The sequence below is a fragment of the Miniopterus schreibersii genome, assembly GCF_964146895.1.
Source record: "Miniopterus schreibersii genome assembly, chromosome: 12".
In the NCBI taxonomy this organism is placed as follows: Eukaryota; Metazoa; Chordata; class Mammalia; order Chiroptera; family Miniopteridae; genus Miniopterus; species Miniopterus schreibersii.
In genome coordinates, this window is record NC_138112.1 from 9,494,801 (window position 1) to 9,556,380 (window position 61,580).

Sequence of the window (61,580 nt, forward strand, 5' to 3'; positions counted from 1 at the left end):
ATGCAGGCCTGGCCTGGCCAGTCCCTAGAAGCTCCTGGTTCTCCCCGCAGCGAGGCTGCTCACCCGCTCACTCCTGCCGGGAGCCCCCCCCGAGGCGCACCTCAGTCTCTGCCCTCCCAGTCTTTCTTCCCAAGGCCGGTGAGTCAGGCGCAGGGGACCCTGAGGAGGTCGTGGTAGTTTGTATCTCAGCAGCCTAGACGAAAAAGGAAGTGGGAGAGTGTAAGAGAGAGAGAGGAGAAGAAGGGGGTGATTTCTTATCTCCTACCACCCCATCAATCAGGTGTGGTTCCAGCTCCAGTGACATCGCACAACCATTTCCACTTGTCATCCGGGACACCCATCTGATCTACAAGGTGAGCCCGGAGGCTTAGGACAGGAAAGCTAAGTATTACGTGAGCCTGGCACCCATCTAGATGGAGGGGCTTTAGCATTTGTTCACTCGCCCTGACAGAGCCCCTTGGCCCAGCGCTGTCTGCTGCCCATAGAGGCCTCCATGTCCCTCCCTATCTTAATCCCCACACACTACACTTTCCCTGTCCTTCTGATCTACGTCTGAAACCATGTGTCCTGAAGAATAGGCGCAGTGGTTAGGAATTTGTACTCTGGAGGCCATCTGATCCAGGTGCAAACCTAGCCCCATCGTGATCTGCTGTATGGACTATTTGCAAGTTACCTATCCTCTCTGAGGATTAGTTTTTCATGCAAAGTGTGGCAAATATTATCCACTCATGGGTTTTGTGAGGATTACATTAGATAATGCTTATCAAGGGGTTAACATATTTTGAGCTTTCAACAAAAATGACTCTTACATTGGTTTATAACTATATCTTTCATGGACCCCCCTTGTCTTGTCGGATATGATCACTCTTTCCTTGGGGTTACTACATAACATTTAAAAAATAATATATAGTTACTTCAATAATAGTACATATAATAATATGCTATATATAAGCTATCTGCTATAGAGTATATACTTACATGGTATAACTATATATAGTGTATATATGGTATGCTATATACTAATACTATGTGTTTAATAATATATAAAAAATAATATGATAATAGTAATAATGATAACTAACTTTTACTAAATTCTTACCAAGTACAGACATTGTTCTATGAGGGGTTTTTTTGTCTTGTTTGTTTTTGTTAATCCCTACCTGAGGATATTTTTTCCATTGCTTTTTACAGAGAGAGTAAAAGGGAGGGAGGGAGAGAGAGAGGAAGAGAGAGAGGGAGAGGAGGGAGAAACATTGATGTGAGAGAGACACATCGATTGGTTGCCTCCCTCACGTGCCCCAACCGCGGCTGGGGATCGAGCCTGCAGTCGAGGTCTGTGCCCTTGACCTGAATCAAACCCGAGACCCTTGGGTGCACAGGCCAACAGTCTAACCACTGAGCAACACTGGCCAGGGCTGTTTTATGAGTTTTATATGCATTAATTCACGGTATCTCCACAAGGTAGATATTTTTGTTTTCCAAATTTTCTAGATGAGAAACTGAGGCACAGAGAAGTTGAGCAACTTGCTTAAGATGTGAAGTTAGCTAGAGGAAGAGCAGCACTTGAAAGGAGCAGGCTGGCCCCAGTATCCAAGTTCTCTGTATGTGGGCTTCGCACCCGCACCTGGGCTGCGAGTCTCCTGGGTGGATGCCTGAGTCCGATTCAACCTTGTAACCACCCCAGAGCTTGGTATTTTTCTCAAAGTTCTCAGTTTTCCTAGGGACACTGTACCCAGCGTGGGTAACCTGTCTTCCCTTCCCAGGGAAGAAAAGAAAATTCTATGTAAAAGAACATTCTTCACCCAGCAGCTTTATCCATGTTCACCAAGACATGTCTTTGTCTTTTCCTATGTATTTCTTCATCAGAGGTGGCAGAGAAGTCAATTTGGGGTCTTTACCCCTTGAGACATGAGCACAGGGCGCTTGAGGCAAAGGGGCTGAGTCAGAAGATGCCTTGCTTTCTACTCCTTTGCAGGACCTTGAAACTGCTTCCTAACCCTCGAAACAAACTTAGGGTGCTCAGCTAGGGCACCGTTTTAAATCTTTGATGGGTAACTCTGAGCAAGTTGCTTAATCTCATCTTTAGTTTTTCTCATCTACAAAAAAAGGATTTATAAAAGCAAATGTGAGAATAAACTGAAATAATACGGAGTGCTTATCACTGTGCTGGTACATAAATATATTTTTCTGAAATGGTATATTTCTATCATTATTAGTTCTACCAATACTCTCCCACCACTATCACCATCGTCATCACCACCACTACCACCATTATCACCACCATCATCACCATCATCAGCATCATTACCATCCCTGTCATAATCTAACCAGTACGTCATCCCGTATCTCATTCCCTTAGGATCTTCTTGAATGACTGGCTGGCTAATCTGGTAAATAACGAGCTCTCCTTGTCATCCCACTCAGATAATATCTTTATTCAACTTTTCAGAGACAAGGAAGTGACTTGCTAACAATTAATGCTGACAATTTTAGTACCTGTGGTGGGAGAGAAAGAAAGTTAGTTTGGGCTGGGTGGACTGTTGGGTGCATCTCAAATCGCCCCCTCTGCAGCTGTTGGGCCTGTCCCAGAGATCAATTCTCCCACCGAGTTCTCTCCATTTTCCCATAATAACAATGGTAACAACGCAGGTAAGGAGACCCTGGCCCAATAAAATCGTTTCCCTTTTCCCCATTAATTATATTGTCATAGAAGATGCTTCATTTCAATTTTGGTCCGTAATAATGGGAGTGCCTGCAAGAGAACAACAGAAATGTTTGAGGCTGCGATTCTGAAGCATAAAAAGCAGAGTTAATTACCTTTCGCTTCCCAGACAGATTTCTGTGTACACGTTGTGTTTCATCTTTGTTACTCGAGGCGATACTTTGAGGGTTTCTGAAGTAGAGAAATTACCCATGCTGTGTCCAGAGCCATGCTCCAATTAAAAGCTCATAAGCAGATGGACAGAAATACCACTTGAGGACCCCACAACAGAAGTCCTTCTCTGGAGAGATGTTGACTTGCTAATTCAGAGGGTAAAGGGACTTAGTCTACAGTTTTTGCTTGGGGGCTCCCAGGTGAAGTTCCACTCTGCAAAGGGGTGTTCAGTTCCGCTGAATTTCTTCACCGAGTCAACACAAACTGCAATGTGGAAATGGCTGTGTGGAGACATTTCCGATGTGGTATTTCTATTTTTGCCTTTGGATAAAAACACAGTCAGACCTTTGTGCACAATGTGGATTCTGAAAGGCCGTGGAAGGCAGAGTGGGAGGATCTTGAAGGCATCTCGGGGGAACATTTAGCACAAACACAGCACATGCCAACTTGCCTTAAGGCCGGGAGATTGAATGCTTCTCTGCAGCAACCCCACTCTTCCTACACACTCACCCGAAAGGAACTGGAAGGCATCCCCTTGGCTTGTACTGGAGACTCATCCATTTATCCATTGAACAAATATTTGTTGAGTGTCAGCTAATGCCAAACCTGTTCTAGGGGCTGAGGATTCGGCGGTGAAAAAAATAGGCAAAAATTCCTGTGGACATAAATTTACTTTTCCTTAGGTTGGCTTAATAGTGTTATTGTGCTCTACCTGGTTATGTGTGTGTATATTTTGTACACATATTCTTAGATTTTACATATAAATCTTAGATTTCTCAGATTTATGTGTAAACAATACATAATAAAAATATAAATGTTTAATATATAAAAACACTTAAATATATCTTATTAGGTTGTAAAATCCAAGAATTCAGGGATGGAGTTTATCTAATTATCTGTGCGCAAAGGCTAGAATAGCATCATTCATTCGTCCATTCATTCGTACTCCGAGTGAGGCAACAAGGATACAGTTATGAGCAAGACAGAAAAGGCCTCACCCTGACTACAGTGTAACTCAGTGAATATGGAGGGAAAGAGAGAGATGCTACGGTTTTTTGACCTTTAATTCAGGTTTAATAATGTACACATTTTAAATCTTACATTTGGGAAGATACATCATTCATCCAAAGAGTAATGCCATATTCATCACCGGTTGACACATTTTCAGCATTAAATACTTTGTCCACCCCAGGTACAGTCTTTTATTTTTTAGCTCTTTATCTTGAAGTAATTTTAGATTTACGGAAGTGTTACAAAAATAAAGCACGCAGAATTCCTGGATACCCTTCCCCCACTTCCCCTTATGTTAAGATCTTATGTAACTCTGGTAGGTTTATCAGAACTGAGAAATCAACATTGGTACGACACTATTAACTAGATTATAGACTTCACTAGGGGTTTCACCAGTTTTTCCATGCATGTTTTGTTTCTGTCCCAACATTCTCTCCAGGACACCCTGTTGCATTTAGCGTCGTGTCTCCACCTCCTCCAATCTGTGGCGATTTCTCAGTCTTCCTTGCTTTTGAAACTTTGCCAGTTTGGAAGAGTGCTGGTTAGGGACTTAGTAGAATGCCCCTGAATTGAAGTTTGATGGCCTTTTCTCATTATTACAAAGGGGCTGTGAACTAGGAGGGAAGAATGACACAGAGGTGAAGTCCCCTTCTCACAGTGTCCTATCAGGGATACATGACATTAAGATGACCTCTCACTGGTCGTGTTGACTCTGGCCTCTTGGTTAAGGTGTCTGCCAGGTTTCTCTGTGGCTGTCATTTCCCCCCTTTATATGCTCTGGGTGATAGAAGTTAGTCACTGTGTTCACACTCAAGGGGAGGGGCGTCAACTCTACTTCCTGGAGGAAGGCTGCTTTTATTTCTCGATTTTTCCCCTCACTTTTATGTCCTACCTTTGGGATTAAGGGCTTTAGGAATCATATTATTTCCCCTTTAAGTGTCTTTAAAGTTATGTAACGTAAAAGTTCATAGATTTAATCTGTGTGTACAGCACCTTGTTTAGAAAATCCTTCATCATTTAACATGAATTCTTATCACAGAGAGGGAGTGTTTTCTTTGGAGGAAATCTAAAGTTCTTGTTACTTGTAAATTAAATCCAGTACTGCAAATGAAATACTTTTTAAGTTTAATACAGTTGTAACAACTGCTTATTGTGTGGATTTTAAAGTAAATGACTCAATAACAATTCAGTTCACATAACTGGAGTCATAGGTAAAATACAAGAATTATCTGGTGGAGCCTTCTCAGTTCATACGTGAAGAAATTTAGGCCCAGAGAGGAGACACCACTTATCTGAGTTTGCTCAGCCAGTTAGAGGGAGCCTAGGCCTCCTGCTTCTAAGGGCTCTTTTCCTATAAATACCTCTGTCTGATCTCCCCAACAACTCAGGGAGTCTGTACCATCTCTCCCTGACCCCATCCCAGTTCTTTCAACAGTGCAGGACCTTCCATTCCTTTCTGCAGGTCAGGAATAAGGCCTGTATTCAGGCCATCCTTAGGACACCACAGGGTTAAGGACACATTTTGCAAACACCTTCATGACCCTCTGCCACCCAGCTCTCACCTGCAACTGGGGAGCAGGAGGACCCGGTATCCTCCAGCCTCTTCCTCAGCTGAGGACTGGAGGCCTCACTCCCAGTTTAGCAAGGCTCTGCTTGGGCTGGAGATGCTATAGTTTGAAACCAGAAACTCTATGTGAAATTTGGAGTTCATTCTTAGAGACTATACTGTTCCAGGAACAATAAGATCAATTCCCTTAGAAGACTTGGCTGGCTTAAAGCCAGGAAAGAACTAAGCTAGTAGGTCTTACCTTCTCAAGAGACAGTCAGAACTAATAGCTGGCGTTTGGGAGAAGAAGCTAGAAAAACATTGCCCACCCCCACCATTCTCTTCAACTGGGGTTAAAAGACAGTAAAATAAATGCACGCCTGAGTATGCGCAGCTGAAGAGATATGTCATTTCCCCTAGGAAAAGGAATGGAGCTCAAAGTCCCACTCAAGTCCTATACACCAGGGGAGTACCAATGACCAGCTCCACGTGGAAGTGCTCCCCACGACCTCCCTGGACAATGAAGTGCACCAGAAGTCAGTGCATAGCTGTCCCCTGAGGGGAGACTAAGTGGATCCAGGTCTTCAGTCAGAATATCTGACCAGCTGTGGGGTTCCTGCCATCCATTTTCAGGGTCTTAGCCACAGTCAGTGAGACTTAGAATTAAAGGAAGTGGCTACAGTAGTAGCATCCTCCTGCAAAGGGCTTTCACACCCCTCTCGGTAAAGTGAGTAAAGATGGTTCTGGGCTGCCTCAGTTTCCCTCCCCTTGGTGTGCCTCATCCATATATGTCCCTCTGTCTAGGGCCTTCAGTACTCACCCATCCCCTTTCCTTCCACTAAAATCTCTCAGAAAAGCTTGGGAACTCATTCCCACTAGCATGGAAATCACTGATTCCACCTCAAAGTGTGAGCCCTTTAGAAGGGGCCATGGCCTTTAAGGAGGCCTACACACCTGCGCGTGGTTCTGGCCTGGGCCGCGCATCAGCATCACTGGTGGCACACTGATAAACACCGAAGCCCAGGGCCTGCTCAGACTGTACGCTTGGAGAGCTCCAAGGTGATTCTCATGCACAGCCGGGCTGAAAACCATTCCTGGTTTAAGTGAGAGGTTCTCAGTGTGTGGTCCCTGGACCAGAGGTATCAGCATTGCCTGGGAACTCAGGAATGCAAATTTTGGGGCTTGAACCAGACCTCCTGAATCGGTATCTCTGGGAGTGGGGCCCAGCAATCTGTCTTATTAAGTCTTCCAGGTGATTCTGATGCACACTGCAGTTTGAGAACCACTGCTTTAAGCAAAAAGAACAGGGTCTAACTGGGACATTTTGGTCAGGAGGTGTGTAAGTGTGGGTGGCTGGCAGGGGTGCCCTCTGAAGCCACACTCCATAAGTGGTGGGCTAGTCTGTGTATCCATAAAGCCATCTCTGGTTACTTGGGGATCGACCGATGCTGTCTCCGATTCACAGACCATCACCAGTGTTAGAACCTTTTCTTCCAGTAGGAAGGACAGGTTTAATTAAAGTGGCCACAACATAGTGGGTATGATTGGTGGTGCTGATTGGTGGTGGTTATGTTGGTGATGATAACTCCCCTCTTCCTTCCTCTTCTGCCCCCAATCCACAGACCACAGGGAGGCTGGTGGACAGGGCACAGTCAGAACATAAGGGTGTGGTAAGGGAAGCAATTTGATTTGTTAAGCTAGATTGGACTAAATTAGAGGCCATGGAACTCTTCTTCATAGTATTTCTTTCTTTTTTTAAATTAAATTTCTTGGAGCAACATTTGTTAACAGTAACAGTATGTAAGTTTCAGGTGAACATCTTTATAATACAGCATCTGTATATGCTACTGTGCTCTTTAATTGTAAATTTTATTTCGAAACAGTAGTCCCAAAGCACTCACTTGAAGGGTAGTGCCTTCATGGCCTGAAGCATCGACTATGGGGGAGATGTCCTGAACATTGGCCAAAATGTGGGGACATTTCAGTTCTGTTCGATTAGCACTGTTCTTGGTACTGGGGAAGCACCAATGAACAAGAGGGACACTGTCCCTAGTCTCAGGATCTGAGAGAGAAAACAAACAGGAGAGAATGGCGCTGATGAAGAGGAGATGAGGAAAGGGTGCTGTGTGAGCGCCTGGCGGTTCCTGTGATCTCAGTTCTGGGGCTCGGGTAAGTCCTCTCTGGGTGAGTGATGTTGAATCTGAAAACTGAATCAGCCAGGTGAAAGGGTGAAGGGGAGGGAAGGAAAGATGGGCAGAGGACATTCTAGTCAGAGGAAGAGTCTGTGCGAGTGCTGGAGTTGAGAGAGAGCTTGGTATAGAAGTTTTAGGAATGTCAAACTGAATATGTGGGACCCAGGAGAGCTCAGGGGAGCGGGACACAGATGAGGTTAGGGAGGCAGCAAGTCCGGATCCCCGAGGGCCAAGGAAGTCAGGTGAAGAATTTGGATTAGGGCCTGAGGGCAATTGGAAGCCTCTGAAGGGTTTAAAACAGTGGAAGGAAAGGATAGATTTGCATGAAAAATAAATCTCTTGGCTGAATTTTGGAAAGCGGGTTGGAGGGGGAAGTGGAGGTACTGGGAGACAGAAGGCGTGTGTTTATACAGACTAAACTAATGAATATTTGCTTAGGAAAAATATTAAATGAACTAAGAAATTATGAGATTAAAATGTGTGTTCCTCTTGTTCTTTCTCAGCCCTAGTTTTGTTTCTTTGAATGAAACAGATCTGTGGCAGCGACCTTCAAAGAATGCTTGTGTATTTGACATACAGAGTACGTGACCAATGGTGTAAGTCAACTAATGCTAAATTGAACACTGGCCATTTGCAAATCACAAAATAAAACACAGTGCTGGGGAATTCTAGGAAAGCTTGGTCCTTGCCCACAAGAAACTAACAACGGAGTTATGGAAATAAACAAAAACACTGAAATGTTCATAGAAAATTCAAGCAGTATGTGATTAATTGTCAAAAAATGAGGAAGGCCCAGCTGGTGTGGCTCAGTGGTTGAATGTCCACCTATGAACTTGAGGTCACAGTTTGATTCATAGTCAGGGCACATGCCTGGATTGAGGGCTCGATTCCCAGTGGGGGGTGTGCAGGAGGCAGCTGATCAATGACTCATCATTGATGTAGGTGGGGTGTTGGTATGAGTAGTTGCCATGTGGTGGGATCCACATTCTTGGTTTCAATTTGTCTTGATTTTCAGGGAAAGTCAGCTGAACCTCAGACATAATAAAACAGTACAGTAGCTTTTAGCAAAGATTAAGGGAGCAATAAATGTCCCTATTTTAATTAGGGGTCACTTTTCTGCCTCACCTCTGGAACGACAGCAAAATAGGGGTGCAGGTGGGTGGACTTGGCTGGAGAGGCCTGTGGGGTTGATTCTGGGGGCAGAGGGGCCCTGGCACTGCCTCAGGGGAGCACAGTGGGTTTCCTGTAACTCTGACAGGTCACCCAGAATTCGGCATGCTCTGGTTTTTAGAACATCACCTAAGTGCCAAGGCAATTTTGGGATGTTACATATGACAGAAGGGGTCAATTCTAAAGTCACACGCACCAGAAGCCCCAACTCTTTGCCCCTTGGCACTGAGACAATCTGCTTGTGCAGGAGTTCAACTTTTTTGAAGGGTAGACTTGGCTCTGAATTGCCTTCAAGTCCCAGGTACAAGTTGTCACTTGATGGCCAACCTCGACCTGCAACAGCAGCATCGGTTCCGGGCCATCCGGAGAGAACACAGCCGTAGTCTGGCCGGAAAACATTAGTCAGCAGGATGAACTGAAAGGGGAATGTCATGGGCAGAGCATTTCTAACTGTCGGTGTTCCCTGGAGATGCTTGAGGGGCTGCCTGCACGCAGGGCCAGACACCCAAAGACAGCCTATGTGCCCTCCCTGTTTTCACTGGAGTTGGTGTTCTATCTGTTTTATATTTTAGAGGATCTGCCTAATAATTCATTAAAAAAAAAAAAAGATTCTGATGGCAGAAATGAGTTGAAAATCTTTGTCAAGAGAATGACCTTTTCACAACATGCTGTGTTGGTCCCTGCTTGAAAGAATGTCCCCCAAACAGGAAAGGGACTTGCTGAGCACTCCAACTCTGTGGCACCCACTGAGGTGGCAACAGTGAGCCCAGGACCTGCTCACCATTGGCAAAGTTGCTGAGGCTCTGTGGGGGTCGCTGGGGGCAGGGAGGGGAGTGAGGGCTCCAGAGTTGCCAGCTGAGGAAGAACAATGGGCTAGTGTGAGCGCTGCCTGAGGGGCCCAGCGGAGGCGACAGTCCACTAGGGCTTCGGGATTTGTTTGTCCAGGCAGGAAACCACAGAGGATCCCAAGCCAGCCTCCCCTGGCACATATCCTGACCACACCTGCAGTAGAGCCCCTGGGCACCTGGAAGATGGCAGGAACGGTTGCTGGGAAGCCCTTCCCAAACCACCTGGCCAGGCCAATTCCTTCCTTATTTCCTGGTTGTGCTTGAGGCCTGCACCCCCCTCGTCACCCGGCTCCTGGAAGGATTCTCCATTGTGTTTGGGTTGCTCAGCTTTCTCCCTTAGCCACCTCATGTGGCCTCACTATGTGAGACATTCCGTGAGCTGGGAGATTAAGACCTGATGAAACAGCTTCCAAGGGGAAGGGTCCTATGGGAACAGGACACCTCATGGGATCTCATCGACATTTATGTGAAATGAATGATTTTTATAAGTATGCCGGGCTCTTCCACTGAGTTAGGACTGTTGGGCCAATGCAGGTATAACTGCATTTTGGTGGGTGGGAGTAATATGACAAGACAGCACCATTCCTGGTATCAGTCCCTTGGGGTGGAGCCTGCCTCTCAGACCAGGCATGGGGCTGGGGCGCAAGGGTCAGAGGAGGAGTTGGGATGGGCCCACGTGGAGTCAAACAGTAGAAATGAGGAGGCAGTGGAGGTGGGTTGCACATCTCGCATTAACTAGAACATCGTGTATGGAAATAGCAGGACCTTGGAACCATCGGAAAGAGCTGGCTGGCTAGAGCAAGCTCCGAAAGCTGGGCTTCGCTGACTTCCTCACCACGCCTGGTGTTCTCAGCTCATTCCTAGCATAGTCTCTGGCTGTGTTTAGTAATGTAACGGTCAATATTTGTTGGGTATCTACTATTGCTGGCATCGTGGTGCTCTTTTTTTTGAGGCAGTATTTGATTTGATCCTGACAGCAGCCTGGCGAGCAATTATTTAACAGATGGGGAAATCGGGACACAGGGTGTCAAGTGACCTGCTCAAGGTAGCATCGTTTTAAATGGTAGAACCAGGATTAGTACCTAGATCTAATTTCAGAGATCAAATTCTTAACTGCTTTTTGCCAGTGTCCATGTGCTGAGTGTTCCTAAGGAAATAGTTCAAGTTCAAGCCTGGAGGAAGCTTCTCAAGGGGTGGCAGAGCTCCCGGGGGGGACAAAGCTGCAGTGTGAGGTGGAACATGGGGAATGGATCCATTCGCTTGGTCAGTCACCCTCTCCTGGAGCGTTCCTTCCCAAGCTTGACCTCAGACACTCTGGTCTTACTTGAATAATTTAGGAGCCATCCCATGACTTTGTTCTGCAACCCTGCCCAGCTGCCCCCAAAGATGGGAGTGACTAATGAGGAATTCTGCTAGGAGTCTGATGGTGCATCCAAGATTTAGGGCTAATGTTGAAGATCTCCAAATATTTAGTTCTCTAGGTGACCAGCCTCTCAGGGACCCACAGTCAGGTACTTCTTGGTTTCAGCATCTGCTTCTCCATGGGAACTGAGATCCAGTCAGCTGCTGGTGCTGCCTGGAGACATTTGGAGGGCTTGACAGCACCAGGTGTTCAAAAGTTTGATGTCGTTTGCTTTGGTCAATCTAATCAGTCCAAGCTGGTATCTCAGCCTCTGACAGATGGGAACATATAGCTGCCTAGATTAGATTATGTGACTCACTGTCATTTACATACTATGACTGAGTCACCTGGTTCCTGAGAAGTAACAGGACAGTGCCATAGTAGCACGGACTTGGAGGAATCCTGGCGGGATCAAGACAGCAGCAGCGCACAGTGATATCTCTGTTCTTCTGGCAATCTCTGTAGTTGTTTATGAATCTAGGTGACTATGTCATGTAATCTACCACCACTCTGTCACCTGTTCTCATACCTCTCTGATCCAGGCGGTACCACAGGACTTCTCTGAGGCCCAAGCGCAAGTCCATCCATGATACTGTAATAGTAAAAGCTATCCCTTTTAAAGCTTACTGTTTTCCAGGCACTGTTATAGTGTTTTAGACATATTAACGAATCTAATCCTTCCAAAAATTTTATATGTACCCAGATTAGATAAGTAACTTATCCAAAGTTGGTGGAGGCAGGTTTAATGCCATTGATGGTTTTGTTTCCTTAGCTAGGATTTTAGAAATGCCTTCCTTCCTTCCTTCCTTCCTTCCTTCCTTCCTTCCTTCCTTCCTTCCTTCCTTCCTTCCTCCCTCCCTCCCTCCCTCCCTCCCTCCCTCCCTCCCCCCTCCCTCCCTCCCTCCCTTCCTTTCTTTCTTTTTCTTTCTTCTTTCTTTATCTTCACTCTCTTGCCCCCATCCTCAGTATTTGCATTTTCCCCCAGCTTTATTGAAATATAATTGATAGATAACATCGTATAAATTTAGGGTGTACAAAGCATGGACTTCATATTTATATATTGCAAAATGATTACCATCAGAGCCTTAGCTAATACCTCCATCACATCACATAATTATCATTTATTGATTGCCATTTCTTCTTTGTAGTGAAAACATTTAAGATCTACTCTCTTCATAATTTCCAAGTATATAATATAGTATTATTAACTATAATATGAATGTGCCCTGTGGAAATATAAGGCTGGGGGCCTCAAGGTGTTTATCTGGAGAGATATGTTTTGATCCTCTGCTTTCCTTTTTCTGGTGGGGTGGTATTTGTGATGTGTCTTCTCCTCCCACTCCCCCCACTCCCACTGGAATGTGAACTTTTGAAGTCAGGGACCTTACTTTCCTGATTGGCTGCTATATTTTCAGTGCCAGATACAGATAGTCGGATAACAGTCAAATATTTGCTGAATGAGTGGATAGATGAATGAATGAATGAGTAAATGGATGGATGAGTGAATGAACGGATGGATGGAGAGGTGAATGGGGGATGGATGGATGGATGTGGGACTTAACTCTCTTGTGGGGGGAGGTAGTGTTATATAGTGACTAGAGCTGTTCTTACCACAAGAAAAAAATTGTAACCATGTGTGGTCATGGATAGTAATTACACTTATTGTAGTGATCATTTCTCTACATATATCGAATCATTGTGCTGCATACCTGAAAATAATAAAATATGTCAATTATATCTCGATTAAAATAAAAAAAAGGACAGGAAAGAGTTGTGCAATCAGATCGCCCGGGTTGGATCCCTGGCTCTTCTTATGAGCTTCTTCTCATTCAGTTTCCTCGTCTGTAAAATGTTACTACTTCAAAGCCTTGTTATGAGGATTAAATGAAATAATATGTGCAAAATATTTATAACAGTTCTTGGTATATAGCAATTGGCCGGGAATCCTGACTATTGTTGGCTTTGCAAACTGTGCATGTGAACTCTGGAAGGATTTTGATCTCCCTCTCCTTCCCCCTGCCTTTTTTTTTCCATAGTTTGACTGTATCTATTTGTGGACTGTGCTAAATAACGGCGATTTGTTTTCATAGAAACAAGTACTCATGCCAATCAGTTTATATTTACTGTGTGCCTTACATCTCTGACCCTATTTTTCCATTTTCTCTTTCTCTTGCAGAGACCGGGGGCTACACTGGGTTCAAGTCAAAAGCTTTCATATTGATTATGAACAACAATGATGGTAGCAACAACGATGGCTACCATTTTAGAGTCTTCACTATGCGCTGGGCATTGTATACTTTGGTGGCCAAGTCATTGCCTGGACCAGGACATCATGGACACTCAGGTGTCGATTGACTGTCAGTATCTGTCTCTGGACTCTCGGAGGCCAGGCTTGGCTCTCTCCTCTCTCTGCTGTTGCTGTGGTCACACCTACCTCACATCGACTTACTGCTTCATTGAATTAACTGCTTTGTCTTTGGAGGCAGCAATTTTTTCCTCTGAATCTTCAAAACGTCTCAATTTCTGAGTTGCCTTCCTCCCTTCCTTCTTCCTTCGCTTACATTTTGTCTCCTTTTCACCTTCCCTACAGCTTTGCTCATACCTTCAAGTGGCCCTCCCTCCAAATTAGAGAAGTGTCAGTTCAAAAAAAGCAGCACAGCTGCCCGGCCTACAGCTCCACCCGTGACTGAAAGTGGCCCAGGAGCATGGCACGCATGCAAATAGGCTTGTCTTGACCTGCAGGAGCCTTCTCCTTTCTGTAGTAAACTAAACTTTTGATTCACAAGGAAATGGACTTTGACTTTATTGAAATGCCTATTTCCATAGTGTTTGGAAAATCACGAACTAGACCTGGTGAGAATCCTGAGTCACCGAGGGCTTGGTGTTCCAGGAAGGAGGGCAGGAGGTTGCTGCATTTCCGGAAGGAAGGGTAATTGACATGCATCACTCAGTCACTGGACACACTCCCTTCACCTTACTCCTTTGAACCTGTTGCTCGAGTGAAAGCGGGGCCAACAGCATCCCCGATGTCTATTGTTTTGTTAGGTCTGGTCACTTGGGGGTCCTTGAATGCTACCCAGAGAAGCAGTGAGGCTGCGTGGTCTGAGTCATGGATATGCAGAGTGGTGCCAGGCCACTGAGTCACCTGATCACTACTCGTCTGGGGGGTGGGGGGGAGGGAGACTACAGGAAAGGGATTGTCTCTGGGCGCAGAGCACTCATGGTGCCAAGCTGCCTCTTGTGTGTGGGAAATAAAGGTTATGTGCTTAGCCAGACAAAGGATCTTCCACGCTACACTTAAGCTGGAGATTATTTTTCTTCTAAATCAGGGATTTCTAGGGCATTCCAATGAATTAGTGTTGAAAGGGGATAGATAGGAAAAGAGACATTGAGAAGAAAGGGACTCGTTCTCGATTGCCTAGGTTAGTGCTTCCTAAATCTCAAAGTGATGTCACTTGAATTTTTTTTTCTTCCTTTTTTTTTAAACCCTCGCCCAAGGACATGTTTATTAATTTTTAGAGAGAGGAAAGGAGAGGGTGAGAGAGAACATCGATGTGACAGAGGTTGCCTTCTGCATGCACCCCGACTGGGGATTAAACCTGCAACCTGGGTGTGTGCCCTGACTGGGAATTGAACCCACCACCTTTTGGTGTATGGGATGCTGCTCCAACCAACTGAGCCAAATGGCCAGGGCTTTTGTTTTTTTTTTAACTTTTTACTGAAGATAACCAACCAACAGAGTCATGGGTTACTCCAGACCTACTGAGTCAGGTTTTCTGAGAGTAGGGCTCAGGGTTATCTCTTTATAATAATTATCCTATGTAATATGGATGAGAGCCACTCTCTAGAAATTCTTATGGGATTTTCCATTATTTAAAAAATCAGATTTTTTCACACCGGTGATAATTGCTTGAGCACAGGGATTGTGTCTTCCTCACTTTGGTATCCCTAACATCTAAATTAATTCTCAGCACAGAGGGCTCAGAAGCATTTGTACAAGTATCATGAAACGTATTTCTCAAAGGTGGCTGTCAGCTGTGCAGGCTGTGGGGGAAGGTACTGTTGGTGACAAGAAGGAGAAACTATCAAATTAAGACTATTATTCAATGGCCCTAGCAAGTTTGGCTCAGTGGTTAGAGGGTTGGCCTGCGAACTGAAGGATCCCAGGTTCGATTCCAGCCAAGGGCATGTGCCTTGGTTGTAGTCTGCAGGCTAGATCTGGGAGGCAATCAAATCCATGTGTCTCTTTCACACCGATGTTTCTCTCTCTCCCCCTTCCACTCTCTCTGAAAAGCAATGGAAAAAATATCCTTGCATGAGGATTAAAACAAACAAACCAACCAAACAACAAATAAATACCCTCACCCCCCAAAAACCTTTTTGCCCTGGAAGGACCACATGTGGCTAAAATAGCCTAGAGACTCTTTCGCAAAGGCTGTTTTCCAAAGCTCCACGGCAACGAGGGCATCGAAGGTAATAACCACTAAGCTTTTTTTTTTTTTTTAAACTATCTTCCAGGGTCATGTATGGCAGTCTTAGGCTATAGATAATCATTAAAGACACCTGGTCCATGGTCCTCTCTTTGGCAAAATGGGGGCATGGACACTTTCTGGCTGCCTGTGCTAAAGAGAGTTGTCAGTACGACTGGACTTCATCTGTCTACTATCAGGCGACATTCAAAGGCAGCTGTGAAGAGAGCTGGGCACCCTCCAGCCTGCCACAGGACTGGTACATACCATAAAGCCCAGCTTATTAGCACTGGCATCCGTCCAGGCCACTCGGGCTTCGGTCTGGGCAATCTCTATTTCATCAGAAGAAATGTGATTTCCGTTTTACTTGTTCCTAGCCATAGCCTCTATTTAAGGCACAATAAAGCTGGAAATCCCAACCATCAGCCCATTCCTAGATTAGGACCTGCCGAGCAGCTGTCAGGCTTGTCCACAGATGGTGGGTGGGAGCCGGCCAGGGTGAGATTGCTCAGGACCTGCCACTTCGACAGGGGCGGCGGGGCCTGCTTTCCTCTTGGAGAAGAACAATTGGCAAAGCTTGAAGGGACAGGGACCCTTGTGCGTGAATTTTGACAGCAAAAATAATGAAAGGGAATTTAGTCTCTTGATTGGAATGAAACAATGAAAATTAGTGAACGTAGAGGACTCTACACTAGGCTACTGCATTTAATCACTGCAACAGTAACAATAACTATTATTATTATTATTTTGATTTGGAAAAGGAGGAAAATAAATTAGGAGAGTTTAAACAACCTACCCAAGACCACGGTGTTAGCAGTGCAGCCAGATTCCAAACCAGGTTCTCTGACCCTAAACTAAGAAATCCCTTTACTCAGCCCTGCTGCCTTGTCCAGAGGCAAAGTCTGTGGAAGAATGAAGTGATGCTCACTTGCAGGAGAGATGAGAAGTGGGCTTAACTGACTCAGTGTGTGGAGGAAACGTGGGAAAAGGCCTGCAGGCCGCAGTGGGGTTTGATATTCTATCCCATCACTGGGGGCCCACTATTGTCCTAGCTGTAAAGATTTGTAAAGATTTTATGTAAAAATTTGATATCATAGTATTTCTCTAAAATAAATAGTAGTTCATAACCTTGGAATTCTCATGAATTCTGTGGACTGTCTGCCAAGGAAAATGCATTTGTGCCCACAGAACCCCCACTTTAAAATTACCCAGGTTCTCCCACCTCTCCTGCCCCATCTCTAGGGTCAAGGAGTCTTCCTCTAGATACTTTACAAATTGTTCTGAATTTCTGAGCCAGAGACAATCTTTATAGTTTAAGGTTTGTTCAACTTGTAAGCCATCAATTTTTCTATGCTCTAGTCTGTCCATATATGCATTTATGATAAATCATTCATCAAAAGGTCATATGGATTTTCTGTCTACCCAACACCAAATATTTGGCTGTATGATGCTAACAATATTCTGTTTTGTTTAATGCTGTATCCTTAAAGTGTAGAACAGAACTTGGCACAATTACATGATATGTTTTATTTTTTGTGTTTAATATGTATTTCTGAAAATTGTATGAAAAATGTTTAGAAATTAATCACATAAATTCAATAGAACAACTTGTTCTTAAAGGGAATTTATCTATAATTTCTCCATTATACATATACATCACTGTAGACTTTTGGTATATAAACTTTACCAAACTAGAAAGTTTTCTTCTAGTCCTAATTTTCTAAGAGGTTTTTTTTAAAGTTACAAATAGATATTGGATTTTATCACATGTATAGACATTGATTGAGGTAATTTCATAATTTTTATCTTACAGTTTAATGTGATGAATTGATACAATTACTAAGACTAAACCATCCTTTCATTCCTGGAATAAATCCTACTTTATTATAATGTATTATCAATATTATTATTATTATTAATTTATTATATCATCAGACATTATTTCTTAATACATCATCAAATTCGGCAATCTAACATTTTCTTTATGATTTTTGAATCTACGTTCACAAATTAAATGGGTCTATAATTTTCTTTTCTTGTTCTGACCTGACTTAGTTTTGAAATCAAGAATACATCAGTTTTTCATTTGAAAACTACCTGAGGCTTTTTTGTTTTAACTGTATCTAAGAGTCGACATACTGTTGGGTCTTTTCAAAATTTAAATTCAATCCAGAATCTGTATCTTTTAATTAGTGAGTTTGACCTTTTTATATTCATTATAGTTGCTGTACTATTAAAACTATCCTATTACCTTATTTCTACTTTCCATTTTCTCTATGGTATTTTTTAATACCCCTTTCCTGTTTCCATAGAGAGATTCAGTTTTCTTCAGCTGGTTTAAAAATTAAACATTCTATTTCTGTTCTTATAGTAAGAACAAAAGTGGCAGTTACCCTTTATCTCATACTTTTATTTTTCCCTCTTGATTTCTTAAATTTTTCAACAGCTATCTTTCCCCTTTATAAAGCAAAAAGATTGCTACATTTCAATTTTCTTTTGATCTCCTTTAGGTACAGGCCTGCATAAATTAAAAAAAATAATAAAATAAAACGTGAATGGTGTCCCCCGGACTTGTGCAATCAGTGTTGATATTTTCTATACATTTTGTTCTGGGCTCTTGTGAATGTATTTTCTCTTTTTTTCAACTTTAAGAAGATTCCCATAATAACCTTTATCCAGGTATTTGACCACCTTTTGTTCCCATGTTTTTTGTAACATCCTCTGAATTGCCTTTTTTATTCCAGTGCTTCCTCCAAGAGCAATTTTAATGTGAGACCTTGAATGCTTGAGAATACTTTTGTTATGTTACAATATTTAAATGACATTTTGGCTGTATTTGAAATTATAGGTTCAGTGTTCTTTTCTTCAATTCTTTAAAAATATTTAATTGTCTGTTTGCATCTAGTTTTTCTGTTGCAAGGTATACTATCAATACAATTCTGTTTCTCAGCTATTAACATACTTCTTTTCCTCAGTAAGCTTTTAGGATTTCCTTTTTTTATTAGTTGTTTTTTGTTGTTGTTGGTTTTTTTTGTTAATTCTCACCTGAGGATATTTTTTCCCCATTGATTTTTTTCCCCCCATTGACTTTTAGAGAGAGTAGAAGGGAGGGAGGGAGAGGGAGGAGAGAGAGAGAAACATTGATGTGAGAGAGACACATCAATGGGACCCTGACAGGGATCAAACCTGCAACCCAGGTATGTGTCGGGAATCAAACCCAAGACCCTGGTGAGCGGGCCAGCGCTCTAACCACTGACCCACACCGGCCAGGCCTGTATTAGTTGTTTTTAAGTTGCATTATAATGTGTCCAGGTGTTAGTTTTTCTTTACCTCTATTGTTTGACAGTTTATGAGCAATTTTAATCTTATATATTTCATATTAAAAATTTTTTTTAGGTATTTACCTTCATCATAGCTTCGAGACAAGGATAACCACTCTCACCAGTGCAGTTTATCAAGGACTGGCCAAAACTGTGAGGAAAAGGGAGAGACAGAGATGCAAGAGTGGAAGGGAAAAGATGAAACCACCACTGTTTTCAGAAGAGATGGTGATCTATCCAGAAAGACCATCACAACCTACAGACAAACTATTATATATTAGACAAGAGAGTTCAACAGGTTTGCCAAAAATAAGATATACTTACATATATTAGAATTTTTTATACCAACAATAACCAACTAGAAAATATAATAAAAAGTGAGGTACTATTCACAATGTCAAAAGTAATTAAGTAATAAAGTAATAAAGAATTAACTTATCTAAGAACACACTAGACTTCCGTGGGGAAAATTTTAAAACTCTAATAATAAAGAACAGGATATGATCTCAATAGATGGGGAGCTATCCTATGCTTAAATGGGCCGAATTATCTTATAATGATACCAGCCCTCCTTAAAGCAGTCAATACATGAAATAAAAACCAATAAAAATTCCAGTTGTATTTTTTTTGAGGGACTTGATAAATTTATTCTAAAATTTTAAGATGCACTGTAATAAATAATAATGAAACCTGTAAAGAGTTAGTATAAGAACAGACAATGAAATCAATGAAATAAAATAGAATTCAAAGGCGGGCCCATATACATAATGTAAGTATAACTATTTTAAAAAAGGACACCATAAATAAAGTTAATAGATGACAGATTAGGAGAAAAAATTTGCATTGAGTAAAACTGATACTATCTAGAATTTTACATGTAGAACATACAAAACGTGCTAATCGATAAGTAAAATACAGCGACTCCAGTAGAGGAATTGGCAAAAGAATGAACAGAAATTTTAGAAAAGAGGAAATCCAAAGGTTAGCAAGCATACGAAGAGATACTCAAATTTGTTACCAGTAGTAATGTAAAATAAAACCACAACGAACTGTCACTACATCTATTTGGGTGACAAAAATTAGAAGGCTGGATGATGCCAAGTCTGGTGGTGAAACGGAAATATGGGAAGCCTCATGAGCTGCTGCAGGGAGCCTGGAGAGTGCTGGTTGTATTCAGTCAACTCCTACAGATGCATGTTCTTTGACCTAGGAATTCTACCTCTGGGCATATAACCCCAAGGAAATTTTCACACGCCTCTGTACAAGGATACATATCAGCATGCTTATTGGTGTTTTGCTTTGTGGAGGGAGAGTTGGAACCATCTGGTTAAGTAAAATTCAGTGCCTGGATTCCATGAAATACTTTCAAACCTTTAGAAGTGACAGATGGAATGTACGCATAGCAACATGGATGGATCTTACAACATAGCCACGAGATAAGAAATGGTGTGAGCTCTCTGACACTACGCCTCTTACATCAAGTAAAACTCCAGGAGTGCAAAACAACACACACTTTGTAAGAACAGGATACAAATGTACTTTATTTACAAATAAAAGGAGCGTTATCAACCAGATGAGAATAGTTGCTTTGATTGGAATGATCGGTGACTGTTGGAGGTGAGTGGAGACAGGAAAAAGAATATGCATGGAAGGCGTAGAGGAAAGTAAGTGAATGAATGAATGAATAAATGATGAATGAACAAAGGAATGAATGAATAAATAAGAGGGAGACCTTTTGTGGACCAATGATGACAAAGTGCCATGGATAAAGAGGATGATTAAAGCCCAAATGAAAAGGGAAAAATAAGGCCTAGTAGCATATAAGGAGCACTTAGTCAATATTTGTTGAGTGAAGGGAGAAATGAAGCCTGTGCTGAATCCTTTTTGCAAAGCTAAGAGTTCTTTTTGTAACATGGATCAGTGTTCTTGACTGAATTATGTTAGGAGTTTTAATGTTGGCATATAAAATTTTTTAAACATGTGAGCACAGCTATATTTGGAGATACCTGGATGGCATTTACAGATTTTTTTTTTTGTTTCTCTGCTTCTTGAGATACTGCATAAACATGGACACTTTGTCTTCTTTTGAACTAGGCCATGTGGTTTGACTTTTGATTCTGAGTCACAGAGAATGCCTTTTTAGCAAGTATTTGCTGTTTTGATCAAGTCTTGGTTCCCAAGTATCCGTCCAAGGATGGTCATTGATATCTAGGTCTTTGTTGGAAGCCCTGAGCTGGAATCTGCTTCCTGAGCTTTGGGGCTGTCAGCAGGGCAAGGTTTACAGCAGGGCAGTGGTGGACTTACCCACTGACATTTTTTTTCTCCGCCACGGTGCAAGATTTGATTTGTCAGAGCACCTCTGGGTTTGCCCTCTTGCTCCCCTCTTTCCAGAGGACAGGGCTTTATCCCAGGGGATACACACTTCTATTGATCTGCTCCAGGTTTTAATATCAGTGATCCTATGTTCCTGCTAATAAACATGGCTGACATCCAGCTTTCACTGATTTCAAGTTAATGAGTATCTATTAGTGTAGTTATTTAAAGCTCTGGCTCCACTCGTATGAACTTGGATCTGACACCCAGCCTATTCCTAATAGCCCTGTGATTCTGGGTAAATCAAATTTCCTAAACGTTTGTTTGTTTCTCTGAACAACGTGGATAGAAGTCTCCTCAGAGCTGTGGTGACTAGATAATGTAGTTAAGGCTTACCATGGATTTGATGCATAATAAGTAGTTATTATTACTATTACTTCATGGAAATCATTATGCTAGCTAGGCCAGTGAAGAGAAACAAAGATGGATTTTTAAAAGTTCATGGCAATCAGGGTTCGATTCCCGGTCAGGGCACATGCCCGGGTTGTGGGTTGCAGCCGATCAATGACTCTCTCTCCCTCTCCCTCTCCTTTCCTCTCTCTGAAATCAATAAAGATATATTTAAAAAAAGAAAGTTCTTAATTTTACGGAACTTGGAGAGAATGAGACAGATGCTCCAAATACAGAGCAATGTGAGGGGAGCCGTGAGGTCACATATCCCCTAGGAACCTGGTGAAACATTCTGAGAGCTGCTTCTTCATTTCATAAATTCATTAACAAGGAGACTGAAACTCAGAAGGGCTACCTGGCTTGCTTAAGGAGGCACAGCCAGCGAGTGGCAGAGCCTCGATGGGAACCAGCATCTCCTATGACCGGGCGAGGCCTGGTGGGTGTGTCTGTTTCCAGTGGATACTTCTCAGTGTGGCCCAAGGCCTTGTGACACTGCTCCCTGCCAGGCCACTGACAGCACGGGCCCTCTGTATCCTAAAATCCAGAGGCTTTGGGGTGAGGGCTTAAAACTCAGCCAGGAGATAGACTTCTCTGTTTTCAGTGAGTCATTTTTGTGGACATTTCTCAAGGCCTGCCTCAAACCGACCCATTAGTGACAGTGATTTAATAAATCCATTACTTCATTAACTGAACTTTTATTGAGGGGCAGGTTCTCTCCAGGCCCTATGTGAGGTGCTGGGAGACAAAGGGGAACCTCCTTGAGGAACCCACAGAGTCATATGACAATTTGCTGCCATATAATGAACAAAGTGCTCCAGGAGCTGAGGAAAGAGGGACTAATAGTTTCTGGGCTAGGAGGTTTGGTGGGTCAGAACATTTTTCAACAAAAAAGTTACGATTTGAGCTGGACTTTGAAAAGCGAAGAGGTCATTTTCAGGTCAGGAAGTGGGGAAGAGGCACCTAGCAAGAGGGGGCAGCAGGGTCAGAGGCAGGGCATTGCATGGGTGTGAGAAAGGAGCTTCGAAGTCACTGGGGAGCAGTGGCGGGGGCGGAGGGCTGGTGGGGGGTGATGGGACTGGAAAGACAGACTAGAGGAGGGCTAGATTGTGAGAGTTCTGTGGCTGGAGGGGGTAGGTGAAAGCTTTTAAGCTGGAGAATGGCATGATCCAGTCTAGGTTGTGTAAGGTGGCTGAGGCAGCTGTGGGACACAGCAGCAAGGCCTGCCCTAGGGGGTCCTCGCCAGGTGATCTTGACCCCAAACTCTGGGTCACCGGGGCCTGAGCATGTGGACTTCACGTATACAGTGGCAGAAGCTTCCCACCGGGAAGGAGCCCATAGCCTAACACCCTCAACGCTACCTGATGATGAGCCCCATTCCCTCCCTGGGAGAAGCTTCGTGCTAACAGGCGGGTGGGCGCTGGGAGGGAGGCCGTGCGTCCGGGGCCTGCAGGTTCCCCCTGAGGAACCAGCCCCTGTTGAAGGGCACGGCGCCTTCTCTTTTCTTTCCTTGAGTGGGTTGGCCTTTCTCCGTGGCACAGGGACCATCAGAACCAGTGTCCCCGTATTTAAGCATGATTAAAATTTGCCATTTGGTGGTGGCTGGGGGCAAGGAGAGGGGCTGTTGTGTTTTAAAATGGAATAAATAGAAAAGCAATATTAAAAGGATGAGGGGGTTGTTTAGTGAGGCTTGAAGAGGCTACAGGTGTTTCCTCCCTAAGCAGAAGCAGTGACCCCTGGGGATAGCATTTCCCGTTGAGCGGGGCCCATGGCCTGCTGACACCCTGGTGGCAGAAGCCTGACCAGGGACCACAGCAAACCCAGAGTTTTCCATGGGATCCTTTGGGCTCAGGGTTTGTGTGGGGAGGCAGGCGACGTGACATCCATCTCACGCAGGTCACACTCGTACACACTTGCCCGCTCACCACCCCTATGGCGCTCTGGCCACGTCAGACGGGCCCAGGCCCTCTGTGCCAGGCTGTTCACCTGCAGCTGGCTGCTCCTCGAGTGAAGTGGTCTGTGGCCCGAGGGCCTCTGAGTCTGCACGGTGGGTGACAGGCAGCCTCGCTGGGCGCCGGGTGGGAGGATGTGATGACGCTGTGCCCTGCGCAGCGGGAACTGGGCCTTTAAAAAGCTGAGGAAACGGCCTCTGAGCGAACAGTGGCTACACTGGAGGAAAGCGCACCCAGGTCTCACACTCAAGAAGCCAAGCTGTCTGCTTCAAAGAGAAAAGGCAACATCCTGTCGCAGGCCATGCTCTGGCAAAAGTGTAAGTGGGTTGCCTGAGGCTGTGGGAGCCGTGTGGGCAGGGCAGGGGCAGGGCAGGGGCTGGGGGCTCACCGGGGAGCCTGGGGCTGGGGGGCGGCCTGGGGGGCACGGGCCCGGGTCCCAGCCCGCAGAGCAGGGAGGAGCGAGGCGGGCGAGGTGGAGCCTGGTGGAGAAAGCAGCCTGTGGGTGGTGATGCTGATTTTCCAGGTTGGAGGGGAACGAACTAGTTCCAGGGCAGGAAGGCTGGTCCCTGGGCTGCGAGCATGAATCACTGCGGCCAAGAAAGGGCAGTTTATGATTCATTCACAAGACAAAAGTCAAATGTGCTATTGGTTTGGGCTGGGAGGGGAAAGCCGTGGAGATCTCTACATGATTATTTTACCAAGAGCTACCCCCTGGCCTGCTTCTCTCGGGGCCTGGCTGGCTGCTGCCCGGGTGCTTCGCTGCTGCAGACTCGGGCGAGGCCGACGCGGGCTTTGCCAGGCCTGCCGTGCCCGCCTCCCTGGCCTGCCTCCTGGCACCGTTCCCCTTCTGCGGCCAGGCTGGTGTGTCCCGGCGCGAAAGGGCAGCAGGTCTGTCAGTAGCTTTCGTGTTTATCCCTGGAGTTGGACGGAACAACTGTGAACTTTATTTTCCATTATGTGGGCCTGCACGGAGACTAGTGCTATTAATAATTGAAATCATTACAGAGGTTATCTACAGCATTCCTTTCTCAGTGGCCTCACAAGAGCTGAACCTTATTGGGGCTCAGTTCTGGACTTCCTCAAGGAAGAAATATTACCCCAAAATGGCTCTATCGGTCTTTGTAAAGGCATTAGGCTTTTAAAATGCCTTTTCATGAATTCAGCTACGCCCTACCTCAAGCAAATTTAATATAAGAGAATTTACATTTACAGAAAAAGATAAATTAGGGAGTGTATTTATTTTACAAAAAGATATTCTGTTGGAGCCCTTAAAGTTCTGAAAATATCCCTTCATTGATTGAAACATAAAACATAACTTACAGCCACTTTATCGCCAATTCATTGTTCCTTTATTTCTTGTGTAAATTCTCTGGAATTGAGCTGGTTAATGTGTAATATGGAGGAGTGATTTCAAAATCTCTCAGATCGTGAAGTCTCATCATTGTTTGATATTGGCTAGATGCAATTTTTTTAAATAAAAAGAAATGAATTCTAATTTGGGTTTGAGAATTATGGAATCCTTTCAAGATAACTGGGGCTATTCCAGTATGGGTGGCAACTGCTACCTGAAGGAGGGTAGAGCAAGACCCTGACCTTCGGGGGCCAATGGCAGTCAGCCGCCCCAGGGGGTGCCTTGCGGCCGAGGGTGGGTGGACATCACTGTTTACTGGGAGCTGCTGTGCGTCCCTGTGCCCTTACACTCAGAGCTGAGTCAGTGGGCTTATGGGAACCCCTGGGGGACTTCTGCTTTGGTTACTATCTACTCTGAGCAAGTCACTCTCCTTTCATGTTTAAATGTTTAGGTTTCTCACATGTAAAATGGGGTAAAGCTAATACCCATTCTGCAGAGCTCCCCTTAGTAAGCTGAGATGCCGCTGAAGGGATGCTGGTTGCTCTGGTTTTGCTTCAGTGCCTGAGAAAGGAGTTGCCTCCTTGCATTAATATTCTCCCCTCTTGGTTACGCACTACATTTTTTTCTTCTTTAATTCCTCCTTAGAGACTAGAAGTTTTATAAAAAGGATGCTGGAGGCATGTATTCTGCTCATACATTGGAGGTCAAGTCAGAGGCCACAAAAGCCCATCCTTAGGGAGACAGCATTGTAAGCTTGTCAGTGGGATAACTGGGTGAATGTTCTCCATGCTAGATGCACATAATTAAGAGTCTCTTTAATTGACCTTTGGCACCTTAAAGGGATTTAGGAAAGGTCCTGGACACTGGACCCATCCTTTTACCCTGGATCCAAGTAAGGCCCTTGTTGAGGGCACTGAGAGAACCTGGGTGACTAAACCCTGTGGGAAAACCAGTAAAAACAGGGCAACGTTTGTCAGCCCACTTAGAATCACCTGATGGAAGGGCAGGGTTTGAAATCAGACACCAAGAGTGCTGAAAAGGCACTTTCTTTTTTCAGAAAACACCCTCAAGGCACGAGCTGAAATGACTGTACTATGAGGTTCTGGAAAGGGTTAAGAAAACATTCACTTTGTAATTGTTGCCTCCTCCCTACCTGGCCCATGACCCTCATTTGTGGACTAAATGTGAACATGGGCTTTGGTTCAGATCAGCTCAGAGCTGCTGGCACACAGAAGTGGAAGTCTTCAAGCCCCATCCATGGACTTGAACTCTGTTTGACTGAGCAATTGCATAAGGAAGTCACTCCACCTGCAGATTCTCCCCCTGGCTTCTGCACTTGGCTCTGCAGGTCCTGCGTGGATGTGAAGCACTAACATCCACCCCAACAAGAAGCCTTTGCTCAGGCCATCTACTAACAGTGCAGCAGAAAGGGCGGGAGTGATGCAGTGAGATGAGTCTGGGTTTGAAAGTTGGCTCTGCAACTGAATTATTTAACCTTATTGTCTTAAGAACCTAGAAAATGGGACCTCTAACCGCTGCCTTATCAGGTTTTTGAGAACTAAACGAGAGGGTGGAAAGAGTGTTGTCAAGCCTCCTGACAAGTAATGACAGTGAGGAGACAGCCCCTTCCCTCCTGCGACACTTGCGTGGACCCATCTTGAGTGATCAGGGTTATGACAAGTTCCTTCATGTCTGTCCTTTCCCACACCTTGATTAGAATAGTTAAAAAGGCACAATTAAAATATCCTTGAGTGATAGGATCTCACAAACAGTTTTCCAAGGCTCTGTCTAAGTCTGGGGTCTGCATGCAATGGCTGGAGTGCCAGATCTGTCCCCACACCTGTTTTTATAAACACACTTTTGCAGGAGCACAGCTGGTCTATTCGTTTACATATTGTCTGGGGCTGCTTTTGCTACAACCGGAGAGTTGAGCAGTTGCCGCAAAGACTGCATGGCCTGCAAAGCCTAAAATATTTACTACCTGGCCCTTAACAGGAAAAGTTTGCCAACCTTGGGTCTAAAAGGACTGGGGTAGTTTTTGGTATTCACGTCCTTAGGTCGCTCAGTATCCCGGGCTCGCACAATGCCAGCACCAATGGAGACTAAGCTTGCGGTCAATCGATGAAATGATTTGCACAGTGCCTAAATTAGATTTGGTTCACTTCCTCTTTAAAAACAACGAAACTGTGTATAACGAACTCAGTACCACTTGTCAGAAAATGAATGAATTGAACAACTGCTTTTGGTCACTAATGTCAGGGAAAGATCTACCTGATGATAGAAGGAAGACCTGACTGATTTTCTTTGAATTGGCTGGTTGTCTGATATCCCATAGACTTAGCCTTGGTGCTTCTTTGCTGCAGTGCTCCCTCAGGAAGGGGGAATCACTATTATCAAATTTTACATTATGGATGTGCCTTTGCTTTCAGACAACTTGAACACGGCAGATGTTCAGCAGACAGATAAATTAGGGTCTCGGAATTCTCATTCGATATATCTCTGGATTCACCCCAGGATTCCACTAAATGGCCAACTATTTCTTGGGCAGTTAAAAATGCAGTTAAAGAGAAGAGAAACCTGTACTATACATATAATTTTTGGAACTCTTTCTCCTGCACAAACGCAGGCAAACTTACAACAAGAAGGAATGCAGGTTTGTGGAGTGCCTCTTAATATTTCTATTCTGTGCCACCTTTGCTTACTTAATAAGCCTAGTAAGCACCTTTATTTCCTACCAAGTTTACTTATGGATTCAGTGGTTTCTGTTGATAAGGACAGTTAGGATCCAAAAGACACACAGGGATTCAATAAGTGACACACATCTACTAAGCACACAGATTAACTGGTAAAATGCAGATGATTTTCAATGTGGGAACTTTACTTCCTTCTCTCTGTTTACTAAAGAAAAATGCCAAGTCTACACCCAGAAGGTCCACGAGTCAAGAGATTTTTAAAAGCCCTCTTCCAGTTCAAAGTTGAAAATCTGTTCTGTTGTGAGGAACAAAAAGAACCAAGGTTGTTCATAATTATTAGCTAAATATCTGGACATTTAATTCGCTTCATTAGAAGTCCTGTAAATATTTGCTTTTAAACTTTTTCAAAGTAAAATGTTAGGTTTTATATTTTCCTCTGACTTATTTCTAAAGTTTGTTTTTCCACGAAATAAAGATGTCCATCAATTTGTCACTTTGGGGCCACCACACCAAAGTTGGCCAGTTGATAATGATCACTGACATAATTTTCACCCTTATGAAATATTTAGCAACGTTCCAGTCTTCTCATTTTTGTAGAACAACTGCTTGATAAGAGTGGGCTTGCCTGGGATGGAGTGGCCTTCTCTGAACGCTGTGGTCCTGATTGTATGAGGCTATGGATGAAGCATTGTTCTTGCAGGCAGAACATGTGGATCCTACTTTCTAGTCCATGGGTAATGAGTGTGGGGCCTTAGGCAAGCCACCTCCTTGCTCTGGGTCTCAAGTGTTCCAGCTATAAAATGGACTTGCCTTTTCCTGGCTTAGGGCAAGGAGCCTGAACCTGACTGAACTCCTTTTCCGGCTCTAATTGCTCAGCTTTCATGAGTGCTAATAAAAAATAAATACAAGTTTTCAAACATGAGTCCTTAGTTTAATAGGAGGGATTTTTGCATCTGCTTATAACAGTGCTTTTCAACTTTGGCTACACATTGAAAGGTTCTGGTTGATTTAAGAAATACTGATGCCTAGGTCCCAACCAGGGGTTCTCTTTAAATTGCCCTGGGCATTAGATTTTCAAATCCTTCCCAGGTGATTCTAATGTGTGGTCAGTGTGAGAACTACTGACCTGGAGGTTGAAATTGTTGGCTTCTAATACACTTTTGCACATAGCACAACTATGAGCAGAAAATCTTCAGTCCTTTTCATAGGGGTAGATATCAGCTATGGGGCACTGAGTACTTATTTCGTGTGTGCAGTGGTCCAGACATTCTGTTGGATGGGTCTGGATTACATCTGGTTGCTAGTGAAGAGACTTGAAACAATGTGGATTTAAATAAGACAGTGGTATGTGTTCTCTCACATAACAGAAGTCCATAGTAGGCTGTGCGGGACTGTATGGAGCCTCTGCAGCGCCCACAGTAGCTCAGGCTACTTCTGTCTTTCTGGTCTGCTGTCCTTGGCACGTGGCTTTTCTCCTCGAGGCTGCTCTATAGTTGCCACTGTAGCTCCCGCCATCACATCTGTGTTTTGGACACGTAAGAAGAAGAAAAGGGAAAGGCAAAAAGATCATGCCTCTCTATCATTGCCTCTCCCCAAAACAAAACTTCTGCTAACTAACGCCTGATGGCCACTCCTAACCACCAGGGAGAACAGTGTAGTTGTTAGCTGGGCGCATTGCTGCTCAGCGCAGTGCAGGGCTGTCAGTGAGGAAGGGGAGGGCCCGTGGTGGGTGTGGCAGCCATAGGCCTTTGCCACGCTTAGAATGTATTATCTCAGTCCTAATGAAAACCCTTACGAGGTAGGTTCTGTTTTAAGCTCCATTTGGTAGATGAGAAAACTGATCTCACCAGTTAGTAATTCACCCATGCAGGTAAAACCATCTGACCCAGACCCCGAATATTGTCTTATTAAGCTGTCTTGTCTTCTTGCCACGGTTCTTGACTCACACGCAGGGCTGAGGAGGGTGTTCACGGTAAAAGCACAGGCCTTCCATCGTAGATGAAGAACCAATGGCAAAAAGAAAACAGCACCAGCTGGCAGACGTCTGTTCATACCTTGAAAATTTATTAAGTTTGGGTGGGGGGGAAGATGTTTCCATTATACATAAAGAAAGAAGGGCTCCTATCAAGATATGTAAAGAACACTTTCAAATCAATGAGAAATTTAAGTTACAGTCAATTATAAATCAGTAAGATGATCTAATAAAAAATTGCAAGAAATTTGGAAAGGTACTTCATAAAAAGGGCATTAAGCTATATTAGCGTCAGTAAGATAGAAAGTAAAATAATAATGAGATTCCACATCACAATTCACCAAAATGTTTAAAACTATAAATTTTAATAATTTAAGTTTAGTATGAATGTAGATCAAACATTCCTTCAAACATTTTAGAAAACATATTGGCATTATTAACTAAATTTGAACATAACATATAATCTGGCAATATCTAGCAGAAATGCAGGAGGCTGTACAAGAGTACACACATATAAGAATATTTATAACATTACTAATCACAATGGCCACAAACCAGTAACCACACAAATAGCTCTCCATTCCAAATAATAAGTCAATGAAGCACTAACAACAATAAAAATGTTAAACTACAACTACATGTAAGATGATAAATGAACCCAACAATTGGAGCCAAATAACACAAACACAAGCAATTATTTACTGGGTTAGTCTCTTTATGTAAAGTTTAAAAATCAAAAAATGAATAGACACTGTTGGAACCCATAATACTTGTAAACTTTGAAGAGGAGAGAGAGGACTCGTTGGGAGGGAACATGAGGGAAACTTCCAGGATTCTGTGCCTTGAGCCATTTATCTAGTTAATAATAATTTATTGAATTCCATATATATTTTAATGTACTTTTCTGTGTATACGTTTATATTGATATGACAAAAAAATTTAAAAGGATGTTTGATGCATTTTAGAGTAAAGAAAAATGGAACCAGGTGTCAATGCCCTCCGCTATGTTGGAAACTTATTTCTGGTGCATGCGTTTCAGCTTCCTTTTTGAAGGAATTAATGTCTGTGCCCTCCTGCTGTACGTCTACAGGGCTCTTTGCAGATATTTTAGCCACAATGCAGGGCTCAGAGGGAGGGAAGGACCTAGAATGTCCCCCAAACAACCCAGCTTGCCTGTTCTCTGGGCAGCAAGAAGAGAGAGTCCTGTGTGGCCGGTGTGGCAGCCTGTGCTGGCGGCCACAGCTTCTGCCTCCTGGGCATGCACTTCTTTCTGAACTGGTAAGACTGGGAAGAGTCAGGCTATCCCTTTGTGTGTGTGTGTGTGTGTGTGTGTGTGTGTGTGTGTGTGTGTGTGTGTAAGTGGGGGTGGAAAGCAGGGTGTAGAGAGTAGGGTTTAATTTTGAGTTAGAGAGTGACATCATTGCTCTTCCTTTGCCTTCAGTGGTTTACGGGCAGCCTCGGGGGCAGCAGACCTGAGTGTGAATCCCAGATTTATGCCTCAGTGGTTGCACAGCGCTGGCCGGCCCATTTGCCTGCTCTGCGGCCGTTTCCTCCCTGTGCAGTGGGGATGCGGTTCTTCACAGCGGGTGGCACGTGCTCACTGCAGTACTTCGCCTTCAGTCATCACTCAATAAATATTAGTTACTATTGTTATTTTCCCATTCCCTCTCACTTTTACCGTTGGGGACAAATGCAATGCAGCAAATTCTAGGTTATAATTGTGTGGCCTCTGCCTTCTGCTTTTCTTGTGAAATAGAAGGACGCGTGTTTCCAGTCTTGTCATTCACTTAGTGGTTAGTGATCAGGGCTAATGCTAACGGTTAAGCAGGCCATTCTGTGACCAAACTTGGAACTAGAGCCACAATTTCCTACTCCCTGAGTAAGGTGTGGTGGTGAAGGCTCGTACTGACTGGCAAAGTTGTATTTGTTTTTTATTTTAAGAGATTGAACTGAGGTGTTTATAATCTATCTGTGAGGAGGATGACACTTGAATATGCAAAAAATAGCACAAATGATACCGAAAGCTGAAACAACAATGTGCTACCTCTTTTCTTAGTAATGGTTTCATTAGTATCACTTTCTGGGAAGAGCAAGTAGCCAAAGCATTATAAACCAGAGTCATTTTCAGACCAGGTGTTGGGACCAAAAAGGATTTGATCACACTTAAGAAAAGCTGAATTACTTTTTAATCCTCTGGAAAGAATCATAAATTTAACTGGAAGAGAGAAAGGGTCCAAAGGTGGTTGTAACTTTGCAGAACTGAGAAATGTTGGGGAGATGGAAAAGAAAGGAAAAAAGAGAGGCAAGAGGGTCGAAAATAGAAGCAAGTTTTAATGCTGAATGAAAGCAGTGTGAATTCAGGAAAGAAAGGTGTACAAGGAAAGTCAACCATCCCTTTATCACCCCATGAATGCATGCATCCAATAAAAGAATTATTTCTAAATAGAGAATTCAATTAATAAAATAAATTACCTTCAGCAGTAGGGAAGTGAAGATGGAATTAAGGAAGGTGTCGTGGAGCAATATAGCATTGGATATGAAGCCTCAAGAATAAATGGCTTTTTGCATGGATACTGGGAGTGAAGAGGCATCTTGGGACATAAAGTATAAGCATTGGGAAGAAAATCCAAGGATTTCTAGGTTGATGTCTACTACATTTTTGTCATAGGTTGCTTTACTCAAACAAAATCTACTGCAGAGCTCTGATATAAAAATAAAAATGGAGTAGCTTTGAGGGGGCATTAGAACCCTGGTTGTTCACTCACTCCTCTGCTCCCTTCTCTTTATTGGCAACTACCAGCACCATTGCTGTATTCCAGGGTTCTTTAGGTTACACAGATTCACATCCCTGACCTAGACCAATCCTATACTCCTTCAACAAGACCCCTAACATCTGGTCTCAGGTCCTTGGTTCCTTCCAAGGTAAGGACCTCATTCCTAGAGAAAAGTGAGTCAGTGTGAAGCATGTTAAAGTGGTCTCTGTGAAGCTTTGAGGCTGTGAAGATCATGCTTTCAGTCTATGTAGGTATCTTGTGAATTAGGCAGGGGATACATTCCTCAAAGGGAGTGACTTCTTTCCCAGGCTTCATAGTCTAACACCTTCTCCAGTGTCATTCGCAAGGGAATCTCCCCACATCATGGGGCATTAGTTAGTAAACCAGAGACCTAGCAAAAAAATCATCTTGACTGGCAGTTATATCTCATATCATGAATCAATGATCAGGGTTATTTTCACTTATATAGTCTGTAGCCCAAGCTACTATGAGCTTTGGGGCTTGGGTAGCTTGGGTTGGACCCAAAATGCACAGCTGATGTTGGGTTTGAAGAGTCCTTCCTCCAAGGAAGTGGTCCATATCTGAGAGTCTCAGGAAAAGTTTATTTCTTTTGTAAGAATCTGTTTGGTCTTGCCCTGGTAGGGTGGCTCATTTGGTTGGAGTGTCATCCCATGCACTAAAAAGGTTGTGGGTTCAATTCCTGGTCAGGGCACACACCAAGGTTGCAGGTTTGATCCTGGGTCGGGAGGCAGCCAATCGATATTTCTCTCTCACATCTATGTTTCTCTCTCTCTCTCCCCCTTCCTCTCTCTAAAAAATAATAAACATATCCTTCAGTGAGGATTAAAAAAGAATCTCTTTGGTCTTGAAAATTCCAAACTAGATGTTTAAATCAAGGGACAAGCATTGAATTTCCTCTCCTCCAGCTCCCTAATCATTAGTTTTTTCCTGTTCTATATCAGACTGGCAATGCTAGATTCGTGAAACAGGTCTTGATCCAATAAGGAAAGAAATATTAATCTCTTCTGTTCGAACTGCTCACTCAGGTGCTGCCTTGATATAGAATTTGGGTGGGCACCTTGGGTTGGTTCACCTCCGATATGGTCTTACTCTCTCCTGTGGGTCCTTTCTTCCTATTTTTTATCCCTGCTGCTGTCGATAAAGCCGATATGTCAGCCAGAACTCTGCCTTGCTCTAATAGGTGATAACAGTCCCCTCTCTGACCACTGAAGAGCCCTTTGAAGGAGTATCCATGACTATGACCTTAATCATGGCTAAGTCCCTAATCGTGTAGAGATACACACAGGTTCCTTGAAGGGACACACCTGATGTCAGGATAAGGGCATGCCACCTTACTTTGTCTGCTATTCAAAAATCTCCAACGTACTCCTTCTTGGAGTCATAATTTAAAAACTCGAATCTGCCACAGACTTAATTCTCTGGTAGTGTCTGAAGAAAGAAGTCCTTCTGCTTAGCTTATGGTATCTTTACAAGAGGCCGGTGTCAGGATTTTGATGTCTCCTGTCCAGGCTTGTGAGGTATTTGAACAGTCTCTCTGCAATATCACTGACCCTCTCTGTGTCCTAAACACTGCTGTCCTGCTGCTTGGGAACACCAGGCCCAGGTATCTGAGGGATGAGTTCCAGGAGAACAATGAAGGCAGGTAGAGGCGGCCTTGCTGCCCGCAGAGGACCCTGAGTGTACTGAGGCTAGAGACATTCAGTGTGAGGATGCAGCAGGAGGGCCACCATACTAGGGGTATTTCTCTGATGAGGGATTGGTCACAAATTGTTGGCTGAGATCAAAGGAGAATCAGCCACTTGCTGAGCACCTATTATATCCTGGGTCTTTAACTGCGTTAATTTTATACGTTCCTCATGATAATCCCATGAGATGGATATTATCTCATTTTGCAAGTGGGGAAAATGAGGTACATGCAGGTTAAATGATTTGCCAAGAGTCCCACAGTGATAAGCTATGTAGGAGCCCTTCCAAACCATGTCTGCTTGAGTCCCAAACTATACCATACCACTTCTCAGTGCCAAGGATTTTAGGGTTGCATTAGATGCTTCTTTCCTTCCCAGATGAAATATATCCACCATTAGATGGAGGTGGGCTCTGATTCATTGAGGGCAGTGGTAGTTTGAGTCAAAAGCTCCTGAAAATTTGAATGTCAGGATATCGTATTTGAGACTCAGTATAGAAACTCTGAAGCCAGCTGATTTTCATCTTAGAATCTGAATTCCTAGTACTAGTCTTTCCCAGTGGGCTAATTATCCAGGACAGAATAGGGTCAGCTAGTGGAAACATCTTTGGGTTCATCCAGGATCCCTAGGCTGGGGAAGGACCCTGAATGTCTGGGGCTACTTTTATATCTTGATGTGGGCTGAGCCTGGCCCCAGAGAAGTCTCACTGTATTGGAGACACAGTGATCATGGCTCTTTCCTCTTTGTACAGCCCCTATAGACTGGGGCCCACAGCTTGCTGCTCATTTAGGCCCTACTGAATCAAGTGGAGGTGGAAACCAGCCAGAAAAGTCAAACAAGCTAGAACACTTCAATTCTGAAGCAGATGCAGCTCTGTCATAGTTTGTAATTCTAGGTTTGCTTGGTCTCTGGTCTTGTCCCTACCCTGGGACATGATGCATCTGAGATGGGAGCCCTTTCTGCTCCAGTGACCCCAGTTTCTGTAAAAGGCGGCCCGATGCAGCTGGTGTCTCAGGTGGACCTATCCACTGTCATTTCAGTCGAAAACACCAAAAATAAAACTTTTCGGGGAATTGTTTGGGTCTCTCAGTTCTCGTCACTATGTCAGCAGACTGCTGGTAAGCTTCTCATGGACATTTCTCTTCACTTTAGGCTATGAAACTCCATTTCTTGGGGGACTTGGCCATCAAGGGAGACTGAATCAGGGTGATCCAAGCTCAGACTACAACTGGAGGGAGGCGGGTTAGAATTGGACAGGGGACCATTTGATGACTTACCTCCAATGTCACCCAGAGAAATGAACATGACTTGCCTGGGTAGGGAGGAGGCAGGCAGCGAAGCAGAAGTGGACTGTACTTAGAATCAGAGGTCCTGGGTTTAGCTGATGACACTGTTATTTACAAGTGCAGTTCTTGGGCAAGTCACTTAACATCTCTGAGATCACTTTCCTCATCAGTAAAACAAAGGGTGAGAGGAAGACCTCCCCGGCCTTCAGAGGTTGTGGTGAGGCCTCAGGTGAAATCATTTGTGTCAAAGGCTTTGTGAGGCACAGAATATCACAAAGGTGAGTGTGGTTATTTCTGAATTCCTGGGAGTTAAGGTCGTGACCAGGAAACACATGGCCCCTTGGCATGCATTCATTCAACATACTTCAGTCTCCAAGAGAAGAGGCATTACCCTGACACTGTCTCTAGTCTGTAGGAGGTTTAGAAGGAGGATGGTGATGGTATGAAAAGCGCTGAGAGCTCCTGGAGGAATGATGCCTCAGCAGCAGTGCATGTGAGGAAAGAGCCTGAAGACCCTAGCACTACAGGCCTTTAGGCTGACCCTGCCCAAGGTCATGCATGGAGTGGGACATTCAGAACATTTGGGACAATCCATGTAATCTTGAGCCTGCAGAGTGGGGACCCCCATGGGCAGGAACTGGGTGGATGAGAGTGGGCTGGGGGTAAACGAGGTCTCTACTCCAGCCTAACACAATTTGAGAGGAGTGCGCTCACTCTGGGTGTCCATTCCAGGCCAGCTGTGGCTTCATTTCTGCAGGGATCACTTGGCTCCTAGACCCTTTGGGTCTGGGGCTCTGTGGTTCTAAGACTGAACAATCCTCTGCAGTTCCCCAAATGTACTTTAGGAGCTCCCCCGGCTCCTCTTTATCAGTGTGTTTCCTGCAGGTCCTTTGGGACTGCTTAAAGTTCTGGGGAAATTCTAAGTGTCTGTGGCCCTCCTTAGTCTTTCCCAGTGACCTGCCTATGGTTGATGAGTGAGCTCTGTGGGGCTGATGGGAATGTGCCTCTTAGAATGGGGACCCAGAGAGGGCCAGTGCCCTTTCTCTCTCCAATCAGACCAGAGACATGGAGTCAGAGCGTCTTTGAGATCTTTTGATAGAGACATCAAGAAGTCATGACTGCCCGGCTGGGCGTGGCTCAGCGGTTGAGCGTCAACCTAGGATCCAGGCGATCGGGCAGGGCACATGCCCGGGTTGCGGGCTCAATCAGTGACTCTCATCATTGACGTTTCTGTCTCTCTCCCTCTCCTTTCCTCTCTCTGAAATCAATAAAGATATATTTAAAAAAAAAAAAAGTCATGACTTACATTATTCCTCTTTGGCCATCCCAGCAGTTTCATAGACAAGATCAAACTGTAATTCAGCTGGGGTTCCACTTTCTCATACGTTTGCAACACCTTCTTTAAAACCACATTTCCCCCCTCTGCCTGGGTATTATCCAGATTGCTAGAATATATATGTTGGTATTTCTGGGCTACAGGGGCCTCTCAGTTCAAACATTAGTGAATTGAAAGCCCACATGGACATGCATATGGGATCTCTCTGTTTGCCTACATTAAAAAAGAAAAGAAAAGTAAACTACAACTTAGCGTAAATTGGGTGGGAAAACCTTTTTTTGTAGCGTGTCAAGTCTAATTCTGGCCAAAGCCCAAGTTCTTTCTTCCTATATGGAAAAAAATCAGCCATTGTCCATAAATGGAAAGAATACGTTTGAAAACTTTGACACTCAGATCTTCACTATAAGAACACTAGCATTAGTGTTTCAATCAAGGATTCGAATAATCCTTTAGCCTACCTGAGCTAAACTTTCCCAGGAGTCCTCAGCTATCTGAGGCCTAGAACACAAACAGTCTTCTTTACATTAAAGTGAGGAGTGTCAGCAACGGTTCTGACTTTGTTTTCAGTTAGAAGCTAGGGTAAGTTTGTTAGCCCTAGGCTTGGATCCCTATTGTTCAATTATTTGTTTTTGGTTTTGCTACAATTAAAGAGAAAATTATTTGTATTCCTTCTTAATGGGTCTTTTTATAAAAATAATACTGAAGATTCAGCAGCAAAAGAGAAAAATATTTACTGTGGTTACTTGGAGTGATTAATAGTGTATCACGTGTGCTTTCAGGTAAAAAGGGTTTTGTCTTTCAAAATGGCCTTGTGTGGCTGCAGTGGCGAGATTCAGCCAGTCGATTCTGAATGGAAAGTGGTTTCAGAGAGCTGGATTGTCAAGATGGCTGGGATAAATTCCTCTTCCTGGTGCCCTGGGGAGGAAAATGCAGGCTTATTCTGAACCCCACCCAGCCTTTAGAGCAGCAGTCCCAAGTGGTGTCCAACTTACTGCCTGGCTCTGGTGGCTTTTGAGAAATAAACACCTGTCTGTTAGAGGGCCCCCTGAAAGCCTCCTAGAGGAGAAGTCACAGGGACCAATGCCTGGGTGTGAGCTCTGCTCCGAGCCATTAGGAGGGACCTACCTTCTTAGCTGAGCAGCTCCCTCATTCTGGCATGGATGCGGTTTGCATGGGGTCACTAAATAAACAAGTGCTGACAATTTTGCATATCTCCTCAGTGATATTTATTACGCCTTCATCAAGGCACTGGAGGGCCCTGCTTATTTAAATCAGTAGAATCCGCAGGTTGCCTGAGCTTGGTGCAAAGCAAGCACAGCACTACATGTAGCCACGGTGCTGTCTGGGGGACCAGTCGGCCTGAAGCGGTCATGGTCTATGCTCCCCAGCAGAACGGCAGCTGCGTGACTCTTATTTTTGTGATGTGGAGCACACCCGGTGTGTGGCAGGGGGAACTGAAATGTCTTCTGCTGACTTTATACCTTCAGATTTTTTCGTTGCTCTTTTTGGAAAAGGGAAGCCCTTACTGGGGCCGAATTCATAGGTTTTTCTGTAAATGAGTCCCTTCCCCACCCCAAACTCCACTGGTGGTCGATTTCCAGGGGTGGAAAGGCAATGTGACTGAACTTCTCAGCCCGAAAAAGGAGATTCCTAATGAGGGCCAAGAGGCTTGTGTTTAGGTGAAAAGATTTTTCTCTTGGTGATGGAAACTTGGATGCCCAGAGGCGACCTAAAGGGCCTTCAGAACACAGGATAAATGGTGAGAAAGCTTCAGGCTTTGAGGGTGTACTACCTGGAGCTGCGATTTGATCAGAGGGCTATGAAAATCTCTGGCCAACTCTACTGTGGGGAATTGGGTTTTCGTCTTCTGTGTAATACTTTTTCCATCTTCTGTTTTATTTTCTTGAGCTCTTCTTTTATTATTATTATTTTAAGAAATTATTCTAATAATCTTAACTTTTTTTCTTTTAAATATTCTAGATTGGTTGTTTTAAAGCTAGCTCAGTGCAAGGATCCAGAAGCCCCAAGGCAAAGCAATCATGATTCCAGACAAACTTATTTTTCCCTTTCCAAATTTGTATTTGTGGGCTCATTTCTCATGCTAGCGGCGGTAAGGATTACAGTGTTTATTGTGGAATTAGGAATGGTTATTGTTGCTTTACGAAGGTTGGTGCGAAACACACCGACTGCATGTTTTCATCTTGCAAATGCACTTGGCTGTTGGGCTCCTGTGGGAATTGTCTGGAGGCTTCAGATTCTGATTATTTCACGGTCCCTTTGCAAAGATACTGTCAGAAGCACCCTCGCTGTTGCCTGCTTACTTGGAGTTAGTTACAGGATCCTTTGGCAGCTGGTGGGGACTCGTGGGTGGGCAGCCAGGATCCTTGGGAGCTGTGGGAGTTCTGCGACTGCAGTAAGTACTGCTCTCCATATGGTGGCTGTGCCAGGGCACACCTGTTGACACTGGGTTCCAGGAACTCTGGACATCAGAGGGTGATGCCCTCTGCTCATAGCACCTCCCCTAAGCCCTCTTTGTTCATTGATTCGAAAACAACAGGAGGCAGGAAGCCTCTGCTTGACAAGGTCCTGGAAATGCCCAGCTGGCCACTCTGCAGCCGAGTGTTCCAAGTGTCTATTCCTGGGAGATACGGGACCTGGCCTGCTCTCAGTTCTTCCTCAGAAATGCGCATGCAAATCGGGTGGGGGTGGGGTGTTGGCTACATACCTTTCTTTGATATGGTCTGAGATGTGTGCCTGTGGGATTGAGTCTTTCTTGTCCCCACCCTAATTAAGAGTGTGACCACAGTGCTCAACCCCCCTCACCCCCCAAAAAACACACACCTTTGTTGGAGTTTCTTCTGAGTGCAGAATGCCTCAGGCTACACTTTGTGCCTAAGAATAGCTGAAAACCCAGTTGGAGACAAGTTCAGGTTGAGTGACATGGATATGAGCAAAGCTGACGTGGCCGTGGGTGGCCGTGGGAATGAGTAAGCGGACTGTGGGAGGGCAGGTGCCCCTGTTCTCTGTGGTGTCAGGCCACAGCTGGGGTCTGTGGTCAGCACCGGCATTGCCCATCACAAGGGGAAGCGGAAAGAAGAACCTGTGCTGGAAAGGGCTACTAGTACTACTACTAATGAATGCATAGGGTGGGCAAAAGTAGATTTACAGTTGTTCATATGGAAAATAATACACTAATTAATAAACAAATAATAACACAAGAATAAACTCGGTGTTTCAGGTACTCACAACTGTAAACCTACTTTCGCCCCACCCTGTATGAGCTCACTTTGATTCCATGCTTACTCAGTGCAAGCCCTATTCTAAGTATTTACATGTCATTCTCAAATTACCCTACCAGGTACATACCACTATGATCCTCTTTTTATAGATGAGGACACTATTAATGGATTATAGATTGTTTCACTGGAAGGTAATGAAAGGAAAAATTGTGCTTTGTCACCCTGGGGCAGGTACAGTAGAGAAAGAGCTTTCAGACATTGCAGCTCCCTGGAAAAGGGTGGGAGTGGTGGAGGGAGGGGAAGAAAAATAACATGTTCTGAACATCTACCATACGCTGGATATGGTTCTGCGAGTTTCCTGTGTATTATTTCAGTTAATCTTCACAACTCTTGCGTGAGACTGGAATTATTTATTTCCATTTCACAGATGAGAAAATTGAGGCCCAGGGATGTTAAATAAATAATCTGAATACAGGTATTTTTGACTCTCAGGTCCATTGTCACTGGTACTTAGAATAAAGGAGATGGTGCATAGGAGGTCCTGGGGCACAGGTAACAGGCTATACACTCTCTCTACTATACACACCCCTTTAGGCTGAAATCACAAGTTGTAAATGTTTCATTTATGCTTGTATCTCCCACTGGGCTGCAAGATACTTGTGGGCAGGGGCCACACTTACCTCGTTCAATGCTGTATTCCCAGTGACTAGGGATATCTGAAAGAATGAATGAATACCAGTAGAGGTCCCTTGTTATGACAGGGGAAATTAAAAAGAGGATGATTAATCTCCTATCAGGAGGTTGGATGAAGTTTCTCATATTAGATTAAGGACAAATTATTAGTGGTTCTCATCTCAGCACAGTGGTTCTCATCTCAGCATCTGAATCACCTGAGGGATTTTTATAAAATCCTAGGCTTCCTAGGCCCATATTAGACCCCAGAATCAGACTTCTCAGGTGCAGGGCCTGGGTATCTGTACTTCATATTGCTACTTGGCCAGGTTAAGAAGTCCCTGAGAACGCATCTGCATTTGGGGTTCTCTGATTGCACATCACGTGTTTCTGGGGTTCTTGGACACTCTTCCCACTTCCTGCTGCCTTCTCCACCTGCTGAGCTTCGAGGCCAGGCCATATGTGTGTCTGGAGCACAGATGGAGGTCTGGTGCTAAGTCAGGCATGGGATCTTATCAGCTGGGTATTTACCAAGCAAAGTTCAGCCAGGGCAGTGCTGAGGATCCGGGTTTGATACCCAGGCTTCCGGGCTTTTGATTCAGAGCCGAATCTCTGGGACTCTTATCAGTGGTTGGTAATGAACTCCCAGTGTGAGTCCTAAGGGCCAGTGCTACATGTCACTCTAGGTTGTGGACCTTCTGGGTAAGCAGGTTGTCACTGTCCAATGATGGCTGCTTTTGGCTTGCTCTGCTGGGACAGAAAGAGCCCTATATTCCAGCTTCATGCTTTGGTTTCCTGGCTTTGATGAGAAAAGGCAAAGAGAACCTTCTCTCAGCAGCAAGGCTGGACACCCCAGGGCACATGGGTCACCATTGGGTATTTGTCATATGTCCTGAGAGCCATAGAGAACGTGGGAACCACTTGCTCCAGCCCATTCTAAAGGTCTAGGAGAGGTGATGGGAAGATGAATGGCAGACAGCACATTTTAAATGATCACCCAATCAATTAATCAACAAATTACTGACTAAGCTTACTAAGGATATACCATTTGGGGAGGTGTAGAGAAATAAGGTACAATATCTGACCTTGAAAAGTTTATAATCTAGTTCGGGGCATCAGAAATTTACACCAGAAAAAGATAAATTATTACATAGCAGACTAAAAATTTATTGAATGCTTATCCTATGCTTCCCATTTCCTATGTCGGCGACTCCTTATAACATTGCTTTCATAAGAAATTACAGGGTACGAGGCACAGAGAGGTATAGTAGCTTGCCCAGGATCACACAGCTAGAATGTCGCAGAGGACGGTTTTGAGGCCTGTGCCACCTGAGAGTCTCTGCTCTCACTGGTGTCCCCTACTGCCCCTATGATGAACAGTGGAGGTGTTTGAGAGACAGTAGGCTAAAGCAAATTCTGTGGGCTGCAGTGGCCCACCGGGGATGGTTGCACTAGCCTTGGGTTAGGAAGAATCAGGGGGCTGAGAAAAGTGAGGGGGAGTCCTGGCCACGGGAAATCTCAAGCAAAGAGGAGGAGGTGAGACCGGCAGAGAACACGCGGAGAGACCTGCTGGCTGGAGTGAGGGTTCATGTCCTCGACAGTGCGCACAGCCTTGGAAAATGGCTCACCCACTGGGATCACCCTGTGTGTAGGGGGCACGTTCCGTTCTAGACTCAGGAGCTCAGCGTCTGGGTGAACCGCCCGGGGGGAGGGGAGCCACGGAGGGCTGGGGGCAGGAGTGGCGTCCTGGGAGGAATGCTCCGGAAGCCTCGTGGGCCTCCGCGCCCAGGCAGGGCCTGGGTGAGCAGGCGGACCCTGGAGGAGAGCGGGCGCTCCAGGTGGGGTCTGGGCAGGGAGATGAGCGCCAGGGACACTGTTTCCACAGCCACGGCGCCGGAGCAGGCGCCGGCCCCACCCCGGCCGTACCAGGGCGTCCGCGTGAAGGAGCCGGTGAAGGAGCTGCTGCGGAGGAAACGCGGCCACGCGGGCGGCGGGGCGCCCGTCACCCCCACGGCGGTGAGGGCTCTGCGGGCGCGGCGCGGGCGCGGGGGCGGGCGGGGCGCTCCCTTGCCCCAAGGGATGCTCGCTGGGGCCGCCTGTTGCCATGGTTCCGGCTGCTGGCCTCAGGGTGCAGCAAGGTGGTGGTTCCAGGATGAGGGGTGTGGGCCGGGGGTGGTGGGGGGGCCCTGAACAAAGCTGACCCAGGGCCTGAGGGAGTTGAGCCCCCCAGCCCAGGGAAGGGGACGGTCCCAGGTCCCTACTGCACAGCCTTCTGGATAAATGCAAACAGGAATCCCTCACAAGTGTAGGTGGTGGTGGTTGGGATGGGGGCGCGTGTTTTGTTCTAACAAGGCAGCCCCCCTGTACTCTCCTGCCCTGGGGCCCGTGGGCACGTTCCCTGCAGGGGGCTGGCTGGAGCCGCTGAACACTGACCCTGGTCTTCCTCTCCCCCAGGTGGTGCTGCCCCATCAGCCCCTGGCCACCTACACCACAGTGGGTAAGCGCCCCCCAGCCCTGGCCTCCCCCAGGCCCCTGGCCCGGCCGCAGCAGCTCCGTCATTTCCTTCTTTCCACAGGTCCTTCCTGCCTTGACATGGAGGTCTCTGCCTCCACAGTGACGGAGGAGGGGGCCCTGTGTGCCGGCTGGCTCTCCCAGCCTGCGCCCGCCACCCTCCAGCCCCTGGCCCCGTGGACGCCCTACACCGAGTATATGTCCCATGAAGCTGTCAGCTGCCCTTACTCAGCGGACATGTATGTGCAGCCGGTGTGCCCCAGCTACACGGTCGTGGGGCCCTCCTCCGTGCTCACCTACGCCTCCCAGCCCCTCATCACTAATGTCACGGTATGTCACACAAAGGAGGTGCTGCACCCACCCATGCCTAGGGCACCCTTTTAGAACACGGGCTGGCTTCTGGACTCTTGATCTCTCTTGCTATTGATTCCCAGGATAATTAGGTCATCTAAGCTTGCCTCGTTCTCCTGGAAGGCCTGCTCTCATTCCCATTGACCTAAAATACCTTCCCCAAAGAAGGCTAAGCTTTTAGTGAATGGGCTACCACATTAGATCTTCATGGAGTCTTATTTCTTCTCACATAAGTTAATGGGTGATCATTCAGTTAACAATAGGATTTACTAGAGATTTCTAGGCTGGGCAACAGGTGATACACGAAAACTGTACTTTTGATGGATCCTGACCCACCTGCAGGGTAATTTTTTGAGTTATGTCTCTAGTGTCAGATGGCTTGGGCTGAAACCCTGATCCTGGGCTAAGTGACTTAATTTCTCTGAGCCTTGGTGTCGCCCTCTGTAAAATGGGAGTACTAACAAGAGTTGATGTCAGGATCAATGGAATGATGCATATAGAGGTCTCAGCATAGTTCCTGGGCTTAGCATAGTTCTTGGTATACAGAAGAAACTCAATAAATGCTAGTTATTATAATTGTATTTGAGTCGACCAACAACATTAACCAAGGGTTGCCTTCAAGTGCCAGATAGGGAAGGGATAGAAATAGTTTTATGTGAATGGTACCTGTTTGATCAAAGAAATGGGAATGTCCTGAGTGTTCAGGGGAGAAAAGGCCTCTGGTTACAGCTCTGTCCAGCATTAGTCCCAGGAAAACTGGGAGGTGGACCTGGGGCCTCAGGAATAGTTGCATAGCCCACCCTTGATGATGAAGCTTGTGTTGGTTCTTTGAGACCCCTAGATTTCCTCAAAGGTTCCGTGTCATCCTGATGTGCCCCTGCCCTTCAAACCTCATCCAGGCATGACTTGTAGGAGGCTTCCCACCCCATGCCCATCTGACCACCCAGCAAACCAGTTGTGGGGCCTGGATGGTGGTGGATAGAAAGGAGTTAATTCAACACCTTTCTCAGGCAATTAAATAATTTGCATTTCGAGGGCCTGGGGTAGGGGTGAGGGTGGCAGACTTAATGGTTCCCAGCCATTTCATGACCAAGGATTCCTTTCGTTATTTATTCTTTCATCATTCCCACCTCCTGCTTTGAAAGTTTCTGTGTATCAAACAAACTATATTTATTAAGAAAAAATTTATTTGTTTTGCCATTTTGTAAATTGACTCATCAAAGCTGGTTAGAGCTACCCAGTGGGCACTCCTGATCCACAGTAGATAAGACCTGTTACGGAACTGGGTTGACGTAATTCTACCCCTGAGCAAAGAAACCTGCAGTTGCAGTTGACCTGCACAGGTTTATAACTCAAAAATGAAGGGTTTCTATTGGATTTTTGAAATATGGAAAATAAGGCCTTGTTGGGAAGCCAGAAGGCCCCTGCAACCCTTTCCAAGCCTATCACTCCATAGGAAAACGCCCTTAAGCTTTGCTACTTAATCTGTTGTCCCTGAACCTGCCACATGGGCATCACCTGGGGTCTGATTAGACATGCACAATCCAGGCCCCACCCTGACCTCCTGTATTGGACTCTCTGTGGTAACAAGGTCCCCAGGTCATTGAAATAAGCTCTTCCTAAATAATTCTAATAGTTTAGTCTTGAGGTATGGTGGCAACTGGAGAGAAATATGGTGGGGACGACAGGTGTGGTAGGGGAGACCTTGGCCCCTCCCGCATCATTCAGTGCAGAGGCATTCCTCTTCCTCCTGCTTCCTCTTGTGGGGGTAGTGGGGGGTGGTGGTAGGGGGTGGAGATAGTGAGAATGCAGGCCCTGTCTCTCTCTCGGAGGTTTGACCTGGGGTGTAAGGTGGTGGCCGTGCAGGTGGGAGGCATTGTTTGTAGAGTGCCTGGGAGCACGACCCTGACCTTTGGAGGTCCCTGCAATGGCCATAGGGGCCCAGCTCAGAAACAGGATGATGTGATCACCGGAGGTGAGTGGAGCTGTGTTATGCTTACCCAAGGGAAGCTCCGAGTGCTGCAGCTGCTGTGTGGAGCCAGGACTGCCTTTATCTCTTCATAGGGCTGTGGCCACCTTTGTGACACAGCTACTATGCTATGACACAGGCTTATGGTTTAACATGCCGTATTTTCATTGATTTTAATACCTCTAAAATTGGGATGCATTTTATATTTGATGAAATAAACTTCAGACAGGGAAGGAACATGAGCAAGGACAGAGCTAGTGGGTCAGAGTCAGGGATACAGGAGTGTGTCTGGCTTCTCCCTTCCAGGAGACTTTGAGTAGGTGGAGGTGGAGCCCCCTAGAGGGAGACAGCAGGAAAGACCGTGGTTGAGGGGAAACAAAAGTTCCCCTAGAGGACTGGGGCCGTCAGTGAACATGCCAGGGCTGCTAACCTTCAGTCCTGTGTCTCCCCCATCACAGACAAGAAGTGCCACCACACCCACAGTGGGGCCCCAGCTGGAGGGCCCAGAGCACCAGGCTCCCCTCACCTACTTCCCGTGGCCTCAGCCCCTGTCCACGCTGCCCACCTCCACCCTGCAGTACCAGCCTCCGGCCCCAGCTCTGCCCGGGCCCCAGTTTGTCCAGCTCCCCATCTCTATCCCTGAGCCAGTCCTTCAGGACATGGAAGACCCCAGGAGGGCCATCAGTTCTCTGACCATCGACAAGCTGCTTTTGGAGGAAGAGGACAGTGATGCCTACGCGCTCAACCACACGCTCTCCGTGGAAGGCTTCTAGGGCGGCTCCACCTGAGAGCCCCGTGCCCCGAACCGGGGATCGGGCCTCAGGTTTATATCTGTAAAAAGTAGCCATTTCATAACTACACTTTTTACCCCAAACTAGAATTGTAAACTGACATCCTTTCTCCCTCCACCCCCTCTCCCCTTCTTTGTTTCCCTCCCTCCCTTCCTTCCTTCCCCTCTTCCTCTCCCTTTCTTACCCCCCCCCCCATTTCTGTTCCTTTTGGGAAAGGAATGATAAGGATTTTAGAGAGAATATTTGATATCAAGTGTTGCAGCTCCGTGGGCTGGGTGCTTTCTTTCCTGCCATGTTTCTCCCCTGGAGCTCCCAGAAAAGGCCTTTCTTGGAGTGCCCCCTGCCTCATTGGAGCGGTGGCCCTGCCGAGGCATCTTCATTTGGGAGCTGCCCTCTGTCATTTTGAAATGTGTGGGGTGCCCTGTGGGAACACTGGCCCTGCCAGCACCTTCAAAGGCAGACCCAGTGCCACAGTTCCTGAGCTGTCGGTCCCCACAGTTGCTCCTTTGTTTGCCATTCTCAGTGTTGACAGGATTTGCAGTCTAAGCAGCAGAGTCTCAAGGCCTAGGGCTCAGGGTGGTGGTGGGTCTGTTGGGTGAGCACCGTCCCGTACACCAGAGGGTTGCCGGTTGGATTCCTGGTCAGGGCACACGCCCAGGTTGCGGGTTTGGTCAGGGTGCGTAAGGAAGGCAATCGATTAATATCTCTTTTTCACATTGATGTTTCTCCCTCTTCCTCTCTCTCTAAAATCAATAAAAACATATTAAAAGCCCGGCCGTCGTGGCTCAGCGGTTGAGCATTGACCTTTGAACCAGGAGGTGACAGTTCAGTTCCCAGGCAGGGCACCCGCCTGGGTTGTGGGCTCGATCCTCAGTAGGGGCTGTGTATGAGGCAGCTGATCAATGACTCTCTTTGATGTTTCTCTCTCTCTCTCCCTCCCTCTCTCTGAAATCAATAAAAACATATTTTATATAATGAACAAAATAAACTGATGAACAAAATAGATCCGGGGACATAGAAACATGGAACAGACTGAGGGCTCTCAGAGGGAAGGCAGGGGTGGGGGAGGGGTGGGGAGAGATTCATCAAAGAACTTATATGCTTATATGCATAACCCACAGACACAGACAAGAGCGTGAAGACCTGGGGGCTGGGGGGCGAATGTGGGGTGGGGGAGTCAATGGGGGGGAAAAAGGGGACATTTGTAATACTTACAACAATAAAGATAAATTTAAAAAGAAATAAATAAAACATTTTTAAAAAAAACATTTAAAAACAAAAGAATGCCGGAGTGGGTTGGGATGTGGTTAGAGGCACAGAGGAAGGATGGGTGCATGGTGTATGTACATGGGGTGTGTGTATATGGGGTGTGTGTTTATGGGGGGTGGATATAGTGGGAGGGAGAATGTAGGGGGAGGGAATGTGGGTTTTACAGGATAGAAGGAGTGTTGAGGAATGGTTTAACCCCAGATTAGTTTGGTTATTGAGGAGAATAAAAAACTTAAGAAAAATTGTCTTAATATGTGGTTTTGCTGCTCTCTTTGAGGATACTTGCAAGGAAAGCTGAGCTCTTATCAACAGGATGAGGGGCGTGTCTGGCTCGTTCTTCCCGCGTCTAGACCCTCTGTGGCGTGTGTGTGGGCCCAGACCCCAAAGCTCAGGGCTGGCTGCGCCTTTGTTTAATGCTGTCACTGCTCCTGTGGTGTCTCAAAAGCCTCTGTAAGCCACGTAGGTGGGGCCAAGTCCTCTTTCCCGAGCACCATACTTCCTGGGAGCCTCTGCAGCCTCAGCCAGAAGGACAATTTGATTTCATTTTCATTTTCATTTTTTTTGCTGGAGAAACATAAGATTCTCAGGGGCCTGGGAACGGTTGTCACTGGGGGTACTTAGCGCCTGACAGTGGCTGTGTGCTTGGCGAACTGGCCCATCCCTCTGCTAATGACATCACTGTCACTGTTAGGCAGACACGTTCCTTGGTGGAATCCATGTGGAAATAATGGACTTTTCTGGGAAATGACAGTTCCTTTGACTTTTTTTTTTGGCCATTTAAAATAAAAACTCTGGAGAACGTTGCCTTTTTAAAAATATTTTTTTGAACCAAATTTCTCAGTAACTGACTAAAATCCCAGTAAAAATATCTTGATTTTTTAATTTTTTATTCAGACTTAATTTTTAAATGTAGACAGCATTTTAGATGATGAATTTCCACCTTCGTTGCTAGTGATGGTGAGTAGGCCCTGGTTATGGTTAAAAGCCTTGGTTTCTTATAAAAAACACTACGTACCATTTTTCAACTCACTATTTGAGAAGATGCAGAAGCAATCTCCATAAGGGAGTGTAAATTGACAAAAACTGGCAAAGAAAGTATTTTACGTATTTGCTAAGATTTAAATGGTGTCATTTTTCTTGTTATCTCCAGGTAAAAATGTTTTGGTTGCAGTTGTCCATCTAGGTTTCTTCCTGGGGCTTTTCTGCTAAGATGGAAACATTTGCAATAAAGACTTGCTCAGACTTTTCTGTGCCGAAGTGTTTTATTTCTTATCAAGTTAATCCCCTTTAGCTTGCAGTCCCCCGTCTGTTGGTGTCATTAGAAGAAGGAGCTTACACTAGCCTTGTTGATTTTGCAACTTGATCTGCTGCAAAGGAAGATAAAACCAGCCTCACTGTGCGGCAACCCAGCTCTCCCAAGCACAAGGATGAGGCCAGTAGGTGGGTCTCCAGGAGAGCAGGGATCTGAGGAGAGGAAGGAAATCTTTAATGCTAGTGCTCTTTCTGTTCGCCATGTAACGTGGGTAACTTGTCATGACCCTGGGCGTCCAGGGTTAAGTTCAGCCATTGGCATTTCCACAGCAGGCTCTTAAAGTCTATCAGTCAGAACCCAAGGGCATGTGACATGATGCAGAACCCTACGTCCAAAGGAAGCCCTCTCTTAGGGTCAGACGTCACAATGAAATGGAGATTTAAGCCTCTAGTCTCCTCTAACACCAGCCCTTGGACTGAATAATGGTTGGGAGGGATCTCCTTTCCCTGGTGATTTTCTGAGTTTACTAAGAGCTTCTGAGCTCACTGCCTTCATTGTTAATCTTTACTGGGTAATTACGATTTTTTAATAATCCACCTTATTCTTCATATGTCTTGTTTTCAGGTTTTTTGGGACAATAGTACATCCAGTTATTTAACTCACTTTAGATGATTGGAATTGTCTTTTTTGTGTGACTTCTCCATGTTGATCATAATCCAGAAAAAAGACATGGTGGAAAAGCGATTTAAGATCTTTTCCCCCTAGCTTTTTTTTTTTTTTTTTTCAAAATCCTCACTTGAGGATATGTTTATTGATTCTAGAGAGAGAAGGGAGAGAGAGGAAAAAACAAAACATCGATTGTGTTACCTCCCAAATGAGCCCCAACTGGGGAATTGAACACCACACTCCAACCAACCGAGCCACCAGGCTGGGGCCGTCCTCATTTTACTGAGGCTCAGCTATAGGGGAAGATCTTCTACAAGTGTGAAAGGAGTGTGAACCCCTTCATCAGCAAGCTGTCTTGGTGTAGGGTGGTGCTTTGCCGATGTCTGAGTCTGTCCATTTTCAGCATGAAATAGGGGAGCAAGAAGGAGATGAACATGTGGGGAGATGAAGAAGCTGGACATCTACTAAAGAGTAAAATCACACCAAGTGGCTCAGATTCTCTGAACATTAGTCTCCACCCATCTTCATGTGGAAGTTTGAAGACATGTACCAAAGCTAAACATGAATTTCTTGAAATCAGAAATCATAGATAACTTATTTCATATTAACGTGCCTCAACTATGAGGCACTCAGTGATTCTTCATTGAATCGAATTGATTTGGGAGGTTCTCTATTACATTCCATTTAGGAAATACTCATATGGATGATTGCAATTGATTACAGTGATGTCAGTTGCTAGACTTATAGATACACGATGCTTCTCAGATGTTTTTTCTGAATATTTGCTTCAGTAGAAAACTTTTGTAAACTTATGTTCCTAATCTACTTGTCAGTTCTCCCATTAATGGCTATGGTTTCTGTGGAAGGGCTTTAAGTCAAAATGTTTTAATTAAAAAAAATTTAAATGTTGGTAAGAACACTTAAGAGGTTGATCTTAATGCATTTTTAAGTGTACAATATAGTGTTGTTATCGGTAGGCACAATGTTGTCCAACACATCACAAGAACTTACTCTTCTCACATAACTGAAATTTCATACCTGTTGCCTAGCACCCCTTACCCCCTGCCCTTGGTAACCGCTGTCCTATTCTTTGCTTCTATGAGTTGGATTATTTTAGATGCATCACATAATTAGAATCATGTAGTTTTTGTCCTTCTGTGAATAACTTATTTCACAATACTGTCCTCAATGCATAAAGAAAAATGTGGTATATACATACAATGAAATACTATTCAGCCTTAAAAAAGGAAATTCTGCAATATGTGACAACATCTATGAACCTTGAGAAGAGGTTCATCTATTCACCGAACATATACTATTGAGCACCAACTCTGGGCTAGGCAGGCATCATGAATTATTACAGATTTCTGCTTTGAAATAGTTTCCAACTCAGTGATCTTTTTTTTTTTAAGTATGTGTCCATTCTTATATATGTATATTTATTTACTTATAAATTGTATCTCTGAACTACTCTATTAATATATCTGTTATAAGATAGTCACAATAATTTAAAAATATAAATAAAATATGTGATATTTTAACTATTTCATTTATCAATGGTAGAAAAATCCTTTGACCTTAACTATGAATAATATTTAGAAGGAGGAAAGTTATCACCTATAGAGTGTCCCCCCAAAATGTATACACACATTTTTCTGATAGCTCAATTGGTGTTTCTTTCGTTTCAGATTTAACCCATTGGAATTAATAATTATTCAAAGTGTGTTTACATTTTTTGGGACACCCTGTACATCTAATTACTTTCAGAAATCTTTGTGATATACCAATTTGAAGATCTGGGCCTAAATTCAATTGGCATCACTACTTTGAATGGTTATCATAACCGAAAAAGATGCAACACAAAGCCATTTAGATCCAAATAAGAATAGTGTATCGCTGGTCATGCTAAATATTATAAACATCATTTTAAAGTTTCTTCAGTCAATTATGCAAAGGTTGTATTTTAAAATTTGGCTAATAAATTTCCAAATTACTGCATTTTCCGCAGATTGCAGTAACTCAGGGGGTCTGTATATTGCAGAATGTATTCCAAAGGGAGCCCCGAGGGAGAGGTGGATGGGAAAGCTTCATGCGTGTGCTCCAAGACACTCAGCGAACACTGGGGCCAGAGTGGATGTGCAGAGGGAAGGGCAACATTTTAGACCAGCCTGCTGGTTGCTCGGTGACCATGAGATCCAGAATCTAGGTAGTAGTGTTTCTCCTCAAAATCATAATATGTTTTCTAGTAGCCCCATGGTGTCCTAAACTTTCATCTCACAGTGTTGATTATTTATGTCCTAATTTCCAAACTCCATGGTTTTTACTACTAGATGAGGTAATATCATAGTGGAGCCACAACACACAGACACATAATGTGGATAAGATAGATGAATGGATGTAGATATATACACAATATGGTGTATTAAATGGATTACACAGATGGTAGCTGGAATTCTCACCATTTTGCACTTTTGTGGTCTCTATGAAACTTTGTACCCAGGTGACCCACAGCCAAGGGGCGGTTGGCAGAGGCACAGCACGTGTGCCCAGGCAGTCATCAGGTGTGTGGATCCTGAAAGTCGCCATTAAGATTCTGAGCTTGTCTTGCCACCTGTGGGCTCAGATTTTTTTTCTCTATCAGTCAAAGGGAGTATGATTTGCTCATTTCTTAGAGTGAGGCATTCTGAAGATTAGTAGAGGGTGGCTGCAAAGCATGCAGTGCAAGCGGATGCCTGGGGCTTTTCATAATCCAGGGACATGGTGGTGGTGGCTTTATTTCTATTATGCTGCTTTCTTTGATTCCTTTGATATTTTATTAACCCGTTTGACGACTGCTTTAGCGAGTTAAATTCTGCAACTCTATCCCGACACTGTCTTCCTGGAGATAGCATCAGATCCCGTAGATTAAGGGCTCAGTCCCAGGAGACAACTCCTACCCCTCTGCAGATGCCAGCTGCAAGTTCGGGTTGTCCCCTGTGCTTCTGACTGACTGGCTATAGACTGGAGGTTCCAATGACCTCTTCCTTGGGTTTGATTAATTTGCTCCACAGATCACAGAACTCAAAGAAACATTTTACTTGATAGCCAGATGGAAGAGAAGCATAGGGCAAGGCATGGGGAAAGTGTGCCACTAGCAAGTGTGCCCCTCTCCCCAGATCTCCATGAAGCTCTCTGAACCACCCCCACTCCCCACCTCCTATGTCTTTTTGGGTTCTTATGGAGGCTCCATTAAATCTGCACGATTGATTAAATCATGTGCCTTAGTGACAGATTCAACCACCAGCCCTTCTCCCTTCCCCAGAGGTTGGGGAGGTGGTGAATGGTGGGACTGAAAGCTTCAAGCCTCTAATCATGTGGTTGACTCCCCTGGCAACCAGCCTTCTGGTTACCTGGGGCTTTCCAAAAGTCACCTCATTAACATAACAAAAGATATCTTTCCACTCTCTGCTCTCATCACTTGGGAAATTCCAAGAGTTTTAGGAGCTCCTTGCCAGTAATGGGAGGAAGTCCAAATATATATTTTTCTTATTATTAATCACAGTATCAGAGTGGGCAGCTGTTATGCCAGCCCTGGTGCTGAGACTCTTTCCAAATCAAGAATTTGTTGCCTTATTTCTTTGTATCTTGACGTATTTAACATAAATCAGAAAATATTTAAGGGGTTAAAATAAAATGTATTAAACATTTTGGTCAATTTCAACACAAGTTTTTGTTTTGGTAACTTACTGATTAGAGTCTCCAAATCTGTATTTTTGTTTCAAAATTCCTTTCAGAGGAAGGAGAGAAATGTGATCCATATGAAGTTTTTGCAGAGATAGTTTGAAATAGGTATTTCTCTCTATTCTGAAAGGGATTCTCTTTTTCAGATGACTTAGACTCACATGGACACGTTTTCCCCTTTACACAGAAATCTGCCAGCCTTTTTATTAAAAAAAAAAAAAAAAAAAAAGCCTAACCCCTTCTGCATAGCCCATAGAGCCCAGGGGGGAAAGATGTGTACAAAATGCCTCAACGTTATGGCCGAGATGGATTTCCAGAGGCGGGCCTTCTTTCTGCCTAGGGAAGTAAGTCAAGATAAAGATTTTTCTGAGCTGCAGCGTTTGGCCATGTTCACCTCCCGGGAACAGTGATCCTGACCTACGTTCTTGAGACAGGGAGGCGACGGGCCCTCAGCGCTGAAGGGGCTGTGAGCAGACCTGCCACCTCGCTGTCAGGCCCCGGACGAGGCCAGGCTGCTGTGTTCCGTGCCCAAGCTGATTAGATGCACGTTTGCAACGGGGTGTCTTCAGCAAGGGAGCATCCCCGAAAGGAGTCACTCACACAGGTTTGTGTCTTTCCACAATGCCAGGTTTATTCGGGGTGACTTCCCCAATAAGCCAGTAGAGTCACACGCAGAGAGGGGAAGCCAGCCCCATAAGGGAGCAGAGCGAGCCTCCTCCAAGTTCCCGTCACTGGCTGCACCCGCAGGTAGACAGGCGGTGTCGGCCACCAGCCCGGCCCCTGCGGTGGCAGCACGTGTCCTGTGCAGTGGAAGTCAGGCAGGGCTCTGGCACATGCATGGTACAGGCAAGCCGTGCATGGTAAAGGCAAGTCATGCATGGTAAAGGCAAGTCATGCATGGTAAAGCCAAGTCGTGCATGGTAAAGGCAAGTCATGCATGGTACAGGCAAGTCGTGCATGGTACAGCCAAGCCATGCATGGTAAAGGCAAGTCGTGCATGGTATAGGCAAGTCATGCATGGTACAGGCAAGTCGTGCATGGTACAGGCAAGCCGTGCATGGTACAGCCAAGCCATGCATGGTAAAGGCAAGTCATGCATGGTAAAGGCAAGTCATGCATGGTACAGGCAAGTCGTGCATGGTACAGGCAAGCCGTGCATGGTAAAGGCAAGTCATGCATGGTAAAGGCAAGTCATGCATGGTACAGGCAAGTCGTGCATGGTATAGGCAAGCTGTGCATAGTACAGCCAAGCCGTGCATGGTACAGGCAAGTCGTGCATGGTAAAGGCAAGTCATGCATGGTACAGGCAAGTCGTGCATGGTACAGGCAAGTCGTGCATGGTACAGGCAAGTCATGCATGGTACAGGCAAGTCATGCATGGTACAGGCAAGCTCCTGTGTGGAAAGGTTGGAGCTCTGAGTTCTGATAGCCCACAATAGGCGGAGATCCCACTCATAGCCGCAGGTCCTTATCCCAATGTCCAGACTTGTGGTTTTGGGCATTCCAGGCCCCTCCCAAGGGCTTTCCCATTACATCCCATTACCTCAGTGTTGACATAACACTTGACACAACTGTCATGGCTGACAGTGACTCTATATTGGATTGTCAAAGGTGTCCAAAGAATCTGCTCTGCTCTTACTCTATACATTGAGTAACAGGCTCTTTACATATCAAAATCCTTGGTACCTCACCTCAGGTAGTGGAGCACAGTGGAAAGAACAGTTTGGTGCAGACAAAGCTAGTTTTGAGTGGAGATAATATATGTGACAATGTAATTAAAGCGCCCTCTGTATTGTCTGACATATTATATCTTCCATAAATGTTAGTTTCTCTTAAGTAGGCAGTTAGAAGGTCACAGGTATGCTAAAACACTTTATAAACAAAATTTTAAATCAAATTAGTTTTCTTATAGATGGTATTGAAATAGAACCTCCTGGTTGGGAAATAATTTTCCTTCCTGTTTGCAGCCATTATTTTTTGCCAGCTCTAGGTCTGAAGCAAGAGTAACTTTTATGTACTGAGATAATGTAGTTGTCATAAACTTTATCATACCAATAACCACAGTTACTAAAATTAGAATGTACACACAGACTTACTGAAAACGCTGTATATTCTGGGAAAACCCAGCGCAACCGAGCGGGTTTATTAGAAGTCTGTCCGTGGCACAAGTGGGCTGCTGGGCGGTAAGCAGTGGGGAGAGCAGAGGCCCTTCTACCGAAGGCTGAATTCCTCGAGTGATGCCCTGAGGTTACCAGAGAGAGTTTTGATATTTCACACCAGTATTAGTTTTTTTCTACTCATCTTTTTATTATGAAAAATTTCAAACATGTACAATAATTTAAGACATTGTACAGTGAACGCTCATATACTCACCACTTAGATTCTATAATTAACATTCATCTCTATTTTATCACAAATCTGTTCAATCCGTCTACTTACCCTCCATTTCTCTGTTAATCTCTCTTACGTTTAGATGTATTTCAAAGTGAGTTAAAGACATCAGCACACTTACTCCTAAATACTTACTATGATATTAGATGAAGGACCAATTTACATACAGTGGAACACACAAATTCAATGAATACACCTGTGTAACTTAAATCTCTGTCACCCTAGCTGGTTTGCTCAGTGGTTAGAGCATCGGCCCTAGGACTGAAGCATCCTGGGTTTGATTCCTGCCAAGGGCATGTACCTCTGTTGCAGGCTCAATCCCTGGCCCTAGTCGGGGCGAGTGCGGGAGGCAACCAATCGATGTGTCTCTCACATCTATGTTTCTCTCTCTCTCTCCTCTCTCTCCCTTCCACTCTCTCTGAAAAGCAATGGAAAAAATCTCTATCAAGATACAAAACATTACCATCAACCTCCAAATTCCCCCATTTCCCTTTTCAGTCAATCTCCACCTCCACCTCCTTAGAGGCAACCACCAATTTTTCTTTTTGACATAGATTAGTGTTACCTGTGGTAGAATGAACAGGAATGGAATCATACACTATGCACGCTCTGTGTAACTGTTCTTTTACTCAGCATAATGTTTTGTATACACCCATGCTGCATATATAAGTAGCTTGTTCTTTTTTATTGCTGAGTAGTATTCCACTGCATGAATATAGCACAGTTTATTTATGCATTTTCTTTCTTATTGATTGGCACCTGGGCTGTTTCCTGTTTTTTAGCTATTATAAATACAGTTGCTAAGAACATTCTTGTACAGGTTAGTTTACTTTGTGTGTATGTATGTGTGTGTACATATGTTTTTATTTCTTTTGTGTAAATACCTAAGAATGAAATTATTGGATCACATAGTCAGTGCATGTCTAGTTTCATAAGAAAACTGCCAGACCTTTTCCCAAAGTGTTTGTGCCATTTTACACTCCCCCCATCAACATATGAGAGTTCCTGTTAGTCTGCATCCTTTCCAACATTTGGTTTATCTCACTAAGGTTTTAATTTGCATTTCTTTGATGACTAATGATATTAGATGCTTTGTCCTGAACTTAGGTATTTGTTCTGTGAATATTTTTCTCCAGGCTGCAACTTGCCTATTCATTTTTCTAATAGCATCTTCTAATGAGGATAAGCTTTTAAATTTGATGCTGTACAATTTATTATCTTTTCCTTTTATGGGTGTTTATTTCTGTGTCTTATCTAAGAAATCTTATCCTATTTTTTTCTAGAAGTTTGGTAGTTTTTTCTTATATTGAAACTTAAGGTCCAGTTTTTGGTTGAAAGAAAATGAGTATATAAGTATGATTCTGTTTCTGGACTTTCTTTTCTTATTTATTAATAGATTTATCTATTCTTATGCCAGTATCATACTTTCTAATTAGTGTAGCTAACTTTGCTTTCCCTTTTTCAAGGTTACTTTGAATATTTCATTGAATGACTATTTCATTCAAGGTCTTTTTCATTTCCATATAAATTTTAGAATCAACTTATTAATTCCTACAAACAAAACAAAACAAAACAAAGCCAACCCTGGTGAGATTATAATTGAGATTGCACTAAATTTGTAGATTGATTTGTAGATAACTGATATCTTAAAACACTGCATCTTCTAACCCATGAACATGGTATCTCTCCATATATTTAAATCTTAAAATTTTTTTCAGTGTGGTATTTTAGTTTTCAGTGTACACGTCTTACACATGTTTTTAAAATGTATTTTTAAGACTTTTGGTGTTATTATAAAAGAATTATATTTTTAAATTTTATTTTCTAAATACTGCTAGTATATGCAAATACAGTTAATATTTGTGAATTGACCTTATATTCTGCAATCTTCCTAAACACATTATTATTTCTGGTAGCTATTTTCTTATAGATTCCTTAAGATTTTATATGTAAACATTCATGTCTAAACAGAGGTTTTACTTCTTTTTTCCAATTTGTTTAGATTATTTCTTTTTCTTGTTTTATTGCATCGGTTAGAACATTCAGTAATATGTTGGATAAAAGCAGAGAGAAGCAACATATTTGCCTTATTTTCAATCTTAGAGAGAAACCATTCAATATTTCAGCATTGTGTATAATATTAGTTGGAGGTTTTTATGGATGCCCTTTATCAGATTAAAGAAATACACTTTTATTTCTATTTTGATGAATTAGAAAAAGTCACACTGTTGCTTGATTTGTAATATGATTTACTTCTAGATCCACTGAGATAATAATGCAGTTTTTTTCCTTCATTCTGTCAGTATGGTGAATTACATTGGTAGGTTTTATTTGCAAGTTAAATTAACCTTGTGTTTTTGGAATAAATTTCACTTAGATACAATGTAACTTCTTTGGGTAATTTTTTTGTCTATATTCGTCAGGGCTATTGGTGTGTAATTTTCTTTTCATGTGATGTCTTTATCAGGTTTTATTATCAAGTTATGCTAGCCTCACAAAATGATTTGGGAAGTGTTTTCTCTCCATTTTCTGTAATAGTTTATATAAGATTGGTGTTAATTTTCCCCCTGAAATGTTTGATATAATTTACCAGTGAAATTATCTGGGCCTATGGGAATGTTTTTGATGACATATTTAATTAGGGTTCTAAATCTTCAGTATTGACATTTCTAGCTGGATGATTCTTTGTTGTGGGAGGCTGTTGAATGTTTAGGACCAACCTTGGCCTCTACCTGCCAGATGCCAGTTGCTCTCCCTCAACTAGTTGTGACATAAAAATGTCTCTAGACATTGTCAAATGTCCCCTGAGGAGCAAAATCCCTCCTGGTTGAGAATTATATTTGATTTACATTTTAAAGATCTATCCTAAGGTCATTGATTTTTCTTTTAATAAATTTCTAATACACACACACATATATTCATAGATATATTCAGTTAGGAATGTTTTCTAATTTCCCTTGTGATCTCTTCTTTGGTCCGTGGGTTATTTAGATGCTTTTTGTTTAATTTCCAATTATTTTGGTATTTTTTAGATGTTATAATATTACTAGTTTGCAATTTAATTTAATTGCAATGATACTATATAAGATGGCAATATTTTTAAATGTTTTAAGACTTGTTTTATGAACCAACATTTAATTTTTCTTGGTGAACATAATGTGTTCTCTTAAAAAAAAAGCAAAATATTTAATTGTTGGATGAAGTGTTTTACAAACGTTAACTCAGTTAAAATGGTTGATATTGTTTAGGTCTTCTATGTATTTACTGATTGTTTTTGCCTAGATATTCTATTAATTACTGATAAAGAGTTGTTAAAATCTCTAATTATGATTGTGAGTTTATTTCTTCATTTAATTATGTTGAGTTTTGGCACATGTACGGTGAATCTCTGTTATTATGTAAATACACATTTATGGTTGTTATGCCTTCTTTATAAATATATCCTTTTATTATTATGTAATGTAGCTCTTTATCTCTGGTCAGAGTGTTTGTTTTGAAGTCTAGTTTATTTGATGTTAATGTAGCCACTTTAGCCTCATTATGCTTACTGTTTGCTCAATGGTATTGGTGTTTCTTTGTAACACGGTAATACCATAATATTTTATATTTATAGTGCATTATTTATGAAAAGATTTAGCTCCTATGCTCTCCTTTGATCTTCAGAGCAATTCTACAGAAAAATGATGCTGTTATTTCCATTTTACAGAGATGAAACTGAGTCCACAGGAATGAAGTGACTTTCCCAAGAGCACAGTGGTTAGTGAATTCCAGAGCCTGATTTCTGTCTTACTTCAGTGCTTTTGGCCTTTATGATATGCTTTTCTTCATAGATTAAGTGGAAGGAGAATTTGAGAAATCCAGTTTGTCATGTTAAACGATAAGTCAGGGCAAATATAGAAAGTGTATATAGAGGAAGTGGTTCATTTTCTATGATCTAAGGACATGAATACTCATAGTTCTACTCCAGGGCTCGAGGTTGACTTTAAAGAAAAATCTTTTTGTTTAAAGGTGGTGAGACATTTACCAGAGTGTGAATGAAATCATCAAGAGCTCTGAATATCAAAGGAGGGGCTGGCCTATGAACATCAGTGACAAAACACACATTTGATGAGCAGCAGCTATTTATCTTCGTTAGGTTGTATGTAGTACAGTTTGGCCTAGAGGCAGGAGTGATGAGATGATCTCTGGTTGGCTGCCTGCCCTAAGATTCCATGACTCCTTCTTAAGGAAGCCACAAGAAAAGCTGATGTCTCAAGCTGCCACTTACCCGGAGAAACTGACCTTCCTTGCTTCTCACCTGATAGTCTAAGCTCCAGGTGGCGAAGCTGTTGGTCCTCCTGGGGCATGGCTGCTCCAGCTGGACCCAAGAGATCAGCTATGCAAATATTAATAGCAAGTTTGTGTTTGTGCAGACCTCACCTTCTGGTTTTAAACCTCTAATGCCCATAAGAAGGGAATCTGTCTAGGAATTTTTTTTTCTTCTTTGTTGTTTAAGTGGTGAATTTTATAACTTATAGACATGAACTTATGATTTTATTAAATGTTCTTAGCTTTGTTACAATGATTTTTCCAACAAAAAATAAATTTAGCCTTTATTTTCTACCTAGTCCACTTCGATCACTTGCTGTTCCTCAAGTACCTGTGGACCTTTCTGCTTCTGTGTCCTTGATCTGCCCTTTCTTTCCTTGTTGACTCACCTCCAATGCCCAATTCAAATACCACCTTCTCTGAGAAACCACCACGTTCTTGTCAGAGTCAAGGAGCCTGAGCTCCCGAGGCCCGTTGAAGGAAGCCTCTCGCCTCCAGTGAGCCCCAAGGATCCCCTGGAAGGAATTAATTCTCCTTCAAGAGGATGGGTGGCCAGTCCTTGCTTGGGCTTCAGACCCACTGTAAGGACAAACCCTCCTGATGAGTTGTGTGCCTATGACACCTGCCCCTTGCAGGCTCACCCTCTGCTCATCAGGTTGTCATGTCCTGTAAGCCTCTTTGCATTGGTCAGCAGTGTCTGATTTTGCTCTGTAGCTGGGTGGCAAGGGTTAAGCAGTTAGGCAATTCCCCCATGGCTTGGTAATATCTGGAGATGCCTGGCATGAGTGATTTGCATAATGCACACTTACCTTCTGGAGGATGCGGTGACCTGCAACCCCAATGCCAACGAACTCCAGCTGTATTACCTCTTAGGTTTAGGGGCTGATTGGCCTCTTCCTGGGAGCCCTTGCAGAAGGTCAGCCTTCCCCTCTATGGCCCCAAGGACAACAAAAGTAGAGACAGAACTTCTTATGTCTGGGGTGAGAATTATGCTGGAGGTGACTCTTACCAAATGGGGTTAGGAGTAAGGTCAGGAGTTTGAAGGGGGCAGAGAGGGCTGAGAGGCTCTTCAGCTTAGCCCCACTCCACTCCTTCATTTGTAGGCTTCATCATGGCCACACAGATGTTCAAGGTCATCTTCCCCGTGGTCCCACAAGGCTTTTTATTATTTAATAAACACTCATACAGTGCTTACTACATGCTAGGCACTGCTGTAAGTACTTCACAGTATCAACTCATTTCATCTTATGGTAACCTCAGCGCCGGTGACTCTGAGAGCATGACCTGCGAGGTCAGACAGATCAGGTTTCAAATCCTGATTCTATCACTCAGGAGCCAAGTGACTATGGGCAAGTGGCTTGGTGCCCCTCTGTTCTAGTTTTTCCACCTGTAAAATAGGTCTTCAAAGGATTAACATGAAGATCAGATGAGATAATGTATATAAAGCACTTAGCCTAGGGCCTGGCATCTTGAGTGACTGTGGCTGGGATGACAAGGGGAAATAAACCTGTTTTCTAAGAGACGCCTCTCTGAAGCCTATGAGATCTGAGGCCAAAACATTCTCCCCTGAACACAAGAACATCTGCAATGTTCCGCAGACATGTGGCCACCTCTCACTGAACTCTGGAACTCCATCAGGAGATGACCAGGGGTCCCACCTGCATGGGGATCCCCAGCCCCTTAGACAATTTGTTGACTGTTGAAGGGTGGAAGGGAACAAAGGATGACATTGAATCGGAGATCCTACCAGAAAAGTCTAGGGCACCATGCAAATGGAA

At 44.1% G+C, this 61,580-nt stretch overlaps 1 protein-coding gene across 1 annotated transcript; it reads left to right on the forward strand.

Annotated features, from left to right (window-relative positions):
* Positions 1–23,684: 23,684 nt before the first annotated feature.
* POU2AF1 (POU class 2 homeobox associating factor 1) lies at positions 23,685–47,240 on the forward strand (the record flags this gene model as incomplete). Its single annotated transcript, XM_081153630.1, is given in 7 exon segments — positions 23,685–23,701; positions 23,703–23,742; positions 23,745–23,862; positions 42,460–42,590; positions 43,029–43,071; positions 43,150–43,415; positions 45,864–47,240. Coding segments are annotated over 7 exon segments (930 nt in total). The 3' UTR covers positions 46,179–47,240.
* Between the last annotated feature and the right edge of the window lie 14,340 nt (positions 47,241–61,580).